The following is a 71,690-nucleotide window of genomic DNA, read 5'->3' as shown; positions in this document are numbered from 1 at the left end:
CTGAGACTTTTTTTCAGCGCCCTCTTAAATTTTGTGAGTACTGGCCCTGTTCTTCTTGGGGAGGAAAATTTCTGGGTAAGCCACTTGGGGAGGGGAGGGTGATCCCCTTAGCATGGGGTCCTGGAGGGACAGGGTGAGGCTGGGAAGGTCAGGATCGCAGAGTCCTCAGGGCTGTGATGCTGAGCCTTTCCTGCAGTCTTCAGTGTGGGCCCTCTGAGGGACTTCTCAAGGAAAGGAAAGAAAGGATTTGAGTTCCATGTGGGGCCAAAGCCTGGGAGATGCAGAGGAACCACTGTGAATGGGGCACCGAGGCTGCAGAGGATGCCCGGGGGACCTTGGGAGCTTCCCAGGGAGGCTGGGGTGTGGGTCAGGCCCAGCGAGATCCTCTGGGGAGGGAGGCCTGGCAGCAAGGTGGCCCCGCTCCTGCCTGCTGGCTTTGGGTGGCTACAGCATCCTGGACTGGTGGGTCTCCATCTGGGCTTGGAGAGTCCTTAGCCTCAGGCTCCAACGCCTCCTCCTTCCTTTCCTGTCCAGGGCAGCAGGTGGCTCACCTACCATGTGGCAATGCCCGGAGGAGGCGGCGTGCTGTCCTACTCTCCATGGAGCTGGGAATCTCAGGCTCCTGCAGGGACCCAGCACCATTAACACAGACCTCTCACCAGCCGCTGGCGAGGTCCAGTTTGTTCAGGCTCTCAGATAGCATTTTAAGAGGTGCAGTTGCCGGGTCATTCATAATACCTTAGTTGGCTCTCATTCTCAAAGAAAGAAGTACCTTTTCCCAGAGGCCCATGGCCTCCCGAGGCACATGAGGGCACGTGCTAACTGTGAAGTCCGTTGACTAGAGCACGTCCACAGGCATTCACGTTGGTTGCCAGCTGTCCATCCAGCACCTGTGGAAATGCTTCATCTCCAGGGAGGGAAGTGAGGCCCACCCTGCATGCCTCACTTGGGACATTTCCCTCACTCCTCGTCGGGTGACTACATTGTGTCCGTGTCACCTTACGGGAGTAAGCATGTTGTAAGCCTTTGCCTCTCTCCTGGAAGGACCCCAGCTCTACTTCCATCTGGAAGGCCCTACTCATTGCATGATTGCATTAAAGGATTCATTGGCACCTTCTCCCCCAGCACGTGGCAAAGCGTGCTCTCAAGTGGCTGTGTAGCTCCGTCAGGGTGCTCAGCTGCAAGTGATAGAAGACGCCACAAAACTTGGGGTTAGCAACAGTCACATTAAAGAACAATGTGCTGAGCTGGCTCACACCTGTAATCCCAGCACTTTGGGAACCTTAGACAGGAGGATTGCTTGAACTCAGGAGTTTGGGACCAGCATGGGCAGCATAGTGAGACCTCATCGCTACGAAAAAAAAAAAAAAAAAGGAAGAATGGGTGTTAATACCCATTTTTAGAATAAAGCAACATTCCCGTTCTCTCTCCCTCTTTTTCTTCCTCTTTCTTCCTCTCCTTCACTCCTTTTTTTCTTTCTTTCCTTCTAAAAAAAAAAAAGGAAGAATTAGCCAGGCGTGGTGGCATAAACCTGTAGTCCCGGCTACTGGGGAGGCCGAGGCTGGAGGATTGCTTGAGCCCCAGAAGTCAAGGCTGCAGTGAGTCAGGATTGCACACTGCACTACAGTCTGGTGACAGAGAGAATCTGTCTCAAAAAAAAAAAAAAAAAAAAAAGAAAGAAAGACGAATGTGTTGACTCACAAAAACTGACCAGGTGACCGTCACATTTCAGGCCTGATGATTCCGTAGCTCCCTGTCCCTGTCTGAAATTCCTGCTCCTTTCTGTGGCTCAGACCTTCCCGGGGATCATTTTCTTCCTTTGTGAAATGGGTGTATTTCAAAGGTCCTGTTATGATAGTTGTTGGTGGGATGGTCTCTCCTTTTGTGTTTTTCTAAAAATATCTTTATTTTACCTTTCTCCTTGAAATACAGTTTCACCGGGTATATGTCTAGATTGACTGTTGTTTTCTTTTCTTTCTTTTTTTTTTTGAGACGGAGTTTCGCTCTCGTTGCCCAGGCTGGAATGCAATGGCACGATCTCGGCTCACCGCAACCTCCACCTCCTGGGTTCAGGCAATTCTCCTGCCTCAGCCTCCTGAGTAGCCGGGATTACAGGCACGCGCCACCATGCCCAGCTAATTTTTTGTATTTTTAGTAGAGACGGGGTTTCACCGTGTTGACCAGGATGGTCTCGATCTCTTGACCTCGTGATCCACCCGCCTCGGCCTCCCAAAGTGCTGGGATTACAGGCTTGAGCCACTGCGCCCGGCCTGACTGTTCTTTCCTTAGGCAGCTTGAGGTGTGCTCGGCAGCTGTCCAGTGACTCACTGTCCACCTTCCTCCCTGCAGACCCCTGCCCCCAACCCTCTCCCTTCTTCTTCAAGCCCCTTCTCCCCAGTCTTCACACTTAGCACTAACCTTGCTTCTGGCTTCACTGACAAGGAATTATTCAGAAGGCATCTTCTGCAGAGGCCACCTACCTGAAACCCACACCGAATGCTGCAGGTGATGAGCGCCTTTCCTAAGGCCAGCCTTTCCTTGTGTGCTGGATCCAGGCCCCTCCCACCTGCTCAGTGGCGTCCCACAGCCCATCTTCCTCCGGTCCCACACTTTCCTTCAATTTCCCACATTCCCTTATGCCTCGACCTGCTGTGGGTCTAAGTTGGGGTTCCCCAGAAATAGACTGAGACAGGATTCCAATGGAAATGGTTTATTTGGGGGTGCGGGGAAGGGGAAGTATCTTGGGTGCGGTTCAATTTGGAGTTGTGTGTACTTGCTGGGGAGAGAAAAGAGCAGGTTGAGCAGTAGGAGGAGTTCAGCAGCGGTGCAGCTGCAGCCAGAATCTTGGTGGAGCCCACGGAGATCCCTGGACTTGGGGTGGTCATGCCAAGGTGCCCTGAGTTGAGCCCAGGGGGCAGGTGTTTGCATCCACATGGATCAGTCATTGGATATTCCCATTTTCCAAGCTAGCTACCGTCCCGAATTTTCTCCTCTGTAGGACACAATTCCACTAAGGAGTTGTATGTAGTCTCTGCCTCCCATTCCTCTTCCTCCTTTTTCTTGACCCCAAAGTCAGGCTCTTACCTCCGTGATTCTACCAGGGGCAACCATGCTGGCGGATGCAGTGGTTGGTTGTCTACTCTGCCCTACAGGACACTGCCGTAGTCCATTGTCCTTTCTCACACGCATGGTTCGCCCTGCTCAGGACTCAAGGCCCTCCTGGCACCCTGGCCCTGCCTGCTCCTTCGGTCTCCCAGCCTCTCAGTGTTAGATTTGGTGCTTTCTCTTTATCTTACACTCGCCCCAAATCTCTATCTCCAACCCTAAGCTCTGGACAAACTCAGGACTTGTGCATTTAAAGTCCCAGCTTGACATTTCCGTGTGTGTGTGCCTCATAGACGTTTAAGCTCAGGTCCTCAAACAATTTCCCAGTAGCCCCAGACCTGTTCCACCCACAGCCTGCGGCACCTCAGCGGCGGCAATGAGATTCTTCTGGTTGCTCAGACCCAAATCTGTATCATCTCGACTTGTTTCCTGTTTCCTCACATCCAGTCTATCAGGGATTTCGTAAACTCTACACTCAAACTTTACCCAGAATCCAACCATTCATTTCCTGGATGGCTGCGATGCGACAGCCCCCGGACGTCTCCTCCTTCTGCGCTTGCATGCCCACTGCCTGTTCTCATGTCAGGAGCCAGAGTGTTTCTTTTCAATTGTCAGTCAGATCATGTCACTCCCCTGCTCCAAACCCTGTGATGGGACGATGTCTGCTCCCGACCGTGGTGATGGAGCAGCCGGGGCTGCACTGACCTTCCTCTTCACATTGGGTAAGAGAGAAGAACAGCCGCCCTCCCAGGAGGAGAGAAGCGGGAGGTGGGAGGGAGCCCTGTCTTTGCCTGGCTTTCTGCCTGAAGGTTTCCACGCTGCTGTGTGGGGGTTGGGGTGGGTGTGGGGAGCAAAGCAGAGTACTGAGGCTTCTTCAGGGGGCGCCACTGAAAGCTGGGGGTCATACTTACAAAAAGGAAAGGACTATGCAAAAAAGAGCTCCAGAATAGGGGCAAAGGGGTCTTCTTGAATCTTTGCTGAATACAAAAAACAAAACAAAACAAAAAAACCCTGAGTCAGTTGAAACTCACCAGGTCAGGCAAAGAGTAATTCATTGGAGCTGCATTCAGGTGTTCATTCATAGTCCACATGGAGATGGGCTTGTTCAAGTTCTCACCAGCTGCCGTTCAGTATTCTTTCTTGCTGGTCACCCGGCATTCAGTAGACACCTTAGAAGAGCCGCACCTTAGCAGTGAGCCTCAACTATCTCTAGAGCAAAGAATACCCTAGACCTGCCCTATAAAAGCCTAAAAACGATGTAGCTGAGCTGGAAGTAACTCAACTACCAAGCAGGACAAAACTCACTGCTCCTTAAAAGAGGACGGCAAAATGCAGATAACGAAGCATTCACAACACTCAGCATCTGGTCAAAACCTATGTGCCAAAAAGCCACTGTGGTCGGTAACGAGGAGGTAAGGCTGTCAGCGGAGCAGACCAGAGGACGGCAGAAGCAGCGGCACGCCACACAGCAGTGCTAAAACAGCTTTCCTAACCATGATGTTAAATGAAAAGATGGCCATCGTGAGAAAACAAATGGGAGATATGAAAAACAATAACTACATGGAACTGGCAGAGCTATGTCTGAAACGCAAAGTTCACCGGATAAGCCTGACCGCAGGTTCAAAGACTCGTGAACCTGAAGACACAGTTCTAGAAGTGATCTAAGATGAAGCACACAGGACAAAAAGGCTGGCAAACAATACGCAGCTTCTCAGTCACCATGGGGCAGTAGTAAGTCATCCAAGGGATGGAAAATTGAAGTCTTCAAAAGACAGGAGAGGACTAAACGGTGTCTGAGGACAGAATGGCTGAAAAAATTCCACATTTGAAGAAAACCATAAATCTACAAATCCAAGAAGTGCAATGAAGACCAAGCAGGACGAATATGAAGAAAACCGCAGCAAGCCGCACCATCATCCGTTGTCTGAAACTGCTGTTTCTCTGGATTCTAGATGCATCCAGAGAAAAATGAGACAAGTAACACGCACAGGAACATCGTGAAAATGACAGCGGCGTTATTTCTGGAAACAATGCAAGCCGGAAGTCAGTGAGGTAACATTTTAAAAGAAGTGTAAGATAGGAACTGTTAATCTAGAATTCTGAATCCTACAAAAACATCTTTTAAAAATGAAGAACATTTTAAGGCGTCGTCAGACTTGTACTACAAGACATGTCAAAAAAAGTTCTCTCAGCATAAAGAAAACAATCCCAGATAGAAACCTGGCTCTAGGAAGAGGAAGACTGTCAGAATGGCAATTATATAGATAAACATAAAAAAACTTTTAAACAAATAAAAACCCACTTTAAAACTGGTTATTTGTAGGCAGTGTGGTGGCTCACGCCTGTTATCCTAACACTTTGGGAGGCTGAGCTTGGCAGATTGCTTGAACCCGGGAGTTCCAGACCAGCCTGAGCGACGTGGCAAAACCTCACCTCTACGAAAACACACAAAAATAAAAAGTAGCAGAGCACGGTGTTGTGCATGCCTACAGTCCCAGCTACTTAGGAGGTTGAGGTTGGAGTATCATCTGAACCCGGGAAGGTCAAGACTGCAGTGAGCCTTGATTATGCCACTAAACTCCAGCCTGGGCAACAGAGTGAGATCCTTTCTCAAAAAAAAAAAAAAAAAAAAAAGGATTGGTTATTTGTAATGATATTTGTGGCAGTGACATTCTGGTGGTTCACAAACATGTAAAAAACTTGATTAAATATTTTAAAATTACAGATGTGATGCATGTTCATTTATTCTAAACCCAACCTATTACCAGAAGAAAACCAGATACGTATGTGTGTGTGTGGGTGTGGGTGTATGTCTGTGTGTTTGTGTCTGTATGTGTCTCTGTGTCTGTGTGTGTCTGTGTATATGTGTGTGTGTCTGTGTGTATGTATGTGTGTGTGTGTGCAATATAAATTGGTGTTTTACATCAACTGTTTACATTATTTTGCTACATGCATTTAAAAACATGTATTGAAAGACTTTTTTTTCTCAGCCAGGCATGGTGGCTCAGGCCTGTAATCCTAGTACTTTGGGAGGTTGAGGTGTGGATCACTTGAGGTCAGGAGTTCAAGATTAGCCTGGCCAACATGGTGAAACCCCGTCTCTACTAAAAAGACAAACATTAGCTGAGTGTGGTGGTGGGCTCCCATAGTCCCCGCTACACAGGAGGCTGAGGCAGGAGAATCTCTTGAACCTGGGAGGCAGAGGTTGCAGTGAGCCAAAATTGAGCCACTGCACTCCAGCCTGGGTGACAGAGGGAGACTCCATCTCAAGAAAAAAAACAAGGCTTTTTTTTCCCTCACTTTTTAATGTCTTTAAAAGACAAGTGACAATTTTAAACAAAATGTCAATAATGTACTTTGGGCTTATGACATATTAGAAGGTAATATCCATGACAATAACAGAAGGATGGGAGTACACTGTAGTAGGAATCTGATTTCATACATGAAGTGATAATATCAATTGAAGGTAGATTGTGATAAATTAAATATGTATATTTTAAATAATGGCACAAACACTAAAGATTAGAACAAAGAGATAGCTTGTTAGATACTAGTGAAGAAATAAAATCCTAAAACATACTCAATTAACCCTAAAGAAGCAAGGAAAAAAGAGAAAAGGAACAGAGAACAGATAAGGCAAATAAAAAAACAACTAGATGGTAAACTGAAATCCAATTCTATGAAGTGTAAAAGTCTAAACACTCCAATGAAAGGCAAAGATCGTGACACTAGATGAAAAAGCTAGATTCACTTTTGTGTTGTCTGTAAGAAACTCATCTTAAATATGCATAAATAAATTGCACATCTATATGCCAGCAAAGAACAGTTGGTGATTGAAATAAAAAATAATATCATCTTATAAACAAACAATATACCCCAAACCAAAAGGGTCATGGGTACCGAAAGGATGCGGGAGCCAATTTGAAAGAGCTCCCAATGGCCAAAGCTGAAACGATTTGAGCAACAAAATAATAACAATATTGAATTATGACTGAAAGAATAAAATATTTTCCTCAGGTTATTTTGCATAGACACACATATATACAAATGAATATATAATTTTTTTTTCGAGTTCTTGTCTCGTGGTTCAGGCATTGTGTTAACTATTTCTGTGCAATATTCATTCTTTAAGCACAATTTTTTTTTGTATTGAGTAGAGGTGAGGAACTAGGATGTTGAAAAGTAAAAAAAGGAAAGAAGGAGAGGAAGAAAGAGGAAGAAAAAGAGGGAGAGAGAATAGGAATATTGCTTCATTCTAAAAATGGGTATTAATAATGGCCGATGAATATATAATTTTTATATTAAATAAAATAACGTGCAATATAAAATATTAAATTATAACAAGTATAAAAAATAGTGTATTACTTAGAACAGTCCACACTGATTGGAATAAATAACAGAAAAATAAATAAATGGGAGAAAAGGGACAACACCTCCTTAAAGAAGAATTCCTAATAACAAACGCAGAAGGAATGAGGACAATAGAAAAATTATCATTGAAATTCTACAGCGATAATTGCTGGATGCAAGTTACACCAGGGATGCTAAAGTCAGTGGGTGAAAGTGAAAGAAACAGGACATTTGCACAGTCTCAAAACGCCCTTCCCCAGAGTTACTAATCACTCAAAGAGAAACAGTAACTGCGTAGTGGCGGAATAGGGCAGATACTGTCTTTACCAAGTTACCAAGGCTTACGTCACCCCAATCAGACAAAGTCACTGTGTAATCTGATGCACTTAGAAGGGCACGAAACTCCAGCAGTATTCTTGATAATGCATGACCACAAACAGTCATGAAAAGATATCAAACGAAACCCAGCCGAGACATTCTATAAAATACCTGACAGATCGTCAGGTCATGGAAGCATCTGCAAGTCACTGAAAGAGAGAAATAGTGAAGAACTGTCACAGACTGTAGAAGATGAAGGGGACGTGCCAATTAAACACGATGTAGGATCCTGGATGGGATCCCGGAAGTGAAAAGTAACATGAGTGAAAAACCGATAAAATCCAAAGAAAGTCCATAGTTTAGTTAATAGTATAGTGCCTATATTAATTTCTTAGGTTTTGTAATTGCGATTATAGTAGAATGTTAGCATGAGGGCAAGCTGGGTGAAGAATAGACAGGGAATCTCTGTACTATTTATGTAACACTTCTGATATTTTAAAGTTACCTCCAAATAAAAAGATCTTTAAAAACAATACCCCTTATAATAGCATAAAAGATATGAAATGCCTAGGGATAAATCTCACAAATAGGTGCAAGACCTGTGCACTAAAAACTAGAGAACACTGCTGAGGGAAATGAAAGAAGGCGTAAATAAGTGAAGAGGTATACCAAGTTCATGAATCCGAAGGCTCGATATTGTTAAATGTCTCTTTAGCCTTCAATGATCTGTAGATTCAACTTAATCTCAACTGAAATTACATGTCTTTTTTTTGTGTGGAAATTGACAAGATGATTCTAAAATTTATATAGAAATGTAGTGGGTGTAGAATAGTCAGAGCAATTAAAAAAAAAAAAGTGAGGGGGACTTATACTATTCAATTTTAAGACCCAATATAAAACTATAATAATTAAGGTAGTGTGGTAGTGTAAGAATACCTCAATAGAACAGAATAATGAGTCTGGAAAAATACATATCGTATAATATGTCTTTATACGTATATTCAATTGACTTTTGAAAAAAGGGCCAAGCTAAATTATTGGGAAAAGAGAGGGCTTTTAAACAAATGGTGCCGGAATAATTAGCTATTCATCCGTAAAGATATAAACTTCAACCCTACCTCACACAATACAGAAAAATTCAGATGGACCACAGATCTAAAGAAAGCCCAAACCGTAAAACTTCTAGACACTTTGTTACTGTGAGGAAGACAAAGGTTTCTTCACAGACCACAACATTCCCACAAAACGTAAAAGTTAAAAGTAGACAAAAAGGGACATGATCAAATGGACGTCTGCATGGAAAAGACCTGTTAAGAAAATGAAAAGAAGAGTCACAGGCAGGGGGAAAACATTTGCAGTACGTACATCTGATAAAGACTTATATCCAGGATATGTTTAAAATTCTTACAACTCAGTCATATAATGAGTCGGACAAAAGACTTAGGGGCTTCGCAAATGAGGATACTTGAATGGGCAGGGTGGCCTCGCTGCTCCTCTTCCCGAGAGACACTGTCCCATACCTGGGTCTCACAGACTCCTTCTCCTTCAACCCCTTTCCCAAGTTCTCCTTCTCAATGAAGCCTCTCTTGAAATTGTTTTCAGGTGTAATATTAAAAATGATATGCAGTCCTTGTGCATACTTTGGGAATGCAGGTGATATTTAGATACCTGTATGCAATGTGCAATGATCAAATCTGCATAATTGGAATCAACTCAAAGATTTATCTTTGTGTTGGGAACTTTCTAGCTCTTCTCTAGCTATTTTGAAATATAACTTATTGTTAGCTCTGGTCTCCCTACTATACTATTGAATACTAGCACTTACTTTTTCTAACTGTATTTTGTACCCATAGCCAACTTCTCTCCCTCCCTCCTGCCCTTCCCAGCTTAGGTCTAGTAACCTCCATTCCACCCTCCATGGGATCCCTTTTTTAGCTCTCACACACGAGCGAGAACATGCCATGCCATTTTTGCCTTTCTGTGCCTGGCTGATTTCATTTAGCATGACGAAGTCAGCATGCCCCGATGCCTTTTCACCTTTCTCTTCTCCGGCAGCTTTCCCCTCTGTGTATTTCTGGGTAATTGCTTCAACGCTACCTTTCATTTCACTAAGTCTGTTTTCAGCTCGTTTGAATCTGCTGTTTTACCAAACTGGTTTTTCGTATCATTGATAAGATTTTCATAGTTCTGTTTGGTTGTCTTTCAAATTTATTTAGTCATTTTTTATAGTACTTTGCTGATTGCCTATAGTTTTGGTTCTCGATTTCATTTCTTTATGCATTAAAAACTATTTCTAAAAATTCCCTAGTGAGTAATTTTTGTTTGAAGTTCTTGGAGTTTGCATTTGGGATTTCAGCTGCCAGTTCTGGTGGGTCTTTATTTGTGGGAATCCTGTGAGGTCAGGTTGGGGATTTGCTTCTAGTCACGGAACACTACATACCTGAAATACCTTTAATTTTATAGTTTGGAGTTTCCTTGAACACAAAGGGAGTATGAATTCGAACCCCACCTTCCTGTGAAGTGAGTTCTGTGGCTGTGATTGTCGGGGAAGACTGTCCTCTGCCTGGATCTCAGGGAGAGACAGACAAGCGCCACCTGCTTCTTTTGCTAGCTGAATTAGTCAGGTTAGCCTAAGTTCTGCTGCAGTAACAAAGGAACCCTCTCACTGGCTAAACCAACAGAGGCTTCATTTCCTGCTTTTACAGCTCCTGCAAAAGTTTGCTGGGGACCTGAGTGACTCTTCTGGGAAGTGCCTCCCCTGGAGCAGCCTGGGTCCAGGTTACCATTTTCAGGCTCTGCCTCTACAGGGGCCACAGGAGACAGCCGGCACTGCTGAGTCTGGTGGTGTCAATTGCTCTAGTCTAGGAGTGATTCACATATCTTCCTCCCAGAGCCCTTTGGCCAGAACTGGTCCCAAGCCCAGGCTTCATCTGTCGCCTGGAGGAAGAAGAGCATTAGATACGGATAAGCAGTAGAAGACTCCACGTGCAGCAGGTGGATTTTCTCGGGTTGCCCCTCCCCTGGTGTTGGAAGCTCTGAGGGTCTGGTTTGGAGTGGGAAGACAATTCTGCCATCCCACCTTCTCCCTGCCCCTTGATGGCCACTGAAAGTCTCCGGGACTGCCCGACGCCTGGGGTGGCTTCCTGTCAGCACCAACTTACCACTCTCACTCTGGCTTTCCCCTCCCTTTGGCCTCTGGGGAACTCCTTTGCCTTCAGGTAAGCTTCGTTGCACATGGAAAGTGACATTTTAGTGTATTTTATGTAGCACTCCCAGGCACTTAGTTTCAGGAGGTAGTATTATTAATATTCACACTTTATACAGGGGGAAGAAAGCAGAAAGCTTCAGGACGTTGTCCAGGCCACATCAGGGGTGCCCTGAAGCCTTGCTTCTCAGCCAAGCTCTTCTGACTCGCCAGGCAGTGCTCCTCTTGGGAGCCATGGTAGTTGCTTTCCTACGAAGAGGGAGAGATTGTGTCTGGCATGGAACTCTGAAGCAGGCTTCCCAGAGGAGGTAGCCTTTGACCTGGTCTAGAAGAATACACAGTGGGTCAATGGGAGAACGAGGCAGAGGACGCAGCCTGGGCAAGGGCCTGGGGGTGCAGAAAGGTAGAGACACATGTTAGGTGCTCAATGTTTGCTGAATAAACGGATAAAGAAATAGCCAGGGAGAGGAGTGAGAGGATGAATAATGCTGTTGGTAAAGCGTGAGTCAGTTTCTTGCCATGGCTCGTGTTTGACCTGCTGGTGTTCTACCTGCTCTTGCCTAATTTCCTAAGCTAAACAAACTGGGAAGAATTTGTGGGAATGCCAGGGAGTGAGTCTCTCTTCCAGTCTTAGCGATTGCAGTTACCTACAATTACAAGCCTGTCTGATCTCATTAGCAAAATAAGACTCAGCCAGGACCCAAGGTGGACGTTCAGTCCTGACAAGGAGACGCCAAGGTCTTTTCGGGGCTCCGGCTCCCCAGCTCCCCGCTCCCGAAGCCCCTGCCCTTGCGCTCCACTAACATCTCAAATCTCTGGCAGTCCACCAGCATGCCCGGGGAGGAAGAGAAAGCAAACAGGGAAATTCCGAGTTCAGCCTGGACTTCAGTCAAACTCCCTCTCCTTCATAAACACCCTCCCTTGAGCATATTACAATGAGGGGACTTGAGCCAGCGGCCTGGAGGAGGGATTAGATGATCCAGAAAAGGCCACGGAGGCAACCGCGGACGGGAAAGGCAGCGGACGTGTCTGAGGCAGTGAGCGACGGCTCTCCTGAGCGCTTAGAGGCACGTTGAAGAGCCTCAGACACTATTTAGGGACTTTGAGTCTCAGGTAATGAGAGAGCCAAATAGATTTAAGCTCAAAGAATAAAATCAAGAGGTCTTATTTGTAGAGTAAAGCCGAGGCTCTCTTGGGAATGTTTTAGAAGACAGAAATACTGTTGCTTGCTCTGATGGCCGGGGTATTTCGCAAGAGAAGTGCTTCTTCATTGATCGCCTCCTGGGGCCCAGGCTGGAATTAATGCTTTTACACCCATTAGCTTAAAAGCAATCCTCATAAAAGCTCTGCAGAGCAGGTATCATTATCCCTGTTTTGCAGATGAGGGATCGAAGATGAGGTGGTTAAGTAACTTGCCCCAGGTCACTTAGCTGGTAAGTGTGGCCTGGGGACCTGGCCTGTCCATTAAGCTCTGCAGCTCGGGGCAAGGCTGTCTGTCTCAACATGATACCCTTAGGGGCCCAGAACTTCGCTTAAACAAGAAAAGAAATGTGGAAGCATTTGAAGGTTTACCAACATTTTTTTATTTTTAAATTTTACTTATTCATTTTACTACCATTTCCCCCCCCCAGCTTTTATCTTAGGTTCAAAGGTAGGTTTGTTACATGGGTAAACTGCACGTTACGTGGGTAAATTGCTGGGGTTTGGTGCATAGGATACGCGTGCATTTTTGTTATGTGGGTAAATGGCATGTGCTGGGGTTTGGTGTACAGATAATTTTGTCACTCAGGTCATCCGAATAATACCGGAGAGGTGGTTTTCCATCCTCAGCCTCTCCCCGCCCTCCACCCTCAAGTAGGTCCCAGTGTCTCCTGTTCCCTCCTTGGTGTCCATGTGTACTCAGTGTTTAGGCCACACTTATAAGTGAGAATATGCAATATTTGCTTTTCTGTTCCCTGTTAATCTGGCTAGGATAACGGCCTCCAGCTCCATCCATGTTGCTGCAAAGGACTAATTTTTGGCTGTGTCGTATTCCATGGTGTTTAGGTGCCACACTTTCTTTATCCAGTCTACCACTGATGCGCACCAAGGTTGATTCCATGCCTTTGCTATTGTGAATAGTTCTGTAAGGAACATACAGGTACATGTCTTTATATCCCTTGAACGCATCTTTAAATATGGGTATTATTACAGTGGGAGGGGCCCATGAAAATCGCAGTGCCTTCTGGGGAACTCTCTGGTTACTTCCCAAACTCAGGCACTCAGAAGGCTCAGGAAAGCTCCTCGAAGGCATGGCAGCAATGAGGTAAATACGACCGCAGGGCCATGAGTGCTTCCAGCCCTTCTGATGTCCTGTGCAGTCATCGCAGCACCAACAGATGAGGTGCCCTGAATAGCATCTCCTTTTTGCAGCCCTGGGGGAGGGAACTCACACCTCAGTACTCAGTACTGAGTGCAGTACTCAGCCTGCCCCATGTCAGCACTGCTGCCCAGTACAAGCCCCAGCCAGTGTTTGCGGACCAGGCTCATTCCTTCATTCCAGCCCTGTCTGAGGGACACTGTGGCCTGTGGCCAGGACAGGAGGGACCGAGGTGGCCCTGTGAAGAGCGGGTTGTCCAGAGGTCCAGTAAGTGGCCTTGGAGAGTGCCGACAGCATCACTGCCTCAGCCTCACTCCCTGGTATGCCATGTGGGGGCTTCTGTAAGGAGGATAGGTGAGATTTCTCAGGCCAAACATCCAGCGTGCCACCCCGCAAGTGCCACTTTGACACCTTACCTTCACTCTGTGGCTTAAGACAAGTGGCGTGCAGAGAGATGGTGTTGAAGTGGAGGCAGCAACCTCAGGCAGCTGGTCCATGAGACTTGTCTGCAGAGGGAACCGAGTTCGGGGCTGCACCTGGAGGGGGGCGGGCTTCTGAAGACCAGGAAGACTCACTCCAGCAATGGAGACATTCTGCCGTCTCCTTTGCCCACTCAGTCCCATTTGTTGCTTTGTTTCGTTTTTAAAAACTTTTCATTTTGGAAGAATTTTAGATTTATAGAAAAATGACAAAGATAGTACAGAGAGTTCCTGTCCGCCCCCGACCCGGCCTTTCCCTTTGTGAACCGTGCACATTACCGTGGTACGTCTGCCAGCACTCGGAAGCTGACATCGGGCCATTGTTCACTCAACTCCAGACTTTATTTGGATTTCTCTAGTTTTCCCATCAATGTCCTCTCTCTGTTCCAGGACCTACGCCAGGGGACCTCATCACATTTAATTGTCACGTCTCCCCCGGCTCTTCTGGTCTGTGTCACATTGTTTTTGATACCTGCACTGGGCCAAGCCTAAGACCAGAGAGTGAACGAAGAGAGCTCTGGTGGCTCCAGGCCAGGGGTCGGGCAGACAGGGAGCCCTTCCATGGTGCTGGAGAGCTGGCAGGACAAACAGCCTGGGATCGCAGGGGTGGCCGGCAAAGGTAGGCGTTGAGGGTGTTGGAATTGCTTTAAAAGGGCGGAGGGTGTTCTGATGGAAAAGGCAGCATGAATAATAACATCTAGCACTGTATTTTGATGCGATAATTATTTTATATTTGTAAAGATTCTTACTTATCTCCAGCAAATGCATTTAGCTCATTTGGTAATTGAAAGAAGGAAAATGTCTTTTCAAGCATTGTAAGGCATTGCTGTAATAGGAGAGAAGCAAGGATGATTTTCAAGTTCCTCCGTACATGACCTAGACAAGCTTGTTATTACTGAAAGCTGAGTGATCCCTTTAAGGCCTTAGTGGGTTCTAGTAGAACAGGGGTTCTAGAGATGCCAACCGACAATCGCAAGAGATGGTGGAAGCTTCCTTTCTTTGGGAAGCCTTTGCCAACCCCACTTAGAGCGGATCCTGCCCTCCTGGGTGCCCTGGACATTCATTTCTGCACTTATGGCACTGACCTGTGATGGCCCCCCGGTTAACCTCTTTATCCCCCACACGTCCTGAGAGCTCAGATGGACGGCATTTGACCACTTCAGCATTTCCTGGCACAGTCAATACAGGAGCGCATGAGACGTTTCCCAGCCTGTGAGAATGCCCCTCTTGCCACAGCTGAAAACAGTCCTTCGTCAAGTCTGGGTCTCTGGGAGATGTTTTTGGCCACACTGTGGCAGCTGTGGCTTGCAACACTGAAGTTACCAGGATGCCGGTGGGGAGGGTCCTAACCAGGGTGGAGTGGGGGGACCTGCAGCATTCAGGAGCCTCGAGCTTTGATGTTGGAGTCTCCAGGCTCGCCAGGCAGCTCTGGGGTTGGGGGTGGGGCTGGGAGCAGCCCAGACAGATAGGCCCTGAGCTTTGAAGAAAAATCAATATTCACTGGGGAGTTGATTGTATCATAAACGTCTCTAGTTGCACTGCCTCTTCCCGGCCCCTGAGTGGCCTAAGGTGAGCTCTGCTGACGAGGGAGCTGGCCTGCCTGCCCCTCCCCTGCACTGCCTGTCTGAGGTTGCAGAAGGAGCAGGAGGAACCCAGCAGGCATCTCAGGTGGTAAAGCCACTCAAATGAGCCACGGCAGCGAGGCGAGGACAGTGGCTCCCTCTTTCTTTTGGAGGTGCATAAATTGAACAAATATGACTCAATGCCCGCCATGCCCAGGCATGGGGCCAGGCTCAGGTGATGTGGCCGGGAGCTTGCCAGCCAGCGCACTGCCAACATGGAGTCTACGACCTTGCGTGGAGATCAATGTTGAATGGGGAAATGAAACAGGAAACCGGCTAAGTAGAAGCTAAGTGTCATCCAGGAAAGCAACGAACAGGCAGGTGGAGGCCCGGGAGGGCCGGGCAGGGCTCTGGGCTCTTGGCTGGGCAAGAGCCCGAGCAGTGGGGAGGCGGCTCCTGACACAGCCACTCCCTGACCACTCTTGGCTTTTCTGCTTCCTTTCTCCTCTCCCTGCCTCCTTCCCACACCTATGCCAAGGTGTTCCTGTAGCTCTGGCACTCATAGAGACACTGGGGTGCGCCACTGCCAAGTGGCCCATCCCCTTCCTTTTGTAGTCCAGACACTACGACAGAGGCCCCAGGTGGCCGCCTATGCATCACCTGCACTGGTAGGGACCACCCTATGCCATCATGGGGGGTAGATGCAGTGTGCATGACACAGCACAGCATGGCTCATGGCTGCCCAGCACCAGGGGCTGAGGGGGTGATGGGCATAGCAGTGGGCATCCCATGTGGCCACGATGCCTCGGATCGAGTCCTGCTCACCTCTATTAGGGGATGTCCTTGGACAAGTCCTTTAACATGGGTGTGCCTCAGTCTTGTCACCTGTAGCCCAATGCCTCACGGTGCCAAAGGAGTCACAGGCATGAAGCACCTGGCAGGGTGTGCCGGGGCATGTGTGCAAGTCCCACGGAGGGAATCCATCAACGTGAGTGGAGCTCTGCAGTTCCAGCTTCCTGAGGGTCCTGATGTCCCACCAGGCCAGGATGCAGAGGGGTTTGTAACTTACATGACCACAGAGACAGGCAAGGTTGCTGCCCACAGAGGTGCTGTCACAGGATAGCTCTGGGAAGGCTTCCCCATCTCATTGTGCGGAATTCCACATCCTTTCGGAATCTTGGTGTTACAAAACAGTCACTGAGATATCATGCACCCCATTAACATTGAGACTTTATGTATTTACAATTCAGCTTAAATTTTTACCCAGAGAAGTTTTCAAAATGTAACATGTGTTAGTCACTGCGTGAATTGCGAAACCAAGGAAATATCTCCAAAGTGCTGGCCTTGACAATGTCATCTGGCAAGGCTTGGGGAGGAGTAAAAATAACGCTTCTCAGCATCGCTGTCTCCGAGGGCAGGAGTGATCTGGAGCCCTCCCCAAGCCCAGGTAGTCAGGTGGGACTTGAGGGGCTGAGTGGCCACACTGGGGTCTTCTCCCCGCTTCCCCAGCCCCTCCTTGAGGCCAGAACAAGTCCTGCTTGCCCTTCATGGGGGCAGCTGAGCCCAGGTTGGGGTGGTGGTGAGACAGGGAAACTGGGGAGCAGGGCACCCTGATGGGGGTTCTGGGCCTGCCACTCACCAGCCTGGAGGTCCTGGGCACTTCCCCAATGCCAGTGTGCATGGAGAGGTTCGGGGGCCATGCCCCAGGTGGCCACAGCGACGGGAAGCTCCCTGGCTGCCTCAAAGGCTGTTCTGTGGGAGGACCTGGTGCAGGATGATGGAGGGGCGGCAGCAGCTGGACTTTTCCCCTTGCAGCTGTAAGGCTAGCTTGATTTTTCTAAACACAACAAGCCCGTGTCTCCCCACTGAGTTACAAGTCCACAGGTGGCTTGATGAACATGTGGTTTCTGGATGTGACATGAAAGTTAACATTTGTGTGCTCTTTGTCTGCTTTCCCTGGGTTTGTTTTTTTTGCTCTTACAGTCCTGAACTAGTCCCAATCGTGTTTATGTTGAGGCAGAAGACATGGCTGCTGTGTGCCGGTGCACCAGGGTCTGCTGGCCCCACCTCCCTATCCTTCCAAGACGAACCAGCTGCCAGGCCCGTGCATGTGCCCTCTTGACCCCCGGGTATCTGAAGAGCCTGCTCCCATCACTCCAGGCCGGCACTGTTGTTGGGATTCCCGGGCAGCTGAGCTCAGAGCCCACTGCAGAGGCATCAGCCCTCCCAGGCCTCCAGGACACCTGCCCCTCCACTCCCTCCGTAGGCATCAGCTCAGCGCTAGCAGCACCACAAGTGCTCCTCCCAGAGCGCCACTGTCTGTCAGGGGCACAGGGTCCCTGGGAGCTGCTCATGAATGATTTCCGAACCTCATAAAAGCCAGGAAGTAGGGACTGGGATTGTTCCCATTCTGCAGATGAGGAGACTGAGGCTTGGGATAACGAGCTTGCCCAAGGTCACATGGGCGATACAAGACACAGCTGGGGTTGCAAATGATCATGCGTCCTATTCTAATATTCCTTTCCTGCCACCTCCTCCTGTGTGCCGGCTTTCCCTACTTACCAAGACCCCAGCTCCTCACTGCGGTGCCAGAGCACCCAAGAGCCTCCTCTGGCAGTGCCCACGGCCCACAGCACTCTCCCTTGACGCTATCAGGCTCCCCTTTTGGCTTAAGCGCCCCCCACTCGCTCCTCTCCTGCTTTGTGACACTGTTATTTAATTGTCCAACCCAGGTCTGCCCAGTTAGACTAAACTCTGAGAGGACAAAGAGTCTTCGCCAGCTGCCCCTGGGCCTGGCCCGGGGCTGCCACGTAGCTGAATCCCAGCCACGCTTGCTGTAGAATGATTTGTTATTATTCTCTGAGGCTGGGTTTCCACGTGTCTGGGCACAGGAGGAGAGAGTCCCCCTCCCCGTTCAGGTCCTTGGCTGGCCAGCATTTCAAATGATATTGTTTCATATTAAATTATTTTAAATTCCACGGACCCCGGTTTCACAATCAAATAATTCGATCTTGTTTACAAATGGAATTTTTACTTTTTGACAGTTTCTTGCTTTGCTGGGCTGGATGGCCAGTGAATGCGTGTCCTCCCATGCCCTCCAGGCTGTCTCTGTTGTCCTTCCCAGGATGCTGTGGAGGCCGGGAACGGTCCCCGGGAGTGGGGACGTGTCGGGGGGGCAGGTGGCACACTGTGCTCGGGTCCTGGAGCTGGGGGCATTCTCTGCTTCCTCTCTTCCAGCTCTGGTCATTAGAAAACTCACAAATAACAGAATTGGAAGGACCTTTGACACCCGTGATTCCAACATCCCTTTCTACAGATTGGGACACTAAGGCACAGGATCCTGATTCTTGGGATCAGGCCTTGGACCGGCACTGGGTCTTTGGACGGCCTCCTCAGGGCTGATCCTCTCTTGTTTTGTCCCCCAACCCCACCACAGCAGAGCAGGTCCACTCACTGCTGTCACTTCCCAAGACAGGGAGAGGGAAAGGTGTGGCCTCTGGCCCCCAGGAGCTGGGAATCCGAGTGTTGGGTTGGGGGCTGCGGATGAGGACACTGAGGAGGCACGATGAGGAGGACACTGCGGGGTTGGAGGAGCTTGGAAGGTGCTTCAGAAAGGCCATGCAGGAGAAGGCCGGGCGGGACAGCAGGCTGGCGCATCCAGCAGCATTTGCAAAGCTGCAGACGTGGCTGAGCTCCCTGTCTGTGGCCAGACCCCATTTGTGGCAGTTGATGAGAATCTTGTGACTATATTAACCAATGCGTTAAATTTCACTTTTCCCCTGCGAGTCTCCTTGTCACCTTGGAAGCTGTTATTAGAACCAACAGAATGTACACACACACACACACACACACACACACACACACACACACACAGATTTATTGTAAAGGACTGGCTCATGCAATAACAAAATTGATACATCCCTAGATTTTCAGTCAGCAAGCTGGAGCCCTGGAAGAAGCTGCTAGGGACTAGATACATGTCCCCCCAGAATTCATACAGTGAACCCCAACCTTCAATGTGATGGTCTTAGGAGGTGGGGTGTTCTGAAGGTATTTAGTCAGGAGGGTGGAACTCTCGTGAATGAAATTAGTGTCCTTACAAGGAGAGACAGGACAGCTCTCTTTCTCTCTGACCTCCGCCACATCAGGACATAGCGGAAGGCCAGCAGTAAGCGGGCCCTCACCAAAACCAAACTGGCAGGCACCGCGACGGACTTCCAGCCTCCTGAACTGTGGGAACTAAATATCTGTTGCTTAAGCCACACAGTCGATGGCAGCCTGAGCTTAGGCAGAGCTGACATTTAAGTTCAAGTCCAAAGGCAGGAAAAAGCTAGACATTCAGCTCAAAGGCTGGCAGGCAAGAGGAATTCTGTCTTCCTCAGGGGACTGGACCCCCTTTGTCCTATTCAGGCTGTTAACTGATTGGATGAGGCCCACCCATATTAGGGAGGGGAACTGCTTTGCCAGGCCCACTGCTTCCGATGTGAGTCTCATCCCCACACCCCTCGTAGAAACACCCAGATGATGTCTGGTTAAATATCAGGGCTGTGGCCCCACCAAGTTGACGCTAAAATGAACCATTGCAGAGGCCACCTCTTTAGCACGGGACACATGCTTGGAGCCCCTCTTCTGGAACTTTCTCTGAGTGAGTGACGGTATGGGGCAGATGGGTGTCATTGCTCTGTGGTCACTTGGACAGGTGACCTGGGTTGGCCCCACCACCTCCCCACTGGGCTTGGCTCAGAATGGCATCCGGCTGTTTCCACAAGTCGGCCAGCTCTCCAGGGTCGGGACTGAACCTGCTGAGGAGATCACAGATGGCCCTGACTCCATGGCCGCCCCAAAGGGCCCCAAGGCAGGAGTCTGAGCCAGCCCTGGGCTGCAGAGGTCGACTCCGGAAAGAGCCAGAGAGAGTTGGTTGATAATATCACAGTCTAATTTTTTTGACTGGGCCTAAAGGCAAGGACTTACTTCTATAAAATCTGGGAGCTGAGTGCAGGGCAGGCCTGGCAAAGCTCGAGGAGCTGGCTGTGGACTGCGGCTCCCTGGGGGTGTCCAGGAGCTGCCCTGGGCCGTGGCAGCCCCGCCTCATCCCCACCTCTCTGCTGCACCACACTGCCTCACACGGCTGTGCCCAAGTCAGGCTCCTGCCAATGTGCCAGGTATCAGAACTCTGGCTCGTGGGTCTGCAGAGGCCCGGGATAACACAGCCATGGGAAGAACAGGGCACCACACTCAGACTGGGAAGCACCCAGCCTGCGGATGCCCAGGGACACTCGCCCAGGGCAATGGGAGTGCGAATCAGCCGAGTACATTATGCAAAAGCTGTGTGGCCAGAACCGACGCTGTTCTAGAACCTTCCTGGCACTGTTGGTTAATGGCGAGAGATGGGGCATTGCTTGCTGGCACCTCAGAAAGAGCAAGGCGTTTGTCTGCATGGGTTGAGTTGCACAGGTCTGTAACACAGACAAGGCAAAGAAAAAATAGACGTAGAGGCCAGGGCGGTGGCTCACACCTGTCATCCCAGCACTGTGGGAGGCTGAGGCGGGCGGATCACCAGCCTGACCAACATGGTGAAACCCTGTCTATACTAAAAATACAAAAATTAGCCGGGTGTGGTGGCACCCACCTGTAATCTCAGCTCCTTAGGAGGCTGAGGTAGAAGAATCTCTTGATTCTCCAGGAGGTGGAGGTTGCAGAGAGCCAATATCACCCCACTGTGCTCCAGCTGGGTGATAGAAGGAGACCCTGTCTCAAAAAAAAAAAAAAAAGATGGTATAGATGATTCTGGAGGAATACGCAGTCACTGCTCACACCAGCATGGAACGTGTGCACTGGGGTTGCTGCCTGGCGAGTCTCTTCCAGGTCCCTGAATGCAGCTAACTCAGCGAGTCCTGACTTCCCCAGGAGGTGAGCATTCCTGTCCGTCCACTTTGCAGATGGAGAAACTGAGGTATTGGGAAAACCTGCCCAGGTGATACAGGCAGCATGTGGTCGTCAGGGGATGTGAACTTGAGCTCCTGACCGACTCCGCTGCATGCGGATAACTTGTGCTCCCCCGGGACAGGGGCAGGGGCTCAGGTGGGGCCTTTTGGTCCCCTCCTTTGGATTTTCTGAGTCCTCTGTGCTTTCTTCCCAGGCGTACCTATGACTTACTTTTAGAAAATGTCAGTGGGGCTACGGGCTTTCATTCCTTTATTATGCTTTTCTGTATTAAAAGAAAAACACAGTCATGTGATTTTAGAAACCCAACCTGCAGAAGGGGAAATACTGGGTCTGTAGGAAGTCAGCTGAAGAAACAGCCAGGATGCTGGCAACGTGGGGAAGAGGCCCCTGGTCTTGGTGGTAGCACTTGGCACCTGCTGACGGGACTCAGCTCTAGTTCTTGTGGTGGTGAAAGCAGGATGGTGGACATGGAAGAACCGTGAGCCATGGGCAGTCTGCTTCCTTGTTACACAGGTGGGGAGGCTGAGGCCAGGTTGGGTGAGGGTCCCATCCCTGCGTGGTTGTCACCCAGGGTCCCACCTGCACCCGAGCCAAGCCTCTGTGCCCTCCGCCCAGGGCCTGCTCAGCTGCCCTGAAAGATGCCCTGTCATCTGAAAAAGGTGAGAGCAGACCAGTTCTTTCTGTGCCATGGCTGCATGATTACCAAGACCAAAATGCCTGAGGAACTGTATTCAGTCCAGGAAAGAATTCAGAGACCGCCTGGTAACAGAAACGTCTGTCTGAAAGGCCACGCACCCACATGACCCCCTAACTTTGTCTCGTTTCGCACTCAAGCTCCCGTCTGCTGCTCCACAGCCCACTGGCTGCTGCAAGAGTGACGTTGCTATTGGTGACTGCAGATCTCCCAGCAGCCTGGTGCGGAGAGCCACCTCAGGCTCTAACAGGGGCCTGGGTTTCCATGGGGGACGGTGGAGCCCCAGGGCGGCAGTCGTCCAGCTCTGCCCCTGATCAATTCTGTGACTTGTTGCAAGACCCTGTGGGCCTCGGTTTCCTCATCTGTGAAACAGTGGGAGTGGCCTGGATGGCCTGTGCCAGCCTCAGTCTAAGCCCTCAAGACGGAGGCAGACACAGTTGGCCTCTGAGTCCCGGCCTTGCTCTTGCTTCAGGTCAGGGGAAGAAAGGACTGGTGGCCCCTGGGGATCCTGAGCCCGTCTCCATTGAAACCAGCTCACCCACCCCCTCTCTGGCAAGTGTCCTAATGGCCACCTTGGGAAACCGTGGGCTCCAGCCCCAGGCCGCTGACTGGTTGGTGGCCTTGCATTTGAGATCCCTGGCCCAGGGGTGATGGAGGAGACCTCATCTTACGGAAGACACAGCGAGGGTGTTGAGAGGCTGTGGGAGAAGTGCAGCCTGGCTGGCAGCTGCTGGGTGTCCTGGCTTGAGCTCAGGGAACCTTTGTCCCAGGACAGGACCCTCACGTCTCAGGGACTGCTCCGTCCCCTTCGGGGGCTCCCTTTCTTCTTGATGTCTGTCCACTCACAGAGGAGGCCTCATGCCTCTCCAAAGATCCCCACACTCCAGTCCTTATGTCCCTGAGGTCAGCCTCCTGGTGGCCACCTCATGGGGAAGGCCCTGGACACAGAGGCCTTCCCTAGTGCCCCATAGTTTCATCTTAACCAGTTACCTCTGCAGAAACCCTGTCTCCAAATAAGGTCATATTTTGAGCTTCTGCGTGGAAGTGGATTTGGGGGACACTGATCAACCCAGCACAATGCCCCCCTCACTACACTCCTTGAAGAGAAGGCCACCAGTCCTTTCTGGATCCCCAGAGGCCACCCATCCTTTCTTCCTGTGACCTGAAGCGAGAGCAAGGCCGGGGCTCCCAGGCTGACTGCACCTGCTGCCATTTTAAGGCCTGGCCCCAGCTGCAACGCCCAGGACTGAGTCATGGAGACTCCCTCAGAAATGGTGCAGCCCGGTGTGTCCACAGGGCAGGGGGACAAGCCTGGTGGCCCCAGCTTCAGTGCAGGCTGGCCTCTCCATCTGCTGTCTCCTCTTCGTCTCACAGGGGACCGGGATCCTGTTCTCTGCCCTGGAGCATGGCCACGACCCTCATGGGGCACAAACTGGATGCCGTCAGGTGTCTGGGCTGTACTGCAGATCTGGGGCTGGCAGTGGCATGGGTGTGGTCAACTGGGATGCAGTTGTCACCCAGACACCCTCCCATCAACACTGTACTGGGGGGTGAGTGACAGAAACTCAACTTGGACTGGAAGGTGAATTTACTGGTTCCTGTGATCACACAGTTCAAGGTTCGGCTGGACCCGGTGCCTCCAATGACGTCACCGTCTGTCTCAGTTCAGCATCCCCCCGGGTCTTGGTTCTCCAGAGGCCTTCTCCTCCGCGTGGCGAGGGGACTGCCAGCTCTAGGGTTCATCCTACCCGTTTATGACTCTCCACTCCTCATTTTACTCGAATTCAGCTGTGAGTAAGCTCCCAAGCTGATGGTAGGGTCGAAAGGGAAGGCGCTGGTCCCACGTGCAGCCATGCAGCCAGCAACTCTCGACGTTCGCTCCACCCAAACAATACGGACAGCAGCAGGGAAGGAAAGCCAGGGACGCTGGGCCAGCCACACACCCGCAGAAGCCCATGGGTCCCGCGCAGCACAGCTCCAGTCACAGGCGGGCTTTGGGGCCAGACACAGCAGGGCCTGGATCCCAGCACTTCGGCAGGCTGAGGCGGGTGGATCACCTGAGGTCGGGAGTTCACAACCCGCCTGACTAACATGGTGAAACCCCGTCTCAATGAAATACAAAAACATTAGCTGGGAGTGGTGGTTCATGTCTGTAATCCAAGCTACTTGGGAGGCTGAGACAGGAGAGGTAGAGGTTGAACCTGGGAGGTGGAGGTTGCAGTGAACTGAGATCCTGCCATTGCACTTCAGCCTGGGCAACAGAGAGAGACTCCCTCTCAAAAAACAAACAAACAAACAAACAAACAAACAAACAAAAAAAAACAAGTAGGGCTTTGGTCTATGGAAAGTCGGGTGCACATGACAGCATCACAGGGATGGGGAGACAGGCTGCAGGTCCCCACTACATCCGGGCCCCATCCTTGTTCTCTCCATCCTCCACACAGGCTTTCCCCACAGGCCTTTGGTCCCCCCCAGCCTGGCTTGTCCATATACCAACACCGCCCCGACTTGCTGCTCCAGGCGCAGTGTGTCCAGCTCATTAGAAACCATCTTCGCGTCATCATGTCCTCTCAAGGTGTCCAAGGGCCTTCTCTCTTTAGAGAGCATGGGGAGGAGGGGGCATTGAGCCGGGTTGATTAGTGTCCCCCAAATCCACTTCCACTCAGAAGCTCGGAATATGACCTTATTTGGAGCAGGGTCTTTGCACAAGATAACGTCATGATGCATTAGGGTGGGCCCTAGATCTCAGGACGGGCGTCCTTATAAAAAGAGGAGTGGACACAGAGACAGACGCAGAGGGAGGGCAGCCACAGAAAGACACAGGCAGCCACAAGCCGTCAGATGTGCAGGGCCGGCAGAACTGAAGAGGCGAGGAAGGATGCCCCAGGGGCCTTCCGAGGGAGCACAACCCTGTCAACGCCTTGACTCCAGACTCCCGGCCCCTAGAGAAGCAAGGCAGTGTATTTCTGCTGTTTTAAGCCACGCAATTCGTGGCCTCTGCACAAGAACTCAAGGAGACTCATACAGGTATTTAGGACGGTCCTGCTGGGTGGGGAGTCAGGCCACACGTGGTCTCCGGGCTGAAGGGGCGGGCACCAGGAGCGAGTCCCCACTCAACCACATCTTGGGGCTCAAGTTTGGTGATTCCCCCCATGCTACTGGCACCCCACCCTTGCCTTTTGGGGACCCAGGGTCCTGCATCCCACCCCTGCCACCTTCCTACCCTGGCCTTGCCTCATCCCTGCAGTAGCCGGACTTTTCTGTGTCCTGAATCTGGACCCTCTGCTGCCTCTTGGTTCCTCTCCTGACGTGTGGGCTCACCAAGGGCCATGAGGGTCCCCAGGGTTGCAAGGGCATGAGGAAAACCCACAGCTTCATATACTGAGATATCACGCTCCTCCTCTACAGATCCTGGCATCTCCAGGCCCAGCTCAGTCTAATTCGATCTCTGTGCCTTTGCCCAGATCTTTCAAGGAAATCTGACCACCTTGGCCTGGCTGGGGCATCCAGCACTGTCCCTGGGGTATGGCCTGAAACCCTTCCTTCCATGGTAGGACTCAGTCAACCGTGGCTGAGGAAAGGGCAGATTCCTTGGAGAAGCATGAGGAGGTGGGCTTCTGAGGACACTCATGTATGTGAGTGCTCAGCACAGACATGTGGAAACTATATCATCTGCGTTTCCCTCCATCCCTCTAGGCTTAGTGGCATCAGATTCCCATCCCAGTTTGCAGCTGCAGCCTTGGGGCTTGGATTAAGTGCTTGCCAATGCTGGTAGAGAAGCCCGTAGCCTCCCACCCCTCTCTGTACTTGTCAACTTGCCAAGGTCTCATGGCAAATAAGTCCCGGCCACCCTGGTCGCCTCTTAGAGGAAGTGGCTTGTGCTAGATGCCCTCTTCCGAGGTGAATCTTGAGCTGAAGCTTTGGTGTGCACCTGGAGCACGCGGTTGGGGTGTTCAGCAAACCCTGGGTCAGGAGGACAGGCCAGCCAGGCCTTAGGTCCCCAACAGGGCATCCACCTCCATAGGGCATTCATCCACGTTGGGGATCTTTGTGTACCTAAAAGAGTCTGAATATGAATCCACACTCAAGCAAAACCATGAAGGAGATGAGAGCAGCCACAGCGACACTGGGGGAGGTTCAGCTCACAGGAACTACAGAGTAAGACGCGCCAGGGAGGCGCTGGCTAAAGGCCGTGACTGAGGTCAGAGGTCGAGGGCAAGGGAAAGAAGCGGCATGCATGCCAGTGCAGGTGGCAGGGAAACAGAGAGCAAGGAGGAAGCAGGACTGTGAGCAAACCAGGCCGCGAGAGCCCGGCGTCAGCCACAGATGCCAGACTCCTGCCCAACCCGCCCTGACCCTGCCCTCCTCCCTGCACCCTGCCTGCCCTGTCCTGCCTGTGCGGGGCCCTGTGTGTCTGCCCTGCAAGGTCAGGTGCTCCTCACTGGAAGGTGCTTTGTGATCTGACTGCCTGAAGCCTGCCTGACCATGAGAGGAGAGCGAAGGGTTTCGAGAAGGCTGGCTCGCACACAGATGAAGCCCTCCCCAGCAGGAGTGATGCTTAGGCAGAGAGGGTGGACGGTGGTGGCGGTGGTCACGGATGCAGAGGGTGAGCCACAGGCCTGAGCCACCCATTGTGGGGGTCTGGAAGCCCAGGTCTGTAGCACCTGCACACAGAGGTGGTACACATGCAGGCACAGCCCATCCCTGTGGCAGCCCTGCCCTGCCCCAATCCTCAGGTCCTAGGAGAACATCAGAGTCCAGGCTGCAGGGGCTGGGTGAGCCTCAGAGGGCGACTGTGTCGGCTTAAAGGCAGGTCGGAATGAGGCAATTGATCAGTGGGTGCTGGGCAGCTCACACCTCGGTGGGGACAGTTTTCTCCATGGGCCAACAGGTGTGTCATGTGCATGCATGTGGATGTGCATGGGGATACGGGGGCCCAGGAGCCTTCCTACTGCAGAATTCCCGCTGAAGGAAGTTTGGAGCCTGTCCCCTGCCTGTGCTTCTGTTTTAACTCCAGGCCAGGAGCCTCTGCTTGATGATGGGTGGGTGCTGCTCCCGGGCCTCCCAGGCAAGGGGCCCCAGGGGAGGAAAATTGCAGGCTGGGACAGATAAAGCTGCCCCAGATACACAAAGCAGCAAATAAAAGGGAAAAAGGAAACAGGACTCAGCACAGTTCACAAGTCCAAGGAGCAGGTCCCTGGCTCCGCCGGTCCATGGGGACTCTCTGGGCAGAGGGGCCTGGTGTTGGAGGTCCCCTCTGGAAACTTCGCCCTGAGTGGCAATGACATGCCGTAGCCTGGGGGGCAGGTGTGCAGGGCTGGGCACCCTGGGGTCTCCTGGCTCGGCACCCTGGGCTCTGGGGTGGAGGACGAGGGTGATCAGGACTGGGGAGAGCCCTCCATTCCTTTGTAGTTCTCCTGGCTCGGCACCCTGGGCTCTGGGGTGGAGGACGAGGGTGATCAGGACTGGGGAGAGCCCTCCATTCCTTTCTAGTTCTTCTCCTGCCTCCAGCTCCTTGGTGCAGCTACACTGGCTCCTTCCTGCTCCTCATCTGTACAGGGCTAGGTCCTGAACGGGGGCCTTTGCACAAAAAGGCACGTGAACATTCCTCCAGACCTTCACTGGAGCCTTCCTCTTCATCACCATCCCCGGCCACCGGATCCAGAGCTGGCAGCTCCCAGGCACAGCCCATCCCTGTGGCAACCCTGCCCTGCCCCAATCCTTACCTGCATGCAGGGCACTGTTCACACATCTCCCATGAGAGCGCTGGCTCCGCCCGCATCTGCTGGGCATGGAGGAGCCCTCACAGCCTCCCTGACCTCAGAGCCATGATAAACTTGCAAAGCCTGAAATAGACTCTGAAAGGGCCCCTCACAGATACATTCCACAGCTTGCATGTTTCAAAGAATTTTATTACCTAACCCGAGAGTAAGTTAGCAATCGATTTCCTAATCTTTATTGACTGGCAGTGGGCAGGCCAGTGTGATTAAAGGTGTGAGAGAGACTTGATGAAGAACATGCAGGAGCAGCTTTTGTGAGCTTAGCTTAAAGGTGCAGAGTGATAGGGTCAGGGCAGTGTGTGTGTCTGTGTGTGTGTGTGTGCACCCGCACTTGCACATGTACATGCATGAGTGTGAGATCAGGACAGTGTGTCTGTGTGTGTGTGAGAGAGAGATCAGGGCTGTGTGTGTGTGTGTGTGTGAGAGAGAGAGAGATCAGGGCTGTGTGTGTGTGTGTGTGAGAGAGAGAGATCAGGGCTGTGTGTGTGTGTGTGAGAGAGAAAGAGATCAGGGCAGTGTGTGTATGTGTGTGTGATAGAGATCAGGGCAGTATGTGTGTGTGTGATAGAGATCAGGGTAGTGTGTGTCTGTGAGAGAGATCAGGGAAATGTGTGTGTGTGTGTGTGTATGTGTGACAGAGAAAGAGATCAGGGCAGTGTGTGTGTGTCTGTATGCATGAGTTTGTGTGATCAGGGAAGCGTGTGTATGTGTGAGATCAGGACGGTGTGTGTGTGTGAGAGAGATCAGGGCAGTGTGTGTGTGTGTGTATGTGAGATCAGGGAAATGTGTGTGTCTGTGTCTGTGTGTGTGTGACAGAGAAAGAGATCAGGGCAGTGTGTGTATGCATGAGTTTGTGTGATCAGGGAAGTGTGTGTGTGTATGTGTGAGATCAGGATGGTGTGTGTGTGAGAGAGAGAGATCAGGGCAGAATGTGTGTGTGTATGTATGAGTGTGTGCGATCAGGGAAGTGTGTGTGTTTGTGTATGTGTGAGATCAGAGCAGTGTGTGTGTGTGAGAGAGAGGGATCAGGGCAGTGTGTGTGTGTGTGTGTGTGTGCATGTGTGAGATCATGGCAGTGTGTGTGTGTGAGACAGAGAGAGATCAGGGCAGTGTGTGTGTGTATGCATGAGTTTGTGTGATCAGGGAAGCGTGTGTGCCTGTGTGTGAGATCAGGACGGTTTGTGTGTGAGAGAGATCAGGGCAGTGTGTGTGTGTGTGCGTGTGTGTATGCATGAGTGTGTGCGATTAGGGAAATGTGTGTTTTTGTGTATGTGTGAGATCAGAGCAGAGTGTGTGTGTGTGTGAGAGATCAGAGAGTATGTGTGTGTGTGTATGTGTGCTAGATCAGGGCTATGTGTGTGTGTATATGTGAGATCAGAGCAGTGTGCGTTTGTGTATACATGAGTTTGTGTGATCAGGAAAGTGTGTGTGAATGTGTGAGATCAGGACAGTGTGTGTGTGTGTTTGTGTGTGTGAGATCAGGGCAGTGTGTGTGTGCATGTTTGTGTGTGACATCAGGGCAGTGTATATGTGTGAGATCAGGGCAATGTGTGTGTGTGTGTCTGTGTGTGTGACATCAGGGCAGTGTGTGTATGTGTATGTGTGAGATTGTAGTAGTGTGTGTGTGAGAGAGAGACAGAGAGGTCAGGGAAGTGTGTGTATGTGTGTCGTGTGTCTCTGTGTAAGACCAGGGCAGTGTGTGTGTGTGTGTGTGTGTGAGAGAGAGAGAGAGAGAGAGAAGTCAGGGAAGTGTGTGTGTGTGTGTGTGTGTGTGTGTGAGAGAGATCAGGGCAGTGTGTGTCAGGTCAGCTCAGTGTATGTGTGTCGTGTGTCTCTGTGTAAGACCAGGGCAGTGTGTGTGTGTGTGTGTGTGAGAGAGAGAGGTCAGGGAAGTGTGTGTATGTGTGTCGTGTGTCTCTGTGTAAGACCAGGGCAGTGTGTGTGTGTGTGTGTGTGTGTGTGTGAGAGAGAGATCAGGGCAGTGTGTGTCAGGTCAGCTCAGTGTATGTGTGTCGTGTGTCTCTGTGTAAGACCAGGGCAGTGTGTGTGTGTGTGTGTGTGTGTGTGAGAGAGAGATCAGGGCAGTGTGTGTCAGGTCAGCTCAGTGTATGTGTGTCGTGTGTCTCTGTGTAAGACCAGGGCAGTGTGTGTGTGTGTGTGTGTGAGAGAGATCAGGGCAGTGTGTGTCAGGTCAGCTCAGTGTGTGTGTGTGTGCATGTGCACAGGAAACACAGGGGCAGCCATTCCAAGTACACGCTCTACCTGGGTAAATCTGTGAGTAATCACTCCCGCAGTGAGAGCCTGCGAGGGTGGTGCAGGAAGACTGTGGTCTGCCCCCAAGAGAGGCATTAAAAAAATGGTCAAAGGAAAATGAACTCAGCTCTCCCAGGGTGGAGGAGGTGAAGGTGGGCGGCCAGGGAGCAAATCTGGTTGCTGCGAGGCTGTCGGTAAGGGCCCCGGTGCCCTGACAGGAGGAAGGACTCTGGGCCACGAGCATGATGGTCTTTGAAGGCCAGGAGAGCCAGCCTAACCTCAGCTCTGCCACTGACTGTGCAAGCCGCGGTCTCCACGATGATACCTCCTGGGTTCCACACACTTTATCTGCAAAAGGGGAGAAGCACAGCTTCTGTGCCCAGAGTGCTGTTGAGGTTGGATTGGGGATGACTGGCAATCAGGCATGTGTCTACAGGTGCTGGCGAGCCAGGTGGAGCCCAGGCCTGAGAGTCCATTGGGACGGCCTTAATCTGCACTGCACGGATCTGTGAGTTGCGAAAGCTGCAGTGAGGATTGAGGAGGAGCTGGCCCAGGGAAAAGCCTGGAATGGAACTGGAAGGGGGAGGAGGATTTTACTGGAGGGCTACTGGGGACTAGGGGAGCAGACATCCTGGGCCATAGGAGCAAAAGTGACAGTGAGTGTCAGGTGATTGGCAGGTGCTAGCCTGGGCAGGCACTAAGTCAAGTCCTCATCCGGTGCACGATCTCACTGAATCCTCTCCAAGACCCTAGGAGGTGGGCGTTGTCCTCCTCATTCTAGGAGGAAGACGCAGAGGCTCTGGCTCAGGAGAGGTGGCCTGTCAGTGTCGTAGTAGGAAGTGGTGGCCAGAATCCCTGCAGGAGGTTCTAATTCCAGGGCTGGAAGTGGGGCCAGAAAATGCAGCAGGAAGGAATTGTGGGTCTCCCCCCACCCAGGCTTACCCCACCCAACCTCAGCTCTAAAGAGTGGTCTGCAAACTCCACGCCGCAGTCCGTTAGGATCTTGGGATCATTTCAGGGGTGGCAGCCACTATTTGGAATAAAGAAATAGGGTGAACAAATATCAGCATTCGTGATGTCCAGTAAGACAACCACTGTTTTGCAAAAGCCATGTTTGTTACCTAGGTATAAACAGTTAATTATTTTATACATAGTTGTCCCGCTTGCTCTGGGCTGAGATGCACAATGTGTTTCTTACCCTGGCCACGGTCAGCAAGCTTTGACAGCCACCTCTTTCAGCCTTTCTTGGTTCCGCAGGGGCCTCCGGGCCTTTGTTCTCTGAACAAGAACGCCAGTGCTGGGCACAGGACAGGAGCCAGGACCTGCTGGAGGATTTCCGAAATGTGCCCCTTCCCACACATCGATGCAGCTGGTGGGGCAAGGCACCATCTAATGGGGTCCTAGAACTTGGGGTGTCAAGGTTTGGCTGCAGCATGGAGGGTGCTAAACAGGGAGTCCTGAGGCCCTCATGCTTTCCTTTCCTTGTGGATTGCGTAGGGCTCCTCACTTGCAGGCTGGGGTGCTCCTGAGGCCCCCAGAGCCAGGCCCCAAGGCAGCTCCACCAGGCTGGCCTGCTCTGAGGACCCCTGAACCCAGTGTGCTCCTGGACAATGGGCAGAGAGGGAGAGTGTCTTGGGGAGTAAGGGATGTCAGGGTGGCAGGAGGGCAGCGGCCAGGAAATTCTAGAGGTTGGGCCGGGAGGCCACTGGGGAAGGAGGCTGAGTGGCCTCCTGCATGCAGCAGGCAGAAACAGGAAGGTTTTTGGCGATCAGATTTGTGTTTCCATCAGGTCACTCTGGCGGGGGTGTGGCCCGGTTTTTCTGTTGGTCTGGCTCTCTTCAAAGGGAGCTGCTCCAGCCAGAGACTCTGGCGTGGGCCGAGGACCCCAGCAGGTGCATTTCCAGGCGTAGCCTTCTTATGTCCCGGGCGGTCTTCTTCTCCTTGAGCATTTGTTCTTGTGTTTATCTCTTACCACAAATTCATCCTTCCTGAGAATGGGCTTTCACTTTGGGCAACACTAGGTGACACAAAACCTTCAGTTGTAATAAACAAGCACAAAGCAAACTGTTCCAACGTGATGCCACATCTCCTCTTGACCTGTTTCAGGCTTTCCTGTTTGTCATGCTGGCCAGCCCAGGTACCCTCAAAGGGACCTTTGTTTTCCCAGATAAACAGAACAAAAGAGAAACTGCAACAAAAAACCCAACACACACAAATAAACCCAGCTGCCTGCCCGTCACCAGGACTGAGGTCGAACGCCCTGTTGCCGGGTTCTGTAGGAGGTCAGCAAATCTATCTTCTCCAGGTGGTGACTCAATGTGACAGGTGAGCTTAGGGACATCTCAGATTCCAAGTTTTGATCCACACTGTGGTCTTTTTTTTTTTTTTTTTAAATGAAAAATGACAAGTGGGCTCCCAACAATGCTGCTGAGAAGGCCACTGGGGAGTTTTTAAAGGAGAGAAAACATAAATGGACCTTTCATGTCCTCAAGATGGGACTAAAACATGGACACGAGGATATCAGGGTGGGAGCCGCCCAGGCTCCGGCTGGGTGTGGTCCCGTCGGTATGGCCCGGCATCTCCTGTGCTCCCACTGCACACCGCCCCACCTGGCTTCCTCTTGTTCCGTGTTTATATACACCAACATCCTCAGGGGTCAGTCAACACTAACCTGGGGCCTGGCATTCCAATAAACCCTCTGTGCAGAGTGGCACCTCCTCCTCACACAGTGAAACTAACTGCACCTCTATTCTCCTCCAGGATGCACAAGTGTCCACACAGGTGTGTTCCCCATTTCCTGTTCAGCTCAAAGGTTATTCCTAAAAAGCAGCCTTCGACCTGTTCTGATTTTCTGACTGAGACATGTATTCGCCATGAATGCACAAATGATTTGCTGCACTGTATACTCCAAGATCACTGGAAAATCCATCTCAGAAAAAGAATGGAAGATTTCAGGAGGAGCTGGAGGGAAACAAACCCAAGGTCTTTCAGCCCCTCACAGGTTCGTTAGTTTCATACAAAAAACCCCAGATATTCCCTTGTTTAAAAAAAAAATTGGTCACTTTTCCTGTGTGTCTTTTATCTCAAATAAAAAAGGATTCTAATTTTATCTGTGTTCAATAAGCCGATAAAAAAATGGGTAGGCTGGGGTTGTTTACTTTTTCTTACAATTCTCTGAGAGCAGAAGGAAAGAAAACCAACTCTCGCATTTTCTGAGCACACTAAAACAGCCAGGTCCCTTCCACCCATCTGGAAAGAAATTAATTACTTCTCTGTGTTAGTTTAATATGAAATTATTTTGTTTTCACTGTTTTTTTTTTTTTCCTCCTGGCTATTAGCAAGAAAAGAAAGGAAAAAAAGAAATAAAACTGCGTGGAGAAAGAAGGGCTCTGGTTCCTCACCGCCCATTTTCCCTCCAGGCTTTTCTTGGTTTCCTGCTTTTGCTTTTAAAATTTTTCCCTTTCTTTTTGGTTGAAAATGTATAAAATATGTATTTTAAATAGCAAAAAATTATACATTTTGAACATGACAAAATCTTAGATCCACAATACGTTTTTACAGAAATATTATTTAAAAAAAATACAGTCTGCTTTCCCTGTACTTGAACTAAAGTGTCATGTTCATTTCTTATCTTCTGTTCAATCTGACCCTTGTTAGACGTGAAACAGTTCTGCAAACTGTCTCAGGTAATATTTGAAACTGTGCACAACTGACATATAAAACGTCCACGGGAGTACGCTTTCGGAGTTCACATTAATTGTTAAGACCCCGCTGGGGTGCTGGGAGCGGCGGGCGTCCCTCCTGGGCACAGGGCCGGTTCCCCTTCCTTCTCCGGGCGCTGACGGCCTCTTCTGGCCCGGCTGAGGCCGGCTGGGCACCTCGCGGCCTTGCGCTTTGCTAACATTTTCCTTCTGGGGTGCGCTCGGAGGCTGTGGAGAGACCCTGCCCGGGGCCCGAAGGGGTGCGCGGCCCTAGCACGCGGGTCGGGCCGCGGGTCCCACCTGCTGCCGCCCGCCCTGCGGGCCCCAGAGACGCTGCCGCTGTCCGAGCTCGCCGCAGGGGCCACCAGACCGAACGTGCGGAGCTCAGCCCTCCACCTGCCTCCCGCATCCTAACTGGTTCCAGATTTGCAACTTCAGAGGCGCAGACACTCGGTCGGGCCACGCTCTGGATCCTCCAGGGACCCCCGAAGCAATTACAGCCACCGCCTCGCGGCCGCCCGGCACCCTTAGAGGCTGCTCCAGACCGCGGGACCCACGCGAGGCTACTCCCAGGTGCTCCGACCCTTCCGGGCGAGAAGACCGCCGCGGGCGGGGAGTGGGGCGCCGGCGCTGGCACTTCGGAGCCGAGACCCGCTGCTCCCGGCCCCAGCCTGGCCTTTCCCGAGCGGAGCGCACAGCCTCTACCCTGTCCTGGCGGCTTGGAGAAGGACCCCGAGGCCCCAGGGCGCAGGGCACGAGCCCGCGGGCGACCTCGGAAGCGGACGCGGCGGGCAGCGCGGCACAGACGCTCGCTCCCAGGCCTCGCGCCCGGGGCGGCCAAGACGCAGAGCCCTCCCGGGCGGGCGGGACCACCCACGCCGCCGCCGACGTGGGAACCGGGCGGTCGCTGAGGCCGCCGGGGGTGCAGCAGGTCGCGGGCTCTGCCTGGCCGCAGCCCACCACCGCGTCCCACCGTCCTGAGTCACTGGCCTAGGTAGGGAGACCCCTGTGCGACCTGCTTCGGTCCCTGCAGACCCCCAACTCCCGGCACCCCCCGGCCTACCCCCGTGGCTGGGCCAGGCCAGCGCTGGGCACCGGAGGGGGAGGGCCCCGAGGGCCCAGGGCGCAGTTCCAAAGGCCAGAAAATGGAAACTGTGCGAAAAGAATCCCTAAATCCGGCCGGGCCCGAAGCCCACCGGCTTACATAAAGCCCCGGGAGCCCGCCGGCCCGCCCGCCTGGGGGTGAACAATCGGCAGGCACCTGGCCAGGCCGACCAAGGCTGGCATCGCCGCCGACCCCCGACCACGGGCCTAGCGTGACCTCGGGGAGGGGGTAGGGGTCCCGGCCTCTTCCCACCCCCTGCTTGGAGAAACGTTTAACTGTCCTTAATCACATTAGCAGCCAGCCCCAATTAGGGCTGCGGGAGGGGGAGGCGGGAGAAAGGCGCCCGCCCGGCCGTGTCACTGGAGGATAAAGATCCTTTCATGCCCTCGGCCTGGTCGTGGGCGACGCGGCGGCCCGCCACCCCCGGCCTTTGATGGCCTCGCCGACGCCGCCGTGGCTTCGTCCTCTGCATCCCTCGGCGGGCATCCGGGGGCCACCTCCCAGCCTGCTTGCTGGACTGAAACCTGGCGGCCGCGCCTGCGCGCGTGCACTGGGGGTTCCTGCGGCGCTCGAGGGGCGGCTGGGGTCTCGCGGAGGGTGACCCCAAGCGCCCTGCTCGGACCCGGTAAGGCCGCCGCCGCCGACGGAGGGGTTCAGAGGGAGGGTAACACGCGGCCACGGGACCCGCGCAGGTCACCTGGACCCTCCCGAGGCCCCGCGAGCGGGGAGAGACGGCCCAGAGTCGGGCTCCAGCCTCCCTCCCGGATTCTGGGCGCGTCGGGGCCACCGGGTTGGGGCATCGGGGTCGCACTCTGGCCTCCCAGTCGGTCCTCGGCCCAGCGCGGCGGAGAACTGGCTCGTACGCCCTGTCGAGGGCTCGCCTGGCGCCCGGGCTCCTGGCCACAGCTCCCCGCGCCGCGCTTACCTTGCTGGGTGCTGGGCGCGCTCGGGACGGGCTGGGGTCGCGCGAGGACAGCGGCCGCCCGTGCCGCCGGAATGCTGATGCCGCAGGCGGCCGCGACGCCCGGTGGCCGCCCGGGACCCCCCGCCCGCCCCACGGCGGCAGCTGCAGCCCGGAGCCGCGTGACCCCGGGCCCGACCTCCCCGCGCTCGGCTGTTTGTGCGCACACAAAAGAGAACACTCATATTTTTCTTTTCCCGGCACAGACTTCACACCCGCCCCGTCTCCCCTCCCCCGTCGCCCCCCACCGCACACACGCTCCGCTGAGAACCTCTTTTTCTGCGCGCACCCACTGTGCCTCGCCTTTCTCTCCTCTTTAATTCCATAGTTGTATTCGAGGATGTCAGCATAGCTTAGAAAGTTTCATAGAAAGTCAGAAAGCAATTAGAGAGGCCCTTTTATTGGAGTCTCGTCGGTGCCATGGAATCTTTTAAAGGAGAGCCTGAAGGACCGAAACAATCCCATTAAGCCGCCAAAACTCCCACAGTCTTCAATAGGGGTGCTCAATACTTCGACAGACTTGCTCTGGCTCATTGGGAACCACGGGGTTTCAGTGCCTAGTTCCGCAGCGGACTCACAGCGGCCTCCCAGCGGCGCGGCCTTGAACCCCTCGTTCCTTCCTTTCTCATCGGAATTTCCATTGGTGAAATGGCTTCCAGGGCCTGAGCGAACATTAATTAATGTCTGCAGAGCGTTCCGAGGTCTCTGTTTGACGAGCGCTATGAAAACTTGAAGCGCTTTACTACAGTGACACCACATCCTGACTGTTTATTTGAAATGAAAAAAAAAAAAAAGTCCAGCCAGTTTCTAGAAATGCGAGCTCGATTTTTTTAAACAAACTTTTACCTCTCTGTGCTTTAAAATCGATCGGCTAACATTTGGAAAATGGGTCAAAGAAATTATGCTTTGCTGGGAAAAAGACCACGTATGACCAACGTTTCAGCTTAATTGAATTTTAGTGCCAAGTTATAACTCACTGAATAACTGGACTTCGGCGAAGGGGGGTGGCAAAGGCCGAGAGGGCAGAACCGCCAATTCTAATGGAAATACAGCCATCCAGAGCTGGGGTGTGTGGCTACCCTCAGAACAAGGACTGCCGCTGCCACCAGTAGCCTAATTCCAAAGAGGTGAGGTTATCAGACTGTCGGCTTCCTTTGTGGGAGAATTGGGGATTGACACCTGTTGGATTTGTGGTTATTATTTAATGTAGCAGGCAACTTTTCTATAGAGCATAGTTCTTCCTTTGCTTTTTAGAGAACAACTTCTGTTCTTGCCAATGAAATTTAATCTCTTCCTTTAAAAGTCAGTATGTAAAGAAAGCAGGTGTTCTAAAGAAATACGGTATTTAAAAAACAGGTACCTCGTTGTCAAAGCAAAGTGCTGGGTTTAGAAGAATTAGGCGTTTGCTCTTGGTGTGTGATCACAGATGTTCATTTTATTAAACAGAGGTTTGTGTTTAACGTTTCTGGATTAGTTTTTGGAAAGGAGACTGGGTGCTAGGCTCACAATGAAGGAATTGTACTTTAGATGCTGACGCCACGAGCACGGGTTACGGGGAAATGGATTGTTTTCTAACTCTGTCAAGAGATCATTAAAGACAGGTGTGAAGAAATTGAATATTGGAGTTTAGACTGCTTTCTCTTAGTCATCAATTATTTTGAAATTTTTCTCAAATTTCATTGTCCCTCCTGGTCCTGCGGTCACAGGCCTCTGGTCTGTGGTGTTGTGTCCATGCTGCCCCCCGCCCCTGATAGCCTGCCTGCCTGCTGACCCTGCATCTTCTCAGCTGGGATACATCAAGGCCTGGGTAGGAAAGGCCAGGACTCCCAACTCCGCATCCAAACTCAGGCACTTCTCAGCCTTGCCTTCAAAATCTTCCGCCTTCACCACACTGGCTCTCCCCTGACTCCTTAACAAGCCTTTCTCCCACTGCCTCTGGACTTCCCTCACCTCATTTTCCCTTCCTGAAACACCTTCCACCCTTCTCTCCACCTGTCCAGATGGCACCTTTCAGACCCAGCTCCTCTATCACCGCTCAGACCCCACCTGGGACTGTCTCCACCACTAGCTCATCGCAGAGGACCTCTGGGTACTATATGTGTTTCACTGCACCGTGCTTCTTTCTCACTTTGTAGTGTGACTTCTGGAATGTTTCTGTTTGAGGAGAAAATAATGGGAACCCTTGGTGAGCGAGTCTCATTTTACACACTTCTTAGGGCTCTGTCACCACCCAGCACACAGAAACCAAGTCATCCGGCAGTCAGTAGGATGTTGACTTATAAATCAGACTCATATTTCAGCAAGTCGGAAGGAGAAACACAGTTAAGAATGCATCCTTCAGCACTTTGGGAGGCCCAGGCCAGCAGATCACCTGAGGTCAGGAGTTCGAGACCAGCCTGGCCAACATGGTGAAACCCTGTCTCTACTAAAAATACAAAAATTAGCTGAGCATGGTGGTGCATGCCTGTAATCTCAGCTACTAAGGAGGCTGAGGCTGGAGAAACACTTGAACCTGGGAGGCAGAGGTTGTAGTGAGCCGAGATCGTACCACTGAGCTCCAGCCTGGGTGACAGAGCAAGGCTTTGTCTTAAAAATAAAAAAATAAATAAAAAGAATGCACTCATTCACCGAAGCCACAGGCCAGCAGAGTGGACATGCTTCTTCACTAAACTCACAGGATCTGCCGCTAGAGTTTCTCAAACAACACAAAGCGATTTAAATAACATGGAGTCTTAAATTATTTAAAAAATGAAGGTGACTCAGTGGGACTGGAATAGAAAGTAGAGAAAACACAAACAAAAGCAAACCCAGAAATCCAAACAGTTCGGTCTGCTTTGGATAGTCTTGACTCGCCTAAGAAAAGGAATGGACTCTGGAGAAATGAGTGAGGCATTCCGACAGCACCGCCAGGTCAGGGCGAAGGCTCCTGGGAAGGATGCCTCCACTGGTTACCGGTCCCTGGTCACACGAGACCCTCTTCTTTGAAGTTGCCCCATACAAAGGCAGGTCCTGGGGAGTTTGGGAATAGTTCCTCTCCAGTGACGTCCTTGTGTACCTGCGTGGGTGGGGTTAGTGCCCCTTCCTCAAGGGACCATGGCTTATGCTGAATCACGCTGAAAAGCTGGCAACAGGCCTGGCTTGGAAGAGGATGAAAATCTCCACTCTTGTCAATAAGCACATGATTAAAGTAACAAGATAAAAATGACACGAACGTAGCTACTTGCAAAGCTCTTCAGGGAACAAAGAGATGAGCCATGGCTGTGGTACAGGAAGAAATGGAAACGATGAAAATAACTCTCTCAAGAATTTGAAGGAGGACAATTTGGCATTGAGATTGTACTGCAAATGTGCTAACCATCCATCTATGAGCAAGGTATCATTTCGTACCACTTAATCAAATTAGCTCAATGAGAAGTATTAGCATATAACGATGGATTGCCGTTCTCCCCTGAGCTTCACCATTCCTGGGGGAGGCCACCCCTGAGTCTTCATCTTCAGCTGAGAAACCGAACTTCTTTCTGGAGTATCAAGTTCTTGGTTCATCCTGGCAAGGAACAGTGAGATAATCACCAGAAAAAACAGGTATATAAAATAGAGAGCTGGGTCTGGAGCACAGCTGGGTGAAAATGCACACGTGGTACCATTTTCCAGCTGTTTAAAAAACTTGAAAAGCTTTCTCCCTTTCTCCCCAAGGGAAAGTTTTCAAAAATGGATAGGTGGTGTAAGCCCTTTCCACCCAGGCAATGGTCTGGTTGTCTTGTGTCTTTTCAGTCTGGGACTTAAGCCCACTGAAATCCCGTTTCCATTCCTGCCATTTTTGGAGAATATTTGGATGTTTTGATTGTGTTCCAAGTCAGTAGTTTAAGAAGCATATGTAGGTTGAGGTGCCATTTGAAATGGACTCACTAGGTGTCCTGATGGGGGAAAAAGGAGAATCAGAACAACAAACACACCCACTTTAGATTGATGGTGTAGCACCTAATTGATATTGGAGATTGGGCTGATGATGGTGAACCAGCGTGGTGTGTTTGGGTGTCTGCTAAACACAACTTTGGGCCAGAGTCAGGCTTCCCGTTCTAACCCTATGAGTCACTGTCCTTCTTCACCGTAGCTTGGGTGCCTTCTCACTTAATGAGATGCCAGATCCCTGTTTATATCAGACTCTAACGGTACTAGTCTGCAAAACCTGTGGGGTTGGATGTTTTTCAGAATTGTTTTTTGTTTTTTATCTGGAATTGATAGAAAGGGAATACAGTGTCAAGACGGTAATGGGATATTCTAGAACTCTCCAGCCCAAGTGCATGGGCATTTGGACAGTGAACATAGGCATGGTCACTCTAAGTGGAGTGACAGGGAGACCCTAGCTATCCTCACACCAGGGCGGGCTGGGACATTTCAGAAGCAGCTTTTGCTCTTCAGAGCTCTTTGGAGCTTTGTACTTTCAGGTAAGCCATTGTAGGCTTGGATTTCGGAGCCTCTCTTCTTTCCCTCAAAACCAAAAACCAAACCAAACCGAAACAAAAAACCCCAAAACAACAAAAAAGAAAAGACGCTTGTTCCAGGGGCCTTTCAGATCCTTCCTGTTGGTCATTTTCAACTGTGTTTCAGTGTTATTTGTTTAAAGAATGCTTATGTATGTTCAGATAATTCATAACACCTTACGGACTAAGGGCCATGCTTCAGTATATTAAACACACGCCATGTTCACACACAGCATTTCTCAGGCTAATTTCCATATGTCGTAGGTATGGGAATGAATGCAGTGGGCATGTAGCACCTGGGATGGTCGATGACCTCTGATGACCATGTCTTGCCCCGCCCCCTGCCAGGAATATCTTCCAGGCTTAAAAAGGCTGCAAATAGGCCAGGCACTGTGGCTCACACCTGTAATCCCAGCACTTTGGGAGGCCAAGGCAGGTGGATCACCTGAAGTTGGGAGTTCGAGACCAGCCTGCCCAAAATGGCAAAACCCCGTCTCTACCAAAAATACAAAAAATTAGCCAGGCGTGGTGGCGGGCACCTGTAATCCCAGCTACTTGGGAGGCTGAGCCAGGAGAATCACTTGAATCCAGGAGGCAGAGGTTGCAGTGAGCTGAGACTGTACCACCGCACTCCAGCCTGGGCAACAAGAGCAAACTCTGTCTCAAAAGAAAAGATGGCTGCAGATGCCTTTATTAATATTTGCCTCTGACCTTTAGAACCAAAATAAACTGCACATGACAAGTAGAAGCTAAGTATTAAGAGGTCCTTAAAATGACACAAGGGAAGCAGCAGCATGTGGATAGGGTCCTGCAGGACACAGAAGATTCCGCAGTCCCATCCAATTTCCACTCAGTGCATCTGCATGATCCAGGTTAAGTTCTAATAAACATCAGCTCTTTCAAGAAATAGAAACATGGCGGGGCATGGAGGCTCATGCCTGTAATCCCAGCACTTTGGGAGGCCGAGGCTGGCACATCCTCTAAGGTCAGGAGTTTGAGAACAGCCTGGCTAACATGGTGACACCTTGTCTCTACTAATAATACAAAAATTTAGCTGGGCGTGGTGGCAGGTGCCTGTAATCCCAGCTACTTGGGAGGTCGAGGCAGGAGAATTGTATGAAGCCTGGGACCCGGGAGGCAGAGGTTGCAGTGAGCCAAGATTGTGCCACTGCACTCCAGCCTGGGTGACACGAGTGAAACTCTGTCTCAAAAAAAAAAAAAAAGAAAAAGAAAAAGAAAAAGAAACATATTGGTTAAAAATACGAAGTATTCTGATTTAAATGGGAGTATGATATATATAGTTTAAATATTAGAGAGATTTTATTTTATCATAAAACACGGTGTGTCATTTGAATTTGGCTGAATTTCTCATAGGGCCCACATGGCCACATGGAATGCCCGGGGCTGTGGGCACTCCTGGGCAGGTTCCTCATTACATTTCATATTGTGGTGGACGAAAGTTCTCAGCCTCCACGAATGCACTTCTGAGATGAACATGGAAGCCATGGGGAAGATGATTCACCACGCCAGGATTCAGCTTTGCACCTGGCTGTTCTGGAGTTCATCCGGCACTCAAAGTAAAACAGTCCTGTTTTAGCAACGCGTGTTTTTAGGGGGTCCTGGAAATAACCTGGGGTTCAAAAGTGTGCAGCCAAGAGTATGGGCCTCTCAGAGACAGCACCTTACATTGTAAAAGGGGAAGCGGATCGGAAGCCCAGCATCCCCTGGGTTTGAAGGGCTGGAAGGGGTAGGAGGAGAGGCAAACTCCTAGGAGGGCTGTGCGGGAGAAAACCCTCCAAAAAGTGCCATTCTGGTGCCATTTGTGGAGCTGCCATGAAAAGTAGCAGGAAAGGTGGCCGAGGCTGTGGCCATCTCACCTCCTCTGTCTCCCCCAGGCCTGGCGTGGGGCACTGGATGCCTGACCATGGGCAGGTTGAAATCCAGCAGGGAAGTTTCAGCCTCTGTTGGAGTCAGTGCCTGCGCCAGCCTCAAAGCAGCGTTTTAATCTTAAGATGCTCTCCCTAGTTTTTAATGATCGCCATTCTAACTGGCGTGAGATGGTATCTCAGTGTGGTTTTGATTTGCATCTCTCTGATGACCAGTGACGATGAGCATTTTTTCATATGATTGTTGGCCTCATATATGTCTTCTTTCGTAAAGTGTCTGTTCATATCCTTTCCCCACTTTTGAATGGGCAACCATTGTGGAAGACAGTGTGGCGATTCCTCAAGGCCTTAGAAATAGAAATTCCATTTGACCCAGCAATCCCATTACTGGGTATATATCCAAAAGACTATAAATCGTTCTACTATAAGGACACATGCACACGAATGTTCATTGCAGCACTGTTTACAATAGCAAAGACCTGGAACCAACCCAAATGCCCATTGATAATAGACTGGATTGGAAAAATGTGGCACATATACACCATGGAATATTATGCAGCAATCAGAAATGATGAGTTTGTGTCGTTTGTAGGGACATGGATGAATCTGGAGAACGTCATCCTCAGCAAACTGACACAAGAACAGAAAATGAAACACCGCATATTCTCACTCATAGGTGGGTGATGAAAAATGAGAACACATGGACACAGAAAGGGGAGTACTAAACACTGGGGTCTATTGGGGGGAAAAGGGGAGGGCCAGCGGGAGGGGGAGGTGGGGAGGGATAGCCTGGGGAGAAATACCAAATGTGGGTGAAGGGGAGAAGGAAAGCAAAGCACACTGCCATGTGTGTACCTACGCGACTGTCTTGCATGCTCTGCTCATGTACCCCAAAATCTAAAATCCAATAAAAAATTAAAAAAAAAAAAAAAAAAGATGCTCTCCCTGTTTTTTATGCTTTTACTGTTTCCCCTGAGGACCTCAAGGTTGTGCAGAGCTCTTAGTCTATGAAGCAGCGATTTAATTTTGCATAACTAAAATCTGGTGAAGTGGCAAAGGCCCAGGCGGGGGAAAAGGGAGCAGGATTCAAGAGAGGGTGGGAGGCAGGAGCAACTGCAAATCTTGGCACTGCTTGACGTCCTCACTCAGTAGTGGTGGAGACATTCAAAAAGGAAGAGACCAGGCCGGGCGCGGTGGCTTATGCCTGTAATCTCAGCACTTTGGGAGGCCAAGATGGGAGAATCACCTGAGGTCAGGAGTTCGAGACCAGCCTGGTCAACAGATAGAAACTCCGTCTGTACTAAAAATAAAAAAATTAGCTGCGTATGGTGGCGGTGTACCTATAGTCCCAGCTACTTGGGAGGCTGAGGCAGGAGAATTGCTTGAACCCAGGAGACAGAGGTTGTTGAGAGCCAAGATTGTGTCATTGCACCCCACCTGGGTAACAGAGTGAGACTCTGTCTGGGAAAAAAAAAAAAAAAAAAAGGAAGAGACTGTCTCTGCCCAGTGAGGGTAACAGCACAGCTCGTGTTCACACCAGGCCAGGCCCAGAGGGGTCCGGGAACACATCCTTGGAGAGGTGGCACCTGGGATGAGTCTGAAAGGGTGTGTTGGCATTGGCCAAGCGGAAGGCAAAGGCAGGGGGTGATACGTGGGAGGTGGTCATCCTGGAAAAAAGAACAAATGACCTGAGAAGGGAGGGGCGAGGGCCCTGGAGTCCCACTCTCCACGTCAGGCCTGGGATCCTCAGCTCTACTTTGCATGACAAGCGGATGAAGCAATCTCTTTCCACATGGCCTGTTTCCCTAGTCCTGTGCTGTCCTGCCACAGGTCAGTTCAAGTTCCGCAGAGGACCTTTAATAGCAAGTCACGGCAGAGAGACCCTGGCAGACCGGTTTCCCGAGGTTCGCCCACACGGGGGTCGGAGGGCTTTCATTTTAGACCTTTCTGGCTTTCTCTCAGGATCTCATTACCTCAGGATATCATTCTCTCAGGATCAGTATTATCTTCAATTCATTTATTCAACAAGAATTTATTGGCATCCAATTGGCCCAGTGCACTGGCCCAGGCATTGGGGCACAGAACAAGGGCACGGTTTCTGCTGTCTTGTCACAGGGCGTAAATCTGCAGAGAAGGACATTTCATAGCAAGAACGTGGCCCAAGTGACTGTTTAATGCCTGTTGTTTTAGGAGCTCAGAAGAGGAAAAAAGACCTTCAGCAAGCACCTCTGGGAGCCCTGCTCTGCACCAGGCCCTGTGTGAGGTGCCGGGGGGTGTGCAACATGGTGCCGGCTCTCAGTGAGTTTGGAGCCAAATTGGAGGAGACAGGCAAGACCGTTTCAGTGTCACCAGTGATCGACATCTTGGGCACATGAGATGAGGGGGATCAGTGCTTGATGCATGGATTACTCCAGGAGGATGGAGGAGCACCAAAAAGGCTGAGTATCTCTGGGAAAAAGTCGACCCCAGTGGGGGCTGGGGTGTGGGGCAGGTCGGCCAGCAGCAAGGGCAGAGGGAGCAGCAGGCACCAGGTGGCCAGATTATGCCAGTTGCAGGTGTCTGGCCAAAGATATTTTCTATTGAATTAAGTTCACATGAAGAGAATGTTCTAGGATGCTAGGCACAAGTTGGCATCACTTTGAACACATCTGATTGCCCACACATAACCTGGATAGCTGCTTCAGTGTCGGGTTAGCCTCTTGCTGAGTAGAGACAGGGAATGTGGAATGCTTAGAAGCGGTAGGGACTCCATGCCCCAGACAATCTCTACCCTAGCTTCGGGTTAGAAATGCAACCTGAAATTCACCAAGGGCAAGCAAATGAATGAGTCATGTTGATGCCCGCATTTCCCGGGCCATTGCATTGGGGGCCCTCACGCCCTGTGTGCTTGGTCAGATGGGTGGCTCTGTCTGGCTTGCCTGAGTGGCCTCTTGGGATTCCATTTCTGGGATTGTGAGGGAGGAGGGAGCCTGCCGATGGCAGGAAGGAAGCCTGCGAGCTGCTTCCACCTGTACAGGAGACAGCTGGTCTGCTCTGCTGCGGGAAGCAGGTGACAGCAATTTCTGAGCATCGTTTTTTGCAAGTGTTATTCCCCCACTCCCCTGGGTGTGGCTAAGCCTCCACTTTGAAGATGTGGATACAGCAGTGGCTGAAGCAGGTGGCTGCAGACCTGCAGGAAGCCTTCTCTTTCTCAGACCCAGAAAGTTGCCTGTCTAGATAATGAAATTGATTTTGAGGCTCTGTCAAATATCTTTTTTTTTTTTTTTTCAGGAGAGCAACCAGTTAGTAATTAGTTGTTCAATTCAACTGTTTTTTCTGCTTTCTTCAAAAAAAATTAAAAAAAAAAGTGGTAGATTTTTTTTTTTTTTTCTGGGCAAATTCTTAGGATTTAATTGCACTTAAAAATCGTGGAGCCTGTCAGAACAAATTGCACATAGAATAGTCTTATCCAGTAAAACTAGTCCTGTGATTGTCACCGTTGTCAGGCTTCTCAGATCACGTTGTGGGAAGGACGATTTAAGTCTACGTGGTGAACCGCACTTCAAATCAGCATTCAGCCTGAAGCCCGTCACGCTGAAAAACAAATACCCCAGTTTGGCAACCGTGATGTGTGAGGCATCAGACTTCCATTTTAAAATAATTCCAAAATTTGCCCCTGGAAAGAGAAGTATCTACCCCATTGGTTTAAAGTTAAGGCGGTGGCATTAAATCTGTAAATTTTTTTTTTGCAAAGACAAATAGTTTTTATAGCATATTAAAAATAGTAAAGCATAAACAGTATTACCAGCTTCATGCGAAATGGCATCTGCTATTTGGCTCAGTCAAATTCTTGTTTATTCCTGTAGCAAAGGAGGAAGGCTACATGTCGGGAGTAGAAACGGCCAAGTCTTCAGTGGTTAGAAGAGGGACTATATTTGGCCAGGCCCTGGCTCAAGCCTGTAATCCCAGCACTTTGGGAGGCCGAGGCGGGTGGATCATGAGGTCAAGAGATCGAGACCATCCTGGTCAACAAGGTGAAACCCTATCTCTACTAAAAATACAAAAAATTAGCTGGGCATGGTGGTGTGTGCCTGTAATCCCAGCTACTCAGGAGGCTGAGGCAGGAGAATTGCCTGAACCCAGGAGGCGGAGGTTGCGGTGAGCCGAGGTCGCACCATTGCACTCCAGCCTGGGTGAGAAGACCGAAACTCCGTCTCAAAAAAAAAGAAAAAAATAAATAAAGAAAAGGGACTACATTTAGGGTATGAAAACCCCCAGTGCTCTTATTTTTTACCCCAAGAAACACTTTCGTTATTTGTTCCTCTATTTTCGATAAGTGATTAATCAATTTATTTTCATGGAAAGCAAGTGTCATACCACACACATCTTATCTGTATGACCAATGTGAGTTCTCGGGGAGAAGGGGGTGCCCCCTAATTTTTACTCTCCCTCCCAGAGCTCAACTCTGGTGTCGGCAAATGATAAACCTCAGTTAAATGAGTACTGAATCTACGAAGGATGAAAAGTAGTTACTTTAGTGTCTGACACTATTTTTAAGCTAACTGTATTACGTCTATCAATTACCAGCATTTAATTTATATAAATAATATATGTATTTTTATATAGTTCCCTGAATATCAGGATGGATAGGAAAAGCACCTCCCTTATAAAAAAGTGTCACTTCTACTCTTCAGCACTCTGGAAAAGGTGAGTTGGATGATAGACTGCTGAGTTGTTGAAACTTTTCAGAAGTGAGATGCTCAATGAGAATTCAAGCCGCGCTTGGCAGTTGGGAGTCTGGCCCAGAATGGGACTTCCTCAGGCCCAGGGCTGGCTCTTCAGCTCTGTGCTGTGTTGTGCAAATTACTTGGTCTTTCTACCCCTCACTTTCCTCATCTGCAAAAGACGTGGACATCTGTGTCTTCATCATGCAGCTATTGGAAGGATTAACCACACAATCCAGGTAGTGTATTTTGCTCAGGGCCTCATGCTTAGAAATCAATTGTTAATAAGAAAACAGGATTTAACAAAAACAAAATTAGAAAAACTAAGCTGGTTGAATATATTTTTTGAAGGGCATATTAAGAGTATTGGTATGTTTATGTATGCATAATAATTAATGTGTTAATTGATTATATATATTCCTCTTCTCTGAATCCTAAAGAAATGTAAAAATACATTGCCCATGCAAGTTTAGTGTATCAGTATGATGTGTAGACATATACGCACATATACAGATATATTCAGATATGTGTGTGTGTGCACACAGATGCGAGCACACACCTGTATCTGGCCAGTTTGTACATTTTGCAAGCTGTCAAATAACAGCAGAGGGCTGGTGTCAGCCCTACACCTGCTCTGGAGCTGCAAGGATCCTTCCAGCCAACATCAGCTTGGACTCTTCCACTTAGAAGAGAGGACCACAGACACTGCTGTTGAAATAGAAATTCCTGGTGTGTGAGTCTGAGTCCGAAGCGCGGGTTGCAGTGGAGGACAGGCTCACAGGCTGTTCCCTGCTGGCACCACAGGCTCTGCCAGCCTTGAAGGCCATTGGAGATATGGGGAAAGCCTCCTTCCTCTTCCTCTTGGCAGGCATGGGCAGCCCTAGCCCCAGGTTGGCCAGTTCCTCAAGTCCCCCCTGGCAGGCACTGTTTTGGTGTCAGGCTGGTCGCTGTGGAGGGAGGCATGAGCAAGGTGGAGGGGTAGGGACACGGACCACAGATGGCTTCCAGGCAGACCTGGCTCTGTCTTTGGCCTTGGAACCTTCCAGAGCCTCCCAATCCTGTTGTGTACAGATGAGCTTGTGTTGCCAGGATCAGCTGCAGGAATGGGCTATCCCCGTTTACAAGCAGGGGAGGCGACCAATGTGGTAACACCTGCCCCAGCCGACGGGGAGGCGGCTGCAGTCTGCAGTACTTCGCTATGATAGGGGCTGGAGGCAGGAAAAACCAAGGGTGTCTGATATGTCAGCGCTTCTGTGAGTCAACGTGTTTCGTCCACTTCTTCCTTGGACAGATCTGTTTTGCCGAAGATGTCATTTTTCACAAAGAGATATTTTTCCACCTTGCAGTTATCTTTGTGTTAGAAAGAGGAGGAAACCAGCTTACATGCTGACTTGTTTCTCCGCATAAAGCTCCTCCTCCCAAACTCTCCTATTAAATCAGGGGCTGAGAATTAAAAAAAAAAAAAAAAAAAACCCAGAGGATTCTCAGTTTATTCTGAATAACTAAGCTAAATAATATTGTAAATGTTGATAGATATTATTTATCAAACTTGAACTGGCCAAGCATTAAAATATCCTACATATTTAATATTTTGAGAAGTGAATAAATATACTATTTATTTTTAAGCTACAAAATTAGGTTCAGATATGTCTACTAAAAACCCATCTGATGACATATTTAAGGTTACTTGGTAAAAAAAAAATGTTTAGGATTGGGTCCACAAACAAAACCATTTACATGTGAAACACTGTTAATTACCGGTCGTTTGACGTCATCTGGGTGACATTTAAGACTGGTTTGTGTGTGTAGACAGAGCCTCAATGTGAACCTCGTCTATAAAAAGGCAACACTTTTGATTACAGTTCTGAGTAAGGATTATGTAATACATTATTATAAAGTGGATTAAACTGCTTAAGTGTTTTTCCCAAAGAGAACCTTAGGATAAACTCTTCTATGATTCTGTCAGTGTCTCTGATGACTTTGTCTTGAAACTAAAGGACGTTAGGGGCTAGCTTTAATAACATGCTGGCCGTGTCCAGTGCTGGAGGGCCTGGCCTGTGCTTCCTCATTTATTCCAGATGCCAATCGAGCAAGACAAGTGTTGGTATCATCCCCATTTTACAGATGAGGAAACTGCAGGCCAGTAGGGCTTCCTCATCCCGGCTCAAGTGGGATTTCAAACTCGAAGAGCCCGTGTGCTTCCTGACTGTGCAGTGCTGCTCCTCGGTCCTCTAGAGGCGTGTGGGGATTTTTAATGGTGGCATCTTATTACCTCCCAAACTATAGAGTAATAAATACAAACGGATGTAAATTAGTACACTGGGCAGACGTCACAGTACCGAGGGTTTTGAACTTCCGCCTGAAGTCTCCTTTTGTAATGGGCTGGCAGCCTGTTACAGCCGTGGGATTGAGAAATGTTCACCCAGTGTGAACAGAACCACTGCATGACGAGCAGAGGACGTTTCCAAATGGAATCCGTCCTGTGGAATTTTAGGCGAGAACCAATGTTATGTTATAAATACGGACTCCACATACAATGCCAACTGCTAACCAGTGGCTAATGGGGAGAGCTAAAAACAATTCCAATGTTAAAAAAAATTGTTCAGTGGCTACTGAGCCTCTCCTATGCCCAACTGCTGGGATACACAGAGTCCTGTTCCCGGAGCGCCAGGCTTGTCCGGCGGGACAGAGAAGCACATCCAGAGAAAATGAAAATATTTCTAGATGAAGGTGAACGGAGTTCTAAATGTGAAAGTGATATATAATGAAGGTTAAAAAAAGGAAATATCGGCCGGGCAGGGTGGCTCACACCTGTAATCCCAGCACTTTGGGAGGCCGAGGTGGGCAGATCACCTGAGGTCAGGAGTTTGAGACCAGCCTGGCCAACATGGTGAAACCCTGTCTCTACTAAAAATACAAAGACTTAGCTGGGCATTGTGGCTGTGCCTATAATCCCAGCTATTCAGGAGGCTGAGGCAGGAGAAGCACTTGAACCAGGGAGGTGGAAGTTGCAGTGAGCCAACATAGCGCCACTGCACTCCAGCCTGGGTGACAAGAGTGAACTCCGTCAAAAAAAAAAAAAAAAAAAGGAAACATTTTCAAATATCATAAGGATACCAGTGATTTCAAAAGGGACAAGTTAAACTTGGGGAATAGGAAGAATTAGGAACGAATAGTGACACTTAACGGAATATTGATCGGAGGTTGCAAGCTATTGAAACCGAAATAAGTCCTTAGGGCTTCATTGCCCAATTGCAACCAAGACAGACCAACAGACTTTTGAGTGAGCAGCAGCATAGCGCATTTCTGATGTGTGTATTTCAACACATTTGATTTATTGGTTAAGTGAAGTCACCGATGAGCAAATATCTTTGGGAATCCCCCACCCCCCACCCACTGGCCATCTGCATTTAGAGAATCCCAGAAATCTGTGCCGGTAGAGGCGGGGGGACAAAGAACAAGAGATTTTAGTTTTGAGTTAGTCCATTAGGGAATTAGATGTGTTTGTGCTCATTTTAAGCAGAAGAAATACATTGCTAGAAGAAGAAGAGAATCCCAGCTCGATTCCTGCCCACTGGAGTCCATGGCACAACTTCCAGATGGTGATATTCAGATTCTTTTGATATTTCTCCAGCTAGGGATATGAAATACATATAAGAAAAAAAATCTTATGCCCTGGAAGAAAAATAAGCACATCCTAACTATTGTCAATCTCGTGTCTATATTTAGTGAAATGATCACCGCCTATTTGAATGTCATGAGGTCAGCCACTGGGGCCACTAGAGTCTAAACCTCATACAGCCAGCCCGTCCCATTCACCTGGCATTCCCAGTGCTTCAGACAGGGTCTGGGATGTCGCAGGGGCTCAGAAGGATGTCATGATCAGGTGACATGATGACCGACAGAGACAAATGTAGAATGGGGGATATTTGAATGAGAAGTACCTTTTGGACAGTAAGTTAAAATAAGGAGTAGACCCTTGAGGAGCTCTTGGTGTTATTCGATGATGCAGTCTTCCTGACCCTTTCCTGAGGTTCTTAAATTACTGAGGAAGAATAAGGAAGACCCAGGAAGGGATTCCAAAGAGCACGTGGGTAATTCACAGTTAAGGAAGATATACAGTGTTGAGAAATTCAGTAGCACCAAACGGCAGACTGAAATCAGACTGGGCAGTGGACTCCTCGCTGCGCTCAAACACGCAGGCAGCATTTGCATTTCAGAAGTCATTTTTGGGAATTAATTTGAAGAGGGAAGGATTTTCCTTTCCTTTCCTTTTACAGGATGGTTCCCCCTAATGAACTGTTTTAAGCGGACGAAAGAATTCATTTGGCACGCTCATGCTTAAAACCCACAGGAAAAAAAGCAAAGTTCTCTTAAGGATGTCAGCTCCAGACTAGAGGAGTCCGTTTGAAAAATCTTGCTTTTGAGAAAGTGGCAGAATTACATAATTATTCACAACTCATAAGAAATTAAAATACTTCTTCCAAATATGAAGTTGTGAGATAACAAAAACCACAAATTCTAGACTTGCGGAGGGTGTGTGCATCTTTTACCCTCCCACACACAAACCCACATCAAAGAGTCTGGGTGGCGCTGGGCCGGAACTCGTGGCCGCGCTCGCCTTGGTGCGCCTGGGCCATGGGAGGAGGCTGCCGGGCCGCTCTTCCCCAGCACCTCCCTGAAGGAGCTCCGGGGGCAGCGAGGATGCTGAGGACACAGCGCCAGAGAGGCAGGCGGCGGCCCCTGCAAGGAGCTGGTCCCCACAAAGCACTCGGAGAGCACGAGGTTCCTTCTCACCCACTCACAGCAACGCTGCACGAGGTGAGGAACGACCTGGAAAAGTCCCAAAGTAAAGGCATCGGGTGATGAGAGGAATCCGGGGTGGAGCAGTGGTCAGATCAGACCCCAGGGCTCTGTCATTCTGGGCAGGAGCCCCTGCCCTGTTGTCCTGAGTGGGCATAACTTTGAAAATCAGGGCACTTCTTCTAACAAGACTCATTTTTAAAAGCTCATGTTACCTGTTGAAAACCCAAGGGAGAGTGGCCTTTGGTGGATGGATTAAGCGTCACTCGTTCAGTCCCATCTTATGGATGAGGCTGCTGGGATTCCAAAGTCAAGTCAAGCAGATGGGCTTCCTGTCTGCAAGGAGAGTGCCACCTAGCAGGCCCATCTGGTGGGCAAACTGTGGGCACTGGATGAGCAAATAGTGCATGGTGCTGATGAGAGAAGATGCAGATGGGGGGTGCCCAGCAGCCCCAGAGGAGGGCTGGGGTGGAGGGTGAGAGAGGAGGGGTGGGCTGGAGGGAGGGAGAGGAGGGCTGGGGTGAGGCCAGGAAAGGAGGCTGAGCCCTTGAGCATGGAGTGGGCACGGGCCAGGGGCACTGAGGTAGCAGCCTGCGCAAAGGTGAGGGGGCAGCAGATGGACCTGTGTGTCTGTTGGGGGGATCCTTGAGTGCAAAGGGCTGAGGAGTGGGGACAGGCAGGAGACTGTTGGGACTGGCCATGGGGAGCCGTGGATGGGTGTCATCTGGGGGTGCCAGTCTAGCAGCACTGGAGAGGCAGGACTGTGGTGTCAGATGGGGGTGCGGCTGGCCAGCTGGGAGACCCCCAGAGGCTCAGCAGGAGGTGCCAGGGCCTGAGCTGTTGAGATGGAGAGAAATTCCAAGGATGCCACCCGGGCAGAGCTCAGACGGACCTTGGCCTCCCTGTGGGGGCCATAGGTGCCGGCTAGTGCCCTCTCAGTGGGTACCACCCCTGGGCAAAAGTGAGGAGATGACTGGTGAACACAGCCTGCCAGTGGGTAGCATGTTTAGATTTAGCACTTGGGAGCAAATTTAGGACTGGGTGTGTACGTGGCAGCTGAGGCCACTGCAGGGTGGGCATTCCAGGGCAGTGGGTGTTTAGAGGGCAGAGGAGACTGTGGGAAGAGCCCCAGATGACCCGGCCTCTAGAGGTGGGCCAGGAGGTGGGCCAGGAGGATGGGAGGGTGGGAGAAGCCCCCATGGGGAGAGGCACCACCGGAAGGCGGAGGCAGTGGCGGGACGGCCACGGAGACCTCCGAGAAGAAAGGGCTGAAAAGTCTGTGGAATCCTCTGGGTCAGCAGGTCCTGGGAACCATTGCCCAAGCAATTCCTGGAGACAGAAGGCTCACTGCGTCGGGCTAAAGTGAATGGAGCTGGAGGCGGGTGGATGGTGGAGGACAGAGGCTGTGGCTGGCTCATTTCGGGTCTACTCTAAAGCTTGGCACACAGTGAGTGCCCAATCCATACATTCCAATGGGAACTGTTTCCCCTATTTCCACAGACCTCCATTAGCAACGCTCTTTTACCAGTGTTCTCTTATTTAACATTTATAAAAGCACGGAGCCTCAAAACAGAAAACAGGCTCATGAACTTGACCAAGGAGGAGCAAGTGACCAAAGCAGACCCATCCAGTTGGTGTTTTTCCGTGTCCCCGGTTGGTCTTCATAGAGTCTCCCCTGTAGAGGGGGTCTTACCTTTGCTCGCACGTTAACTGCCCGGGGCACGGCCTTCAACACACAATTCCTGTCTGACGCTTTGAATACCTTCCACGCGCCAGAACCATGAGGGACCCGGGGCTGCTGCCCTTCGGGAGCTCACAGTCTAATGTCTTTGCTTAGCATGGTGGAAATTGGATAAAATCAAATTCTCCGGAAGAAGAGGAGGCAGGGCCCAAGGAGCATCAGCAGCACCCCGTTTGTATGTGCAACCCCTTGAAGGGACCAGATGACCAAGAGAACTGTGTGACAGTACAACAGTGACTGCAGGAATAAGGGCACTGCCTTCAGTAAAGCTCACCTCTGGAGAATTAGCCAGCCTTATGGCAGAGAAGCTCTGAGAGCGAAGGGGTTAAAATAACAAATAAATGACTTTATTTAGACGTTAGCATTTCTGGCATTTTTTTCTAGCATTTTTTTTTTTTTTTGCCAGAGTATTTGATGTGACAGGTTTTGTTTGCTCACACTTGTCTCTCTTTTAAAATTCTCATATCAGCAGTAAAAGCTATTTCTTTTTCCTGTAACATCTTGAGCTTGGTATCCAGTGATGGGGGAAATTGCTCTTGCATTCCTTGAAATTATAATATTATGCCTAATTTTGGGGGAGAAAAATTAGAGTAATTTAGATCTGGAGGGTTCCGGAAGCCTGCAGGCAGGTCAGTTGCAGCATTCTTGCTGATTAGTTATCTAAAACATGTTTTCGCCCCAGGGCAGGCGCTACCATTTCTGGCATTCTCTAGAAAGGCAAGGATGGTCATCACCCATTTTTGAGGTGGCAGTCAGGTCTCGGATGGGCTCTGGTTAGCGAGTGGGAAGCCTCGGACCATCCCCCGATTCACTGTTAGGGAGCAGGTGAACAGGTGGACAAAACCAGGATGCTCTCCTGGCTCTCTTCGTGAAGCCGCCTACCACTATAAAAAGCATCAGTGTCACCCTCGGTACCACTGTAACTCTGAACGCACAAGTGCTGTTGCAAAGGATGCCTCTCTGAGGTGGGCAGTCGGCTTCGGGCACTGCCCTGGAAATGATGGGTGCATGTGGAAAGCTTGTGGAGGGAAGTCTGTCTTCTTGACCCTGAGATCATGTACAGGCCATAAACAAAGCACAATGTGTTGCCAATCATTTTAAAAGCAAGGTGGGAGTTTGCTCATGGGAGTGAGACTCTGCCGTCTTTCCCAGTTTCCTTCGCTTTTCTGCAGGCCTCTTTTGGTCACTTCTGGTCCCCACAAGGGTGCTACCTCTTCGGCCACCGATTTCCGGGTGAGCGTACACATCCTTTGCATGCGTGGCTAATGGGAACTCTTCACTCCTTACATCTTTTGGTGGGGCTGGGTGAAATGCATTCTGCAGTTTTCGGCGTGGAGGGACCAGCCAGTCTCAACTGGCTGGCATTTCCTAAACTTCTCTGTGTATCGCTGGGAGCACTGCATTCCCACTCTAAAGAGGAGGCTGGGGAGCCAAATGCCTGGAATTCTGTAATGTGGGCTGCAGTGTAAACTGTGGTAGGGTTGAACTAAGGACTGTTCTAGAAAAGCCTGTAAGTAATTAAGTTCTCCCTCCAGCAAGGTAAAAGCTGAGTCTGAAGTATATTAGTACAAAGAAGAGTGAAACCTTTGTTGGTGGTTATATTATTTTTTTCTCATTTTTTAATGTAAGTAAATAAAGAATTCTGGCAAGACAAAAAAATCTCCTATCTCCTTACTGACCTAAGGAGAGAAAAACAAAAGATGTAGCGGTTGTTGGCTGCGTGTGTTAAATCGCTGAGGTCAGGATGAAACTTACATTACCCTGTTTCAGCAATTCCCAGACCATGTTCCTGGGAATAGAAGAAAGTTCCTGGGGAGGGTGGGAGAGGGGAGAGGAAGATTTTGTAGCCAACTGCATTTCAGAAACCTCGCATATTGTATCCTCTCCTTTGGAGATTCTCAGTGCACTTTGGTGTATTAAAAAAAGTGCAGGGCCGGGTGCGGTGGCTCACCTGTAATCCCAGCACTTTGGGAGGCCGAGGCGGGTGGATCACGAGGTCAAGAGATCGAGACCATCCTGGTCAACATGGTGAAACCCCGTCTCTACTAAAAATACAAAAAATTAGCTGGGCATGGTGGCGCGTGCCTGTAATCCCAGCTATTCGGGAGGCTGAGGCAGGAGAATTGCCTGAACCCAGGAGGTGGAGGTTGTGGTGAACTGAGATGCGCCATTGCACTCCAGCCTGGGTAACAAGAGCGAAACTCCGTCTCAAAAAAAAAAAGTACAGTGTGCCTTTGATGAGCTGAGCGTTTTCTCATCCCCTGTGACCACAGAATCCTTCTGCACAGGGCACCTGCTCACGTCTTAGGGGAGTGACTACTTACTTCGTCCACAATGGAAATGCCGTCATTAGCGATTGTCCTACCTGCCAGCCTCTGTCTTTCTCTGAGCTGGCTTCGTGCCGCGTTGTCTGGATCTGTGTTGCCACACAGTCCACTGTGATGTGTGTATTACGCTTTTAAGACAGATTGCCTTTGTGCATCTTTTTCTTGCATTGTTTCACTTGTTGTGCTAAAATCAAATTATTTTTGGAATTGAAGAATACAAGTAAATAAATGTTTTTAAAAATTAAAAAACAAAGTGGTTGAAATAAGAAGAAATAATGCTTGCAGCTTGCGGGGCATGTGGAGGCACTCGTCCAAGGATCCTCCCTGTGTTGTGACCCATTTCATGGTCCCGGCGTTGAGGTCGGGTGAAGCCTGCAGACCGTTTCTCAGACGAATGTTTTTAAATGAATAAAGTACTGAGAGTCACAGAGGAAACCTGTTCTATGGAAATAAGGTCACCGTATATCAGAAGCCACCTTTGTGATGTATATTTGCATCTTTATTCATACTTAAATAAGGTGTAGCGGTGTAAATTTAACGACTACCGTGACTTCGATGTAGTGATGAGTGCAGGTGAGATTTTCAGATGCTGCAAACACTTTAATGTGATAAAACATCTGTAGTTTCCATTGACAGCAAAGTCACAGACACCGAAAATACCACTGAGGTTTCTTGCCTACGTTTATAATTGAAGCAAATATTCTAAGGGTCTGTTAGAGAGTCTGGAAAATAAAGGTAGAATTTTTTTCCCATTCAAGTTTACAAACCACCTTGAGGCATATGCTAACTACCAACAGGTCAAAGTTAAGTTTGTGTCATTTGGGGAATGTGAGCTGATAATTCATAAAACCAAACCTTGGTGTGTAAGGGGACAGGACAGGGCAGCTTGGGGACTAAGCCTGACATGGAGTGGCCAGCCAAGGTCAGCAGGATGCACGGCAGCTGGTGCCCTGTGCCCACCCCACTGGAGCCCTCCGGCTGCAGCGTGCAGTGGTAACCAATGCACAGTGCCCCATGCTGTTTTTCACAGTTTCTGATTTTTAGACTTTTTTCGCTTTTATTCATGTCTTCTCACTTTTGGGGGATACACTGCAGCCTCTGTTGGCAGTCATTTTCTGGAGGCATTCCTTTGAGCTAATCTTTGGTCATTCCTGGGTCCCTTGAAGTTCTCAATCCACAGGAGTTTTGCAGGAGCCCAAGGACTTGGGTAAACACACTCACAACAGCGCCTCTGTATCCCTGTCTCTTTCTCCCAGGGCCCCTTAAGGGATTTGGTATTTGTGAAGGAGGATCGTGTCATTTGCCACAAAGTCTAACAAATTAGGAAGTCCAAAGACCCAGAGCTAAAGATTCAGGCCCTTGCAGCTGTTTCTCGGATATTCTCATAACCAGCTCATCACGTAATTATTCATCAAATCACCTTCTAGAAGCTGTAGGGCAGTGGTTATCAAACTGTCGGTCACAACACATTGCTTGCCTTAATCAAAGTAATTTAGTGAGTGGTGACCAACATTTAAACAATGAAATAGAAAACCTAGTCAGGTGTGCTGGTGCACACCTGTAATCCCAGCTACTCGGGAGGCTGAGGCAGGAGAATTACTTGAACCTGGGAGCCGGAGGTTGCAGTGAGCCGACATCACGCCGCTGCACTCCAGCCTGTGAAACAGAGCAAGACTCCGTCTCCGGGAGAGGGGGAGGAAGAGGAAGAAATAGAAAACAATAAAAAACATTACTAGTAAAGGTAACTATTCTATCGTGAAACCGATGTCTCAGATGTGTTCTCTCGCACCGAAGCGTGTGTGTACTAGATTACCATGTTTCATATATTCAGTTCTTACTCTGGGTCATTAACAAAGAACGAGGGACTCCCTGTGGCAGGGACTATTCCGCAAGCGTCAAATTCCAGAGCCTCCCGTGGGTAACGCTGTGGTTGAGTGGAGTAGTTGGCACATTAACTGCGTATGTGAGAAGCTGACAATACAAAGGGCAGCTGTGTGGCTGTTTGACACCCGGCAGAGCACCTGTCACAGGTGAGATGCCATGCCATCCAGGTCAGAGGGTAAACCCGGGCTCACAGCTCCACGGGAATCTTAGTGTCTGGAGGCCAGAGCTGGGTTTTGTTCTGTTCCCTGTTTGCAGGGCGGGAGGAAGTTCGGCATGGACGCCTTTCAGAAGCTGGAATGTGAAGGGGTCAATCTTTGAATCTCACGGGCCATGTGAAGGGGCCTCACGTTGTATTAAACACAGGGGAGGCCACCCATGGGCATTAAACAAACAGGGAAGTGACATGATGTGCTGTGTGCTTTCAGAAATGTCTCCCTGGATGCACTGAAGCGCTGCCAGACCAGAAGCAGGAGTGCCCCCAGGGAAGTTTTGCAGAAATCCGGGTGGTGGTTGATCCGGGTGGGCTGGGTGGCACCAGTGAGGCTGGAGATGGGTAAATATGGATCTATAAAAGACTTAGGAGACAGAAACTAGGGTGCAGCTGGCTAACATTTTCTGTAAGGGGCCAGATGGAAATAGTTAGGACTCCGTGGGCTACGCCATCTCTGTGGTATGCACTCAGCTCTGCCGCTGTGGTGTGGAAGGGACCACAGACAAAACAGAAATGAACGGGCATGGCTGTGTTCTAATAAAACTTTATTTGCGAAAGCAGGCCGTGAGCTGGGTTTCCACGGTTGTAGTTTTCAGACCCTGGATCTCAACCAGCGGTGATTCTGCGCCTTGCAGGACTTGTCCCTCCAGACATTGCCAAATGTCTGGAGATGTTTTGGCTGTCACACCCAAGGAGCGGGTGCTGCTCGCGTGTAGTGGGTAGAGGCCAGGAATGCTGATAGACACCTGCAGGGCCCAGGACAGCTCCCGGTGCCGAGTGGCACAGAGTCATCTGTGGATGTGGTGCGCGTTTGAGCGTTAGTCAATCGTGAAACGAGATTCAGGGTTTTGCTGGCACTGACATTACCTTTCCTTTCCAGGGGAAATATATGGTATAACAATAATGCAATTTAAATTAAACTACTTTGTTAACTACAAACATAAGCAGGATCGGCTCCCCCTAGTAACTTTAAAAACACTTCTCTTTAGTCCCTCTAGATGGACACCTGTTTACAGGCAGTCCCTTAGGTTTTTTCCAGATTGTTTTGTTAAGATTACATGTGCCTCACACATTCAGAAAACACAAAATCCAATTGTGCATTTTATGTTTGTGTTTACATAAAATGCAATTGTGAGAGAGCTTCTGAGGTTTCCCAAGTCTTCTCCAGAGATCCCAGTTTTCCAGCCACACAGGACTGTTCCAGGGGTCGGGCTCTTCAGGGTGAAGAGACCAGGGTTCCCGAGATGCTGGAGTCCTTGTAGTCTTACTCCGACTCTGGGTCGGTCAGCTTCATGCTAGTGCTGGCGATCTTGGCTGGAGTGGTGATGTGTGATTGCCTGAGCTGACTAGGTCTCTTGGGCTGGTATTCAGCATTTCCCTGGCTCTCTGCTGTCTCTGAGGAAGCCTCAAGACAGGGATCATCAGCTGGGCGCGGTGGCTCACACTTGCAATCCCAGTACTTTGGGAGGCCGAGGTGGGCAGATCACAAAGTCAGGAGTTTGAGACCAGCCTGGCCAACATGGTGAAACCCTGTCTCTACTAAAAATACAAAAATTAGCGGGGCATGGTGGCAGATGCCTGTAATCCCAGCTACTCAGGAGGCTGAGACAGGAGAATTGCTTGAACCTGGGAGGCGGAGGTTGCAGTGAACCGAAGATGGCACCATTGCACTCCAGCCTGGGGGAAAGAGTGAGACTCGGACCCCCCCCCAAAAAAAAGAAAAAAAGAAAAGGGATCATCAGCTGGATTGGATTGTATGAGCGCTTCACCAGTACTCCATCCAGGTGGGGGGGCCGGGCAAGTAGCAACCTAGAGTTCTTATCCCTCCTCATTTTCAAACACTCGTTTGGAGAGCTGTAAGAATCACTTCTATGTCCATCTCTCCCTGTCTAAACAGCCAGGGGAACTAGGGCGGAGTATGCGACCTCTTCTGTCAGGTCCTTTGTGCCACTAGACCCAAATGACTTTTCTTTCATTTCCTAAATGTTTTTGGAATGACAAACTCTGTTCCTTTCGCAATATTGTCAAGTTACTTGAAGGTTTCATCATAAGATTCATTATGTAAGTCTTGACATTATAATACTGACTTTTTAAAAGAATTTTTATATAACACAATGAAATTGACTACTTAAATGAATTGATACCTAATGTCAATAATTTTAGAAATATATGACTGTTTAATTATCAAAATTTTATTTTTTCCCTTATATTTCTTTTCAACATATCCCACATATTTTTAAAAAATGAAACTTGTGGCAAGGTGCGGTGGCTCACGCCTGTAATCCCAACACTTTGGGAGGCTGAGGTGGGGAGATCACGAGGTCAGGAGTTCGAGACCAGCCTGGCCAACATGGTGAAACTCTGTCTCTACTAAAAATACAAAAATTAGCCGGGTGTGGTGGTGCATGTCTGTAATCTTAGCTACTCAGGAGGCTGAGGCAGGGGAACTGCTTGAACCAGGGAGGCAGAGGTTGCAGTGAACCGAGATGGTGCCACTGTATTCTAGTCTGTGACAGAGTAAGACTCTGCCTTGGAAAAAAAAAAAAAAAAGAAAAGAAGAAACTTGCATTTTAAAATAGTTTTAGATTTACAGAAAAATTTCAAAAATAGCACAGAGGGTTCTCATGTACCCCCTCCCCAATTGCCCCTAAGATTAACATGTTACAGTAGTGCGGCACACTCGTCACAATGAATGCACCAGTGTGAGCACATTACTTAAACAAGTGCATGCTTTCCTCCCCTTGCTTCGGCTTTCTCCTGATGCTCCCTTTAGGGTCCAGGGCACATGTTATGTTTGGTCATCATGTCTCTCGGCTGCTCTTGACCTTGACAGTTTCTCTGACTCACCTTATTTTTGAGGACCTTGACAGTTTGGAGGAGTCCTGGGCAGGGAGTCTGTGGAATGTCCTGCAGTTTGGATTTGTCTGATGTTTTCCTCGTGATTATATGGGCTTACGGGTTTTGGAAGGAAGAATACAGAGGTAAAGTCGTTCTCATTCCACCCCAAAGTGCCCACCATCAACATGGTTATCAGCGATGGTGTTGACCTCTGTCACCAGGTGGATGCAGTGTTCGTCAGGCTTCTTCTCTGGACAGTCACTCACGCCCCCTTTCCCATGCCATCATCTCTGGATGGAAGTCACTATGCACAGCTCCCACGGGAGCGGGGAGCTAGGCGCTACCTCCTGTCTGGCAGAGAATCTACATAGAGCGTTTGGAGCTGCTCTGCATGGGAGACTCGGCTCTTCTGGCCTCCGTTAGTAATTGACTCAATCATCTGTTTCTATCAGTGTAGACTCGTGGACATTTATCTGACGCTTTGGGCTATCAGCCAATATTGTGTTACTTGTTTTGTTGCTTGAATAGTTCTGGCTCCAACCCTCGGGAACGTGTTCAGTTGACTCTTGTGGTGTTGACATACCTGCCGTTGTGGGTTTTGTTGCTGGTGTTGGCAGTTTCATTTACTTATCTCTTTCACACGTGCTTATTTTCTGGCAAAATAAAATACTCTAGGCTCATCAGTCCTAGAATCAGCTGTTTCTCCAAGAAGCCCTGGTTCCTTTCATTGGAGAATGGTAGGAGACAACAGATCTGGGTATGAACTTTGCTTATGGCTACTGGATATCATTGCTTCTAGGGCCTCTCAGCTGTCAGGGCAAGGAAATATATGTGTGTATAGGAGCCTATGCACACATACATCTCTATAAATGTTTCTATGTATAGCCGTCTGTATCTGTGTGAAGATGAGCCTGAATTCATGCTGATGTCGCCACCTCCAATCCGTCACCACGCGGTCCTGCTAACCTCCTCCCTGGCTTGCCCATCACCTCCCACTTCAGTCATATGCTGTTTAGCATAGAAGAGCTGCTCTTCCTTAAAAGCACGCATTTGTTCTGAGCTCAAGGTTTTCAGTGGTACTGATTTATCATCCCCCTCCTGCCCTAAGTGTGTTAAGCAAACAGCAAGCTAATACAACCCTGGGATAAGTGTTAGAGACACACATTTTTGAGGCTTGGGAGCTGCTTGTCTCTCCTCCAGTTTTCATGTGCACTTTTGTACAGCTTCAAGAGTCACTGCTATTTCCATCTACCCCTTTTAATGGCCACGGGGAACTAGGATGAAGAGTCCAATCTTCTCTTTCAGGTCCTCCGCACCACTGGACTCAATTTACTTTGAAGAAAAAGCTGGGATAGCCACAAGAAACAGGAAGCTTCAGATCCCCAAGAAATGAGGCAGTGTGTGCCTCATGTTCTGGGAGGCTGTGAAAACAGCGTGGTTCCTAGCTATCCAAGTGTGTTGTCTCAGGCAGGGATTGCCCTCGATTTACTGAGGCAGTGCTCTCAGGAGAAAGGGGTGGCACCAGCAGACTAGGGCAGGGCGAGGAGGTGAGCTAGGGTGTGGTCTCAGCTGCGGTCTACCCTCAGCCTCATTCCGTGGCGGCTGTGGGAGGTGAATTGCACCACGGAGCTGATTCCACCTTGGGCTAAGGAGGGCTTTCTCCTCCTGGTGGAGCTGGGGAGGGCTCTCTCCTCCTGGTGGAGCTGGGGAGGGCCTTCTCCTGGTGGAGCTGAGGAGGGCTTTCTCCTCCTGGTGGAGTTGAGGAGGGCTTTCTTTCTGCCACCGGTTCGTTGGCACATGTCCTTGGCCGGCAGGTGTTTCCAGGAACATGGAGGTTACTATGGATCATGAACTTGACTTTGTTAAATATTCTGCAGGCTACCTGTGTTTTGAGTCATTTTGTCTCTCTAGGACCTACTGGAAGGCTGCAGGATTCCGGGAGTGGTTTCTACTAAAAAGGGAGTGTGAACAGAAATTACTGTGGATGGCAGAGGAGCTGGGAAGGAAGTCTCCTGAATGAAAAGGAAATACCTTGGCTCTAGGTCTGCCCCAGCCCCTCCTACCCTGGGCACAGTTGAAAATACTGTGCTTCCGGTGCCCTCTGAGAGGAGACTTCTGTTGCTTCTCACTGTGATCTGCACCCATGCTTGCTGCTCACCGTAACCTGCGGTCATGGAGAAAGAGTGTCAGGAAAGCAAAGCCAGCCTAGGAAAGTCCAGATCTGGACAGTTTGTCCTTTGGAGAAGTTCAAAGTTCTCCATCTGTTCAAAGAACAGCACACACTGTCCAAAACTTTCCCAGCCAAACTGCTTGATCTTGGTACTTGGGCCAAGCCTTGCATTCACTGACCAGGTTCTTTTTATGGGAGCTACAATTCAAGATGAGATTTGGGTGGGGACACAGCCAAACCATCTCACCTACCATGTATATAATTAAGAAGAATGTAATACCGTGATTGTGATAAAAAGGGACATAACAGGGCAGTAATTTATAATAAAATGGTATGCAAATGCTGGAGCAAAATTACAGTTGAAGCCATAATGAAGCAGATAAATGTGACTAGAATCACCAGGGACTCATCTGCTGCAAGGGCAGGCTGCCATGCTGACAGCGATTCGGATACCACAGGTGGCACTGCCATCAGTGATGGGAAGTTCTGGAATTGTGATTGGTTGAATTGAGAAAAAACAAGAACCAATGCTTTACCTCTGCTGACATGACAGTCACATTCTGGACTCGGATAATTATAAACACATTCCACAGCTGAAAGAATTCATCACCAATAGACCTGCACTACAAGAAAAGCTAGAGGAAGTCCTCCAGGAAGAAGGAAATTGATACCGTATGGAAATAGAGATCATCACAAGAGAATGAATAGTACCAGAAATGGTAACTACATGGGCAGATAGTTAAGGTATTTTTCTTATTATTTGAATCTCCCTTGAAAGGTAATTGACTATTTAAAAATAACAATCCATGGCAAGAATAGCACAATGGTCAGGAGGGGAAGATAGAAATGTGCAGTTCATATGATATTTGTGAAGTGGTATAATATCTGTTGGACATAGAGAGTGGTAAGTTAAAAACCTATACTATAAATCCAAAAGTCACTATAAAGTAACAGGACAGAGACATATAGCTCATAAGCTAACAAAAGAGATAAAATTGTAAAAATACACAGTTAATTGAGAAGGAGAGAAAAAAAGAAGAAAAAGACAATGACGAAACAGCAAGTTTATAGATTTAAACCTAATCATGCCAATAATCACATTAAATGTAAATGGTGAGATACCCCCTTGAAAGGCAGAGATTGTTGGCCTAAACAAAAAAGCCAGACCCAACTATATACTACCTATATAAAAAAAGAGAAAATGCCCCTTAAGTTTAAAATCACAAAGAGAGGGAAAAAGATACCACAATAGTAATAACCATATGGTTAATAATACAGTATTGTGCATTTGAAAATTTGTTAAGACAGTCGATTTCAAGTTAAGCGTTCTCATCACAATTTTTACAAAAGGACTAATTATAGAGAAAGAAAGCTGGAGTGGCTGTATTAATATTAGATTAAGTAAATTTCAGAGCAAAGAATATTACTAGAGATAAAAAAGATCATTTTTTACTGATTCGGAAGTCAACTCAGCAAGAGCGTATCTTCACAACTTACACACCTATAACAGAACTTCAAAACAAATGGTGGCTGGGCACAGTGGCTCATGCCTGTAATCCTGGCACTTTGGGAGGTCAAGGCAGGAGGATCACTTGAGGCCAGGAGTTTGAGACCAGCCTGAGCAACATGGTGGAACTTTGTCTCTACCAAAATCAACAAATAAGCAAGCAAAGAAAAAAGAAACATATGTAGCAAGATCTGATAGACCCGAAAGGAGACAGAAAAATCCACAATTATAGTCAACTATTTCGTGATACCTCTTTCTGTAAGTAATAGAATAAGCAGACGATCAGTGAGGATAGAGATTTAACAGTACTCTCAACCAATTTAACCTAACTGACATTTACCTGCCATCTAACGACATGAGAATGATTATTCCCTCCAAATGAACATGACACGATGCGAATGACCATGTCTATGGTCCACCCTCTGACCACGGCAGAATTAAATTAGATATCATCATCTGAAATGTATCTGAACAATCCTCAAGTATTTGGAGCCTAATTAAGTCACCCGTAAATAGCCCGTGTGTCCAGGAAGAAATCAAAAGGGAACTTGGAAAGCATTTTAAACTCAACAAAAATGAAGTCTCTACATATCAGGATTTGTAGGATGATGCTAGAAGAACACTTACGGAGAATTTTGTTGCATGAAATACCTATATTAAGAAAAAAGTCTCAGTTTTCACATTAAGAAATATAAAAATGAAGGGCAAAGTAAACCCAAAGTAAGTCGAAGAAGGGAAATAAAAAAGTGGCCAGAGTGGCAATCAATGAAAATATAAAAACAGACAACAGAGCAAACAAATAAAAAAGCAAAACCTGGTTCTTTAAATAGATCGATAAAATTGGTAAGACCCTATACACATTGATCAGGAAAAAAGAGAGAAGAAACAAATTACAGTATCAAAAATGAGAAAGGGCTGGGAGCAGTGGCTCAAGCCTGTATTCCAGCTCTTTGGGAGACTTTGGTGGGAGGATCGCTTGAGCCCAGGAGTTCAAGACCAGCCTTGGTAACATAGTCTCTAAAAAATTCAGTTTCTATAAAAAATTAAAAATAAAGAATTACCCAGGTGTAGTGGCCTGTGCCTCTGGTCTCCGCTACTCAGGGCACCAAGGCAGGAGGATTGCTTGAGACTGGGAGGTTGAGCCTGCGGTGAGCGGTGACTGCACCACTGCGCTCCAGCTTAGGTGAAAGAGTGAGACCCTGTGTCCAAAAAAAAAAAAAAAAGAAAAATGGATAAGGGTGATATCACCATAGATTGTTCAGTTAGTTATTTAAAATGCAAGAAGGGAATAATATGAAAAATTTTATGCCAATAAATTTGCAGCTTAGATGAAATGGACAAATACCTTGAAATATACAAGTTATTAATACTTAGCAATGAAAAAACTGGAATGATACTATAGCTGCTATAGAAATGGAATTTGTTAAAGACTTCCCCACAGTGAAATGTCAAGCTCATGGCTATTCAGGTGAGTTCTACCTCACATCTAAGGAAGAAATCATACGCGTTCTCTACAAACATTTTTTAAAAATGGAAGAGGAAGGAACCCTTCCCAACTCACTCAGTGAGGCCAGTACAATGCTAATACCAAAATAAGACACACATTGTGAGAAAAGGGAACCATAAACGAATGTCCTTTACAAACATAGATGCAAAAACGCTAAATGAAATCTTAGAAGATTGAATGTAACAATATGCAAAAAGTTTAGCACGTCATGACCACGTGTGTTTTGTCAGAAATGCAATGTTGACTTAGCATGAGAAAATCAGTCTGCATTATATAGTGTATTACATTGTACACTCTATGAACAAACTGAGAAAGAAAAACCAAGGGATCATTTCAATAGACACCCTTCTTCTCTTTACCCAAAAACACATTTAGCAAAATCCAGTATCCATTCCTAAAAAAAAACTCTCAGCAAACTAGGAATTGAGGAGATTTCTTCAGTATGATATTGGACATCTACAAAAATTATTTAGCTTATGTCAAAGACTGAATGCTTTTACTCTAAGATCAAGAGCAAGACACAGATGTGTTCTCTCCCTTTTTCTAGTCATTATCATACTGGAAGTCCTAGACAAGACAATCAGGCAAGAAAAAGAAACAGAAGACAACTTGATAGGAAAAGAAGAAGTAAAACTGACCATATGAACAAATGTTGTGTTTGTCTTGAAACATCCTATGAATCTACAGTAAAAGCTACCAGAACAAAGGGCTTAGAAAGGTTGAAGTATACAAAATCAAAACATAGCTATCAATTGCATTTCTATATATTAAGAATAAAAAAATCAGCTGGGCATGGTGGCTCAAGCCTGTAATCCCAGCGCTTTGGGAGGCCGAGGCGGGTGGATCACGAGGTCAAGAGATGGTGAAACCCCGTCTCTACTAAAAATACAAAAAATTAGCTGGGCATGGTGGTGCGTGCCTGTAGTCCCAGCTACTCAGGAGGCGGAGGCAGGAGAATTGCCTGAACCCAGGAGGCGGAGGTTGCAGTGAGCCGAGATCGCACCATTACACTCCAGCCTGGGTAACAAGAGCGAAACTTCCTCTCAAAAAAAAAAAAAAAAAAAAGAATAAAAAAATCATAAATTGAAACTATCCAAAATATAAAATATGTAAGGATAAATTTGGCAGAAGATGTGCAAGTTGTATGCACTGAAACATACAAAACGTCGTGGAGATCAATCGAAGAAGATGTCCAGTGGAGAAGACACAGTGAGTCCATGGGTCTGAAGAGTTCTTACTGTTCACATGCCAATTCTCCCAAAGTTGCTATATGGATTTAACACAATCCTAATCCAAATCTGAGCTGGGTTGTTTTTTTATTTCTCACACAACAGACTGATTCTTAAATTCCTTTGAAACTATAAAGGACCTAAAATAGCCCAAACAACTTTAAAAATGATTGGCATTATTTGATTTCAACACCTATTATAGAATGATGGTGCACAAGCCTGTGCAATATTGCCTTGAAATAGACAAATGTATCAGTGGAACACAATAAAGTTCAGAAACAAATGCACACATATGTGGACGACTTCCCAAGGTAATGAAGGAAGAATATTCTTTTCAACAGTTTGTGCTGGGACCTTTGATATAAGCGTATAAAAAAGATTAACTCAAAATGGATCTTAGTCCAAAATATAAAATCCAAAGATGTAGAACTTATAGAGGAAAACCTTTATGACATTAGGTTACACAAAGATTTCTTAGCTACAACAACCAAAATGTGATCCATAAAATAACACACTGATAAATTGAACTTTATCAAAATTAAAAAATTCTGCTCTTCAAAAGATATTCTTAGGAAAATGAGAGAAGGCTGGAGAAAATATTTATGAATTATGTATCTGACAAAGACTTGTATCCAGAACACATAAAGAACTCTAAAAACTCAATGATAAAAAAAATCTAATTAAAAATTAGGCAAACCATATTCAGAAAACTGAAATTGGATCCCTTCCTTAACACTTTATACAAAAATTAATGCCAGATGGATTAAAGACTTAAATGTAAAACCCCAAACCATAAAAACCCTAGAAGAAAACCTACGCAATACCATTCAGGACATAGGCATGAGCAAAGACTTCATAATGAAAATGCCAAAAGCAATTGCAACGAATGTGAAAATTGATGAACGGGATCTAATTAAACTAAAGAGCTTCTGCACAGCAAAAGAAACTAGCATCAGAGTGAACAGCAACCTAGAGAATAAGAGAAAAATTTTGCAATCTACCCATTTGACAAAGGTCTACAAGGAAGTTAAACAAATTGACAAGAAAAAAAAAAAAACAACCACATCAAAAAGTAGGTAAAGGATATGAACAGACACTTCTCAAAAGAAGACATATGAGGCCAACAAACATATGAAAAAAAGCTCAACATCACTGATCATCAGAGAAATGCAAATGAAAACCACAATGAGATACCAATCCACTCCAGTCAGAATGATTATTAAAAAGCCGAGAAATAATATATGCTGATGAGGCTGCGGAGAAATAAGAACGCCTTTACACTGTTGGTGGGAATGTAGATTAGTTGAACCATTGTGGAAGACAGTGTGGCTATTCCTTAAGGATCTATAACCAGAAATATCATTTGACCCAGCAATCCCATTACTGGGTATAAACCCAAAATAGTATAAATTATTCTATAAAGACACGTGCACATGTCTGTTTATCGCAGCACTATTTACAATAGCAAAGACATGGAATCAACCCAAATACCCAATCAATGATAGACCGGACAAAGAAAATGTGGGACATATACACCATGGAATACTATGCAGCCATAAAAAGGAATGCAATCATGTCCTCTGCAGGGACATGGATGAAACTGGAAGCCATCATCCTCAGCAAACTGACCCAGGAATAGAAAACCAAACGCCACATGTCCTCACTCATCAGTGAGAGCTGAACAATGAGAACACATGGACACAGGGAGGGGAACAACACACACCAGGGCCTATTGGGATGGGGAGTGAGGGGAGGGAACCTAGATGATGGGTTAATAGGTGCAGCAAACCACATGGCACATATATATCTATGTAAAAAACCTGCATCTTCTGCACATGTATCCTGGAACTTAAAGTGAAAAAAAATTAGGCAAACAATTTGAATAGACACTTCACTAGAGAAGACAGATGGATGACAAATAAGGGCATGAAAAGATGCTCAGCGTCATTAGTTATTAAGGAGGAGATATCACTTAAACAAGTTGAAATGGATAAATTAAAACGACTGACCATAGCAAGTGTTGGCAGGAATGTGGCACATCTGAAACTCTGTAGGTGGACTTGTGAGTTGAGTAAGCCATTTTGGAAGAAACAGTTTGACAGCCATTTCATTTACCCAAGAGAATGATTTGTGTCTGATTGATGTATGGACATACAGCCATACAAAGACCTGGACACAAATGCTCACTGCAGCCTTGTTTCTAATTGCCCATACCTGGAAACAACCTAAAGGCCTATTGACAGATGAATGGAATAGCTGTGGTATATCCAGACAGTGGAATACCGTGACTCGAAAATAAAAAGGAACGGACCATTAACACGTGCTGTCACTTAGATGAATCTCAAAATAATTATGCAGGGGGAAAGAAGCTGGACAAATGGAGTACACACAATATGAGTTCATTTAGATGACATTCTAGAAAATGCAAACTGATCTGTGGGGACAGCAGATCAAAGCTTGCCTGAGGATGGTGGAAGAGGGGAGGGGCATGGAAGCATCAGAAGTAGGCATGAGACTTTTGTGAGGGAGAGTGAGGAATATTTTTATTATCTACAGCGTAGTGGTGGTCTTGCAGGTTTGTTGTGTGTGTGTGTGTGTGTGTGTGTGTGTCTGTGTGTAAAAACTCAAATAAACATATAGTATACTTAAGTATATGCAGTTTATCATATATTTATTTTAGGTGGATGGAGTTGAAAATTCAAAAAGCGCCTCTCAAATAACGTCATCAGCAAAATTGTTTCACCCCAGTTTTCCACAATGCCCCCCAACCTTCACTGAGAACACTGGTTGAGAGTATTAAGAGAATCATCATTGACGGTTCCCTTTTTTATCCTTCCTCATCATATTGGCCAGGCCCCAGACACATGGTCCCCGCAAAACTTCATGCTGTGGGGATCATGAGTTTATTCCCCATCCCGGGGCAGCCAGATGTAGGGTCTCCCAACACCAGGTGACTGTGACGTCCTCAGGCAGTACCATCATGGTTGCGATGGTTTTACCCCACAGCTACAGATGATACTGAAGGCTGGTCCTTGGTTTTACTGATGCCATCTAAAGCCCACCCATCCAGAGGATCCTGGCTTCCTTGACCACAAATGCCTGCCATCTCTGTAAACCCCTTGACTTCTGTAGATCTGATTTGTTGATGCCACACATCTCAGCTCTGTTCTGCAGAGAACCACGACGCTTTAAGGCGGGAGGAAGATCGTATTCTCCCGTTGGTTTCTGAGTATCTAGCCTCACAAATGCTGTATTGAATTGTTAGTGATTTTAGCACATAGCCAGATACTGTATGGCACTCTTTGCTAATGACTTTGTGTATTTACTCTCTCCCTCTCCTTTTTGATGTCCTTGCCCCTAGTATAGACTTAACACAGAGGAGGTGACTGATTCTTACTTATTAAATAATTTTATGGGGTGCATAGACAATTTATTAATGCTAATAAGTAGCCTTAGAACTCTCTTTCCTGTGTCAGGGCCCACCTATTAAATACAAATGCCTTAATAATGTGCTTGACTGGACAGAACCAGCTATTCTCCCTGGTGAAAAACAAACACAGAAGAGCTAACGTCTAGGCCTGCAGACACCAGTTACTTCACTCTGCAAACATCTCTTGTTTTTATTGGCTGTGGTATGACGTGGTCCAAATAATACTAATTAATTTGCCTACAAAAGCAGACACTAATAGGTATGACTGCCTATGTTGTTGATTTAGCCTTAAGCACTCCAGTTTTACATAGTATCGACTTTTATGCTAGGATCTGAATTACTAAGATTAGCGTGGATTTCAGCTTATTTACCGAATTCAAAAACATTAGAACCAGAGGGGCGAATCTAAAACATGAAGGAGGCAGTTTTATAACATGTAAAAAGTAGAACAATTGTATGCAACTTTGTGCTACTATGATGCAACTGTATGTCCTGGAGATAATGCATCCTAGAAACGTGCAATTGCAGAGGTTTAGGTGAACAGAGGAATGATCACAGCTGGCTGGCAGGGAAGCTCAAGAATGTTTGGGGGTGGGGTAACTTTCTGTTCTCTTGGTGACTGATTCACGGGAAGGCAGGAAAGACTCAGTGATGGGCTGGAGGGATCTTTGGCTTGATACATTGACTACTTTATAAATTAAATGCATTTTCCCAACTCTTGATTCTACACAAAATTTATGATTATTGGAGTAAAGTGAGAAAATGCCGAAAAGTATAAAGAAATGGGTGACTCATTTCTGTCTGTACTCTTTTAAAAGTATACACTTATTTTTCTAATATTTTTATTATAAAAAGTTTTAAATATACAGAAAATTAAAATACATTTTCAGCAAATACTCATATACCTCACCTAGATTCTTCCATTGACATTTTATGCCACTTGCTTCATCGTTTATCCATCTATCCATCCTGCTATCCCTCCATCAGCTCATCTCGTTTATGGATGCATTTCAGTGTACGTCTTCCTAAACAATCTAGCATGCATATCTAGAGTCCAATCTACCTCTTCCTTTTTCTGTAAAATGCCCCAATCTGAAGTGTGCATTCTCTGAGTATGGACATAGATGAAGGTGACCCCTCATGATACTCACATCC

At 48.6% G+C, this 71,690-nt stretch overlaps 1 long non-coding RNA gene across 1 annotated transcript; it reads right to left on the bottom strand.

Moving 5' to 3' along the window:
* Nucleotides 1-27,912: 27,912 nt before the first annotated feature.
* Nucleotides 27,913-35,932, bottom strand: LOC144577574 (uncharacterized). Its single transcript, XR_013521751.1, has 3 exons — nt 35,783-35,932; nt 31,250-31,373; nt 27,913-31,081 (listed from the first exon to the last, which is right to left on the bottom strand). It is a non-coding gene; the product is annotated as an uncharacterized LOC144577574 (long non-coding RNA).
* Nucleotides 35,933-71,690: the final 35,758 nt, after the last annotated feature.

This window comes from Callithrix jacchus, chromosome 8 (assembly GCF_049354715.1).
Source record: "Callithrix jacchus isolate 240 chromosome 8, calJac240_pri, whole genome shotgun sequence".
NCBI lineage: Eukaryota > Metazoa > Chordata > Mammalia > Primates > Cebidae > Callithrix > Callithrix jacchus.
The sequence above is the reverse complement of the archived record's forward strand: the minus strand, read 5'-3'. Positions and strand labels throughout refer to the sequence as shown.